The sequence below is a fragment of the Phyllostomus discolor genome, chromosome 7, assembly GCF_004126475.2.
Source record: "Phyllostomus discolor isolate MPI-MPIP mPhyDis1 chromosome 7, mPhyDis1.pri.v3, whole genome shotgun sequence".
Lineage (NCBI taxonomy): Eukaryota > Metazoa > Chordata > Mammalia > Chiroptera > Phyllostomidae > Phyllostomus > Phyllostomus discolor.
In genome coordinates, this window is record NC_040909.2 from 25,215,542 (window position 1) to 25,287,630 (window position 72,089).

Sequence of the window (72,089 nt, forward strand, 5' to 3'; positions counted from 1 at the left end):
CATTAGAATCACCTGGAGAAATATTAGAACTAGAGAGTCTCATACTTGACTTCAGGCTCAAAGAATAACTCCAGGGTTAGGGCCCATTTCTGCAGCCCAGCATTTGGGAACTACTAACTGAGATCTCAGCCTGACTATTTACTATTTCTTCTAAGAAGACATCCATTTACTTGCATCTTTACTTTTTGGACATTAGTTTAATCATTTATTTTATTCAAGGCTAAGCTCTCCGTCAGTGATACACCACCCAATGATGTCTTTACTCCTATGGGAAAAGATACTATGCTTTAAAAAACAAGTTTGGGATTGAGTTCAAGAACTGTGAGGACAGGTTGTGTGGACTGATTACTTGTGCTACCATTTACTGGCTATTCAACCTCAGACAAACTAAACTCTCTCTGTGTCTCAGTATCTTCACCTGCAAAAGGGGGACAATAATAACTCTTACCTCAAGGTGTGGTTGCGAAGATGAAATGAATGAATGCAAAGGGAAATTTTTTAGAACTGAACTTGACATCTAGGAAAATCTTAATAAATATTATTTATTTTATGACTATTATAATTACTATGTTTAATTATTGCTTAAGGAAATTACCTTTGAGAAACATATGTAGTTACAATGGAGTTATTACCTGTCAATATTTAAATGTTAGGCAGGGAGTAGATAACAAAATTTACAATTTCAAACTTTGTCCCCGGACCTATATTATTTACCCATTGTTAGGCATTTGGTTTGTTTGTACATTCGTTTGTTTGTTTGTTTTTTCCCATGATCTCCTGGTTCCTGGTGCTCAAAGAGTTTTCTCTCACTTGGTTTTTCTGGCAGGGCTTTCCAACTGTAAACAAATATGCTCTACAGTTCAACATTCTACAAGAGACTTGGGTGAAGGATGTTTTTTATATCTCGGAGGTTTGAAGTTGCGCATATTTGCACTGAGAGTGGCCTGTTTTCTGAAAGCTAGCCTTCCAAATAGACAGTAGTATATCAATTTGTCACCAGCTTGGATATCCTGGCAGAAAACTGTGAAAATTATTTACCTGTAATTTGGTTTTCTCATTATAGGGACCTTGACTGTCTAGGTGCCTTGAGTAAGGTCATTGACATTTAACAGAGAGCAGCTGGACTGAAGAATTTGATGCCAAAACTCAGCAGCCCCTGCTCTCCCCTCCGCCTCCACATCACTCTCTGGCAGGAAATTACACCCAAACCACAGAAAACATTGCAAATGTTTGCATCCAAAGAGTTATAATTAAGTTGATCAGCTTAAATAAAAAGGCTGTGACCCATTTTTCACTTTGTGTAAATAAGTCAGGTGAAATAATCTATTTTACTTGTCCCCAAAGTTTCTGTCCACCTAAAGGCAAGAAAAAAACCTAGATTTCACAAGATTAATTTAAGCTAACCTTGAGGAATGGTTTGCACATAAAAACTCTCAAAAATATTACTATGAAAGTCTGTGAATGTTTTTCTCATTGAAAAAAGAATTACTTTTCGGAGCCCCCCAATCCTGGAGAAAGACAATGAAGATGTTTGACCTGTAAAAGATTTCAACTATATGAAAGATTTGAAAGTCGTTCTTATAGAAGATTAACTCATTTGGGATCATTCCATCAGGTAGGTCTAAGGAAAATGGATAGAAATATATTAAGAGAGAGGCTTAGGGTCAACATGAGTTTATGATGTAGTAACAGCTGGCACCCTATCCATTGCTTTTAGAAAGGAAACAGTACTCGCTTAGGGACATACCCTGACAAGTGCTAGAGGAAGATGAACATTATAGAGAATTAGGCATGGAGAGAATATTCATCTCTGTGGTGACCTCTCCTTTATCCCCTCAAGTTTTTAGTAAAATCATTAGACCAGCCCAAAGCTAACCCCTAGAGGATCTTTCCTGGGAACTAGTGGAGGGGCTGCGTGTTGCCTCCAAGAAAATGCGGGTGGAAGAGAGGACTCACACTTCAGAGCCAGAATGGAAATAAACAGATGAATGAGGAAGTAAGTTGTCAGAAATTTGTAAAAATGGAGAGGGCTCTAGATTTTCAGAGTTCATGATGAGTTGTCTTAAATCCCTGAGGGACAGGGAAGTCCTGGCTGTCAGTTTAGTTGTCCAATGAAGGACATTCCTGCAGTGTCCTACTGTCTCATGAAGTGACTCCTTGAGGGGAGGTAAGTCCTCCTAAGGTTTCCTCACAGGGCTGCTTCATGCTCCACTTGGCCGAAGAGCTGTGAGTCCATTGAGGGAGGTGAATAAGAGACTATGACAACTCAAGGGGCATAATGTGAAGATGCAGTTCTCACTGTGCTAAGTGAACCCAGAGAAGGAGCCCTAAACTCAGCCTCAGAGGAAGACAAGAGCAGAGAAGTTTTCTCAGAAGAGGCAATGATGGGGTGGGGCAAGGAGCAAAATCTGCACAAACAGTATGTTCAAAATAGGAGATTTTGAACATGCTTTGAGAGAACAGCAAACTGTTGAGTGTGGCTAGCTCACAGGAGCTAGGAGATTTGTGCTGCCTGAAACAAGCTGAGGAAGGTAGCCAGGGGCCTAATCATAAAGAGATTCCTATGCCAATTAGTCTAAAGACTTTGGATTTTATCTTGAAAACAATGAGAAGCCATTAAAAGCTATTAAGCAGGGGAGCGATGTGACTACCTTAGGAGAAAGAAGGAAAGATGCCAAGGGTCTCTAGACAACCACTTATTTTGCATGGCATAGACACTTACCTGCCCAGACATCATTTTCCTAGTGAAAAAACTCACGTTTCTTTAAGACCCCTGTCTTCTCTGAAATCTTATCTGATAATACCAATTTGTTCCTTTGATTGCTGTAACATTTGTTTTTTGTCCTGATCATTTACTTCATTGCACATTTTCTTCCAATGTGAGCATTCTTCAAATGTCATTTTGTATGCAAGTCTATAAATCATTCAGAATAGAGATTCGCATGCCTATAGGAGACAGACAGATATGGTAAATGAGTAAAGCAAACCAGGTACAAAGAGACATTTGTTTGCATAGAAATGTGTAGTAATACTCTTTACTTCCACAAAGAAGATATGGAAAAAAGGACAAAAGCTCAGGGCAGTGCTAACAGAGATGTGTAATTAATCACAACATTGGGAAACAATAGGGAGGGGTGAGGTCTCTGGACCATCCAAGTGCACATTCCCTTTTGTAAGCACGGCAGACACTACTTGGTCCCCAGAGATTTTTAATGTGTGGAGTTGAAGGTCCAATACGTAAGATCTTTTGGGGGCAAAAAACCTGGAAATTCAGATTTTATTTTTAAACAAAACTTTTTGAGTTTCATTTTTTCCCTTTAGATTGGAGAGTCATCTTAACATGCATACATTTTAAAACAGTAACAAGGTCTCAAACTGTTCCGAGCAGACATAGACATGCACAGAAGGTTGAAAATATCTATTTAAAAAATGGAAATTGCAGTCAGAAATGGAGAAGTCACACACATATGGTGGGGTGATAGTTTATTCTACTCCCTCAAAAGTTAAATCTAAACTTCATTCACATTTTTTTTCTATGACAATATTCTGATCTTATGCTTGGTTGTATTGATGTGCACAGAACCTCCCTCCAAAGCTTGCTGGTTCCTATCTCCTAACAAAGTGGCTCTGAGCAAAGGGAAGAGGTTCCTTTGATTGTTTCCTCCCCGGCCTCCAGAGGATCTCAGCAAACCCACTGAGGGACAGTTGAGAGTACCCCTTGAGAGTACCTCCTCTTCCCTTTGGAAGTACTCTTCATAAGTGGCATATCTCAGAGGAATGCTACAGTCCTGTCACTACCCCATGCTTGTGGCTGGTGGATTTAGGGGCAGTTGCTTGAATGTTTCCACTTTGATTCCTGTGCTTGGGCTGGACTTCCCTGCTCCACACTTCTGCGAGAAAGAAGTGAGGTCTCCAGCCTCCAGGGAAGCCACGGATCTATGAACATCTAGATTTGTATATGAAGGATCCTGATATTTCGAAGTTGGCTCAAAATCTTTCTTAACATTGCAGGCTGATATCAGCATATCAGTGGCCCAGATATTCCCACAGATCCCCAGATTACAATGTCTGTCATACATATTCATATTGCCATGAGGTCCAGAAACTTGCTTAATATGTATAATTTGAAAACAAGGTCCTCTTACCTTTGCAATTTGTAACAGCCTTGTCTTTGTCATTCATTTGATTTTTACTTTGTGTTGACATTTATGCCATTTATCTTTCATGTTTATTTCCAGTCTCCTCGAATTGGTGAAACCTCCTGGATAGCAGAAACCAGCACTTGAACATCTTTCTGTCCCCAGCCACTAGTCTGGTAATTTTCTCTTTGTAGAGACATTTTAATAACTATAAAAAAAATTTAAGCCCTGGCTGGCATAGCTCAGTGGATTGAGTGCAGGCTGGGAACCAAAGTATCCCAGGTTCGATTCCCAGCCAGGACACATGCCAGGATTGCAGGCCATGGCCCCCAGCAACCGCACATTCATGTTTCTCTCTCTCTCTCTCTTTCTCCCTCCCTTTCCTCTCTAAAAATAAATAAATAAATCTTTAAAAAAATAAAATTTATTAATTGCATACTACAGACATCATAGGTAATGATTTATTCATATTATTTCAGTTCCTTCTTAAAATGATATTACAAAATAATTATAGGTGTTTTGATTCTGATTTACAGATGAAATCCAAAGTTAGAAAAGGTTAAATAGCTTGTCTGAACTCATGTGCTTCATAAGGTATGGAGTTGGGACTCAAACCTAAAGAGCCAGCCCCAGAAAGTGCTGTTATACCGCTAAAAATGCCTGGTGATAACAGGAGTGATGTTGATGAAGTCAGAGAACTTGAAGAAGATACATCTCTGACTCCCTCAGTTTCTATGATTTTTACCAGGCTCACCTGTGGATAGTTAATTTATTTCAAATAACTTTCAATGTAATAATGTCCAGTGCAAAACAAAACTAGTGATCTTTTGGCCTTAGAAAGATAAATGTCATGTGGTTATTTAAACCATCCTTATAGAATAATTTTGAAGCTGTGGATTCCACAAAGGTATATCCTGATTTCCTTCATGTTTGATTTGAATATAATGACTTAAATTATATCTTCAAATACTACTAAAACACTAATTTAAAATAACTGCACATTCAAATGGAAATTCATCCTACTGGATATCTCCAGAGTGCTAACTAGTAGTCCACCTGATTACCAATATAATAAATACATGTTCTATAATTTGAACATAAAGTACATTTATACTAATGAAATGCCACTTTTCTCTGCTTTACATATTGGAGTTCTATGTCAGATTTTGTTTGCATAATGCAGTCTGCTCTGTGAGAAAGTTGGAAATCCTCTTCCTTAATATATAGCTTCTTACTAAGTCAGTCCCTGCTTTTCTGCATAATTACACATGCCTGAACAGTCAGTAGAGGCCTATTAGCATTGTATTATATTTATGAAATCTAAAATGCAATCAATTGTAAGGTGTACTATTATTTTATACACACAAAGAAAGAAAAACACTTTCAGTGAAAATAGAGCACACGTTCAATTCAGGTATCTTAAACTCTTTAAAAAATTTAAGTTCTCCAATTAATAGAATATAGTAATTAAGAACCTGAATTCTGAAATCAGATTACTTGAGTTTGGCATCTTACATGCTGCAACTTTCAGCAATCACTAAACCTCTGTTGGTGCTGGGGTTCGCCCTGCCCGGTCTCAGGAAACTGTAACCACCTGTGGCTAAGGCTGAGTAAGAGGCCTCCAAACCAGGAGGCACTAAGGAGACAAAACTTATTTTCCTGGCATGAATGCTACCTGTTCTGTGCTGGCCCCCAATGCTTGATCAGATTTTCCCACGGGGGAAATCATCTAAGACAGGCATGATCATGTAGAAGCCTCAGGGAAGGACTTGGGGGGCTGTGGAAATGAAGGAGTGATTGACATCGACACCTACCCCATCGGCTTTGCCAAAGCCTGAGTCCTTGAGAAATCCAAGTCTCCCAGCTGGCTTTTTCTCCTCTGCCCAACTCAGGCCTGAGGAAACGACAGGGGCGGTGCAGTCCAGACCAGAGTTGGCAACCCCCGGGGTAATCAGACCTGAGACATAGAATATGAAAGATCCTGTAAGTTCTGCTTGCTGGAGGATGCTCTTTAATTAGAATATGAAGGCAGGGCAGGAAAGGAAACTAGCCTTTTAGGTCCTGTAGTCTTTTTAAATGATAAAACCCCAGAATCCCAATGGGAGATCTGCCACTCCCTTTCAAAGCTAAACTACTTGTTTTATCTTCCTTGTCAGACTGTAATTCACAAACTGTATCTGTATTCTTAATAAAACCCTGCTTGGGTGGGAGAACGAGGTGCTCTCCACTAGAGAGGGTGGCTGTTTCATCCCTATTTCCCCACAGGAGTTGGTTGTACGTGTGTATGTTTTTCTCGTGTTTTGACGAGCATCTGCAGTGATGGGTACTGCTGACCAGTATCCACCTCAGAACTCTACCTTCCTCTGCAAAGTGGGACTATTATTACAATCCAACTCAGAGGGCTATTGTGAGAATTAAATAAGACAATAAGTATAAGACCAGGGGTTTGGGGTCATGATAAATGCTAGTTATTGTCATTATTACAAGCCTTAAGAAAGCCCTTGGTCCTATGACCTGATTGTACAATATAAGCTTGCTTCTGTTAAGGAAGGGGCAGAGAAGTCAGCTTGGTGTGATAACTAAATAAATGCCCCTATGAACCTATGCTTCTTTTCATCTCCTTTTCAGAAACTCTTTACTCTTAGGAGAGTGAATGTGTATCTGATGGAGTGACCTTTTATTCCTAAAAGAAGAGGTTTGCCTGGTGATTTAAAGCTCTGATAAGGTGCCAATTTAATTTCTTCTGAGGAAGAGTTTTTAGAAGTTTTTAGACCTCCTTGGTGACCCCCACATCACACAAATGGAATTCTTCTTTTGTGTCCTACAGCTCCAGAGTAATTTGGAAGGATGGGGTTGGTTTTCCTTTTAAAGTTTTGGCCTTGGGTGCAGTGGTGGGAAAGTTTATTTAGATAAATGATGAAAGAACTCAAATTTTGGAGCTAACTTTAGATGCAGATTTTTTGGTCAATGTGAAAAAATAAAGGTTTTTGGACCTTTTGAATTATGTACACTAATCATTTCATAAGGAATATTTATGTGGATAAATAAGAAAGTGGCAGCTCTATTTTTAACATCCTCTTGAACTCCAAGCATGGCTTTCCTACTGCCTGGTAGTTATTACCAACTCATCATATCTTGAACCAAATTCATGAATTTTTTTAAAAACAAGAGTGTAGGTTAGTATAAGGTAGGCTATGCTGCTGTAACAAATAGAACAAAAACCTCATGTCTGTTCTTGGTATCTTGTGGCAAAAGTATCTGGGCTCCTGCCATCATGTGGCTCTACTCTCTGGTATACTTTCCAAGGTGGTTACAGAAGAAAAGAGAAAACTGCAAAGACACTTAGAATGTTTGAAGCAACAGGTCTTTCAGTGATTTATCTAAACTCCACCCACATTCCATCAACTAGAACTCAGTCACAAGCCCCATCCCCAAACTTGTTGATTCTAACTCAATGGCATCTGAACCTTTTTCTTTATTCCCACCCCCACTAACAGTGTCCATTTTCAATACTCTTTTTTGTTTGCATTAGAAAAGTAGCTCCTTGAGAGGTCTTCCTGCCTCCTATCTCTCTTTCCTTTTATCCCTGAATTTATATCCCTTCTACCTGGATTAACTTGCACAAAGCTGATCTCATTTCCTTGATTTTCTTCAGATAATCCAGAGAATAAAGGTCAGGCTCCTTGCATGATGTTTAGATACAGTTAGGTGCCAGTGTACCTCTCCAAGTTTACCTCCTAGGAGACTTCCTCATGTATAACTCTATCCAGCCTAACTGGATTACTTGTTTTCCTAGAAATTCACATATTTGGATGCATGGTTTCACATTAGTCAATATTTTTGTCGTTTGAGGGTCTACCTGATATTCGAGACCCCACTTACATGTGTCCCTTCCTCTGTCAAGACTCTCTTGATTCACCTAATTGGAAGAAAATGATCATCCAAAGGACTCCTAAAAACCCTCATTTCATACTTATTCCATTCTCCTGATTTGTCTTGCTAACTTGACTGCTTCCTCCATAAAGTATTACAGTAGACACCAATCTTTTTAAAATGATAAAATCAACCTTAATGTATTGAATGTAGTAGATTCTCAAAACATGTTTATTATATGAACTCATTAAAAAAAACTTTTAGTAACTGCTGGAATTAAAAGACAGCACAAAGTTCCAGATGTAAAGCTGTTCAATATTATTTTCTGCTATAATATGACACAAAAGCCATGAAAGCAGAGGTTTATTGTGATAATTTGGAAATGTTTTATCAGATAAGTTATGAAAGTATGCTCAAGATGGACAATGGTGAAGGGCTTGGTCATTTCCATATGATCTTGTTTAATCCTTTGAAATCTGCAAGTTCTCCTGGCTGAAACTATGTAGATCCCTGTGTAACAAAACATTTCAATGGGCAACAAGCATTCACCGATTTAATCCTGAACCGACCTCTTCATCAAACTCAGTTTTGCTTAATATAATTTCTCTATTCTGCTTCTTACCAAATCCACATGGTTTTCAAACCTGCTGGTTACTTTTGATTCCATTTCTCTTACTCCATTCTCCCAGACCCAAGACCTTCTCCTTGTGTTCTTAGGAAGATACTTTCTTGGGTGGGTCTACTGACTATATGCTTTATATCCTTACTAACTTACTCTTACTTGGATAAAAATCTATTTTTTGGAGCAGAGTGAAGGAAAAATAAAGGAATAAAGGTGTATCAGATTGGAGTTCTTGAACTGCAACAAGCAGCAAGCTCTAATTCAAACTGATATAAACAATATGGGGATTTATTAACTCTCTACCCAGAATTAAAAGGTCTAGAAGTAAAAGGCACTCTGTTCCTGTTTTTGGCAATTCCTTTGGCTCACTCCTTTTCTGCTGTGTTTGCTTTATCTTTGGGCCAATAGGAAAATGGATGTAAGAAGCCTAGGTATCATACTAGCTGGATACAACAACATTAAAAGAAAGAAGAAAATTGTTTTTGTGCCTTCTTCTTGTAAAAAGAAAACCTTTCACAGAATCTCCCATAAGGCTTTACTCATGTTGTATTGGCAGGTTTCAACCACGTGCTATTTATAAGCCAATCACTGGCAAGGGTAATGGGATTATCCAACTGTCTAAATCTAATCATAGAGAAGGAAATTACTTTTGAGGATTCAGCCACAATAATTACTACAAAGAAGAATGCACAGAGGGAAGAAGGAAGAAAGAAGAAATGAAAGAAAAACAAATAGAAATCAGTCTTCTTGTCTGGCAAACTCACCTTTTACAAATAATTACTATATTTCAAAGATCTACATTGATTCCCTGGATTCCCAGAGTCTCGGTGGCATAAATGAACTTTTATGACCTTTAGCAGAAGGAACAAAATCTCTGGAGGTTCATTCTACATATGATTCTCCCTCTTAAGGCACCTATTTACTCTCAAGTCATTGACCCAAATTACCCATATGGAAGGCATGAAGCTAGGAATATTTAAAAACCAAAATTTATGAACACCGCAGTCTACCAAATATTCAGCCCTTTCAAACAACTCAAAAATCATAGAGGCTTATCACTACAGAGGTCTATTTCTTCCTCCTACAGTACATCAATCATAAGTTGGCAGTAGAATTTTTCTCTTTAGAGTTACTCGGTGACCCTAACTGAGGCATTGTCTCAACACATGTTTTCATGACCATCTTAGCAATAGAAAGAGAATGTGGGAAACTATGCACTAGCTTTTAACACATCTATCTTGAAATGATATGTGTCACCTCCACTCACATTTCATTGAGAAAGGAAGTCATATGGCCATGCCTGATGCCAAAAGGAGTGGGGAAGTGCAATTCTTTTCTCTACCCAGAATTGAAAAACTAAGCTCTTTGGTACACAGTACTTATAAATAGCCTCCTGTTTACTAAACTTCCATTTCCCCAACATGACATTCAGGCTTTCCCATAACTAGGTCATTATTAGGTAATAAATAGTCTCTGTCTTGTGTAATAGCAGAACTCTAAGCTTTATTTAGTTTAAAACCTCACCACACATTCAGTTGATTCCTTCCCTGAGTTTGCAAGACTTCAGGGGATATGTGCATATGAGGGATGGGGGTAAGGCCAGCTTTTTTTCTTGCTGGATATACTGCCACTTCCACTCACTACTGACCCATTCTTAGAGCAAATAGTTATTAAGCACTTATTCCAGCAAACACTGTTCTAGATGCTGGAGATATGGCCACAAACAAAATAAACAAAGTTTCTTATCTTCACGGAGCTTATATTCTAGTAGATATTCTAGTAGATAAATAAATTAAGTGTATAATATGATAGTGATAATTTCTAGACTAAAGAATATAGTGAAACAGTCAATAAGAAGTATAAAGGAAGTGCTATTTAGATGCAGAGAAGGTGGCACTAAATTATAAATGAAGGTAAAAGGGTGGATAAATGGAGAAAGAATTTCTAGATCAAAGACAAGTAAATGCAAAAGTTCTGGAGTAGAACATGTCTTGGCTTATTTGAAAAGCAGTAAGGAAGATAGTTTGATTAGAGTAGAGTAGTAGAAGGGGGAGAGTAGAATGGTGTGAAGCCCCAAAATAGAGTGGCCAAGATCACATAAGGTCTTGTAGGTCATTGTGGGCCACTGAAGGTTTGGAGCAGAAGAATGGCATGATCTCATGTGGGGTTTATCAAAATCACTTGCTGCTGTGATTAGAACTGATAACTAATCAGGAGACAACTACAAATATCCAGATAAGAGGTGATGGCTTCTCTAATCATCATGATAGCATGGAAGTTGTGAATCCTCTTATATTTCAAGCCTTTCAAGGCCAGGCCCAGTGGTGAAGGAGAAGATATTAAGAGTTGAGGAAAGAAATAGTTTTACCCAAATGCAATAGTTGGCATTTCTTAGCAATACCATGTGGATATGGCAGATGCCAATAGTTGGTTCTTTTTCTCCTAAGGTACTTTTGTGAACTTTTAAAGACCATCCAATGCCTGTGATCTGCAATACTCTTGATAGAGTCAAGGCCCATCAGCTGGTCATGTATGACCCTCTGCACCAGCCGCTGGTTTCTGTTTGAATCACTTAGATGCTCTACATTATTCTCTGGGCAGAGTATACAGGCCAGCTCCCATTTGTAAGGTCTCACTTTCCTTACCCGAAACTTACATACAAATCCTCCTTCCCAGCTCAGGAAGTTCTGGCCCTTTCCAATGCTGCATAGTCTACTCTGCCATCCAGGGCAACAAGCCAACCACAGCCTGTCATCTTTATATTGCATTGAAAATGCTGGTCTCTGGGTCCTTCAGCCTTTACAGTAGATGAACAGTACTACAAGGCATTCTCTTGAAGTTCCACTCATTTTGAGGTGAGGGGGAAGCTTGCTGCTTCCCTCCCTTATTGGCAAGGGAAAAGGGAAACATATCTCATTGGCAATTCCTTTGAAAAGAGAGTCTTCCTACAAGCCTCTCCAAATTTCAGGTTATCCTTTGCCTCATCTCATACAAACTGCAAGAGAGAGATGGGTCAATTTTGGAGAAACAAGATTCTCATTCTTTGCCAGTCGGCAAAGATATTCTATGACCTAGCTTTATGAGAAAAGTTGAATTTAACCTATTCTTCCCAGTGTAAGCACAGGGCTGGGACTAGAGTGAGGTGTGTGGGGCACCTAGAGAACATGATTTAAGGAGGCATCACTCTCAAAGGTGTGCAAGTAGGGGGTTGGCTTCACCCTAGTCCCAATATTGACAAGGAGATAGAAACCAACTGGAGTTAATTTAAGCAAAAAGAGGTATCTGTTAAAAAGACACTTGGTTGGGGAACTTGTAGAATCACAGAGAATGCTAGGGACACAGTTTTGAAGTCCATACAGTGAGAAACAAGACCCCAAATCATACCACAGTTTCAGTGAAAATATCCCAGGTTTCCCTGTTGGACAGACACACCCAAGTGTGGACAGCCCACCATTCTGGAACTAGACAGCAGAGCAGTTCCACTATACCCACCATCCCCACCATTTCTGGAAATGGACTTAACCTCTGCTGCTGCCACTGTAATGTCACTGTAATGACAATTCTGAGCATTTCCTGCTTCATTATTTCACTAGCTTCTAAGTCAGAGTCTGGGGCAAGTGATCTGAATGGTGCAGTCTAGGTTATGTGTCCAAGATACAAGAGACTCTGAAAAAGTGAGTATCGGCCACTGTTAACTTCTATACTAAAGATAGGCTTAAAGTATCATTAGATAGCACAGTCCCCAAATATATAAAAGGAATTTAGATTCTAGGCAGCCAAACATTAATGATGAGTGTCAATCAATCAACCAACCTTGTGAAATAATTGGAAATAATAATTTATAAAACATTGCAGAATGTTCTATAAAAGAAACAAAATGAGAGTTAACAAAGAATGCAAGAGGGCAGATCTACCTGAAGTATAGTGGTCAGTAAGGTATGTAAGCTGAGACCTACTTAAGGAAGGATCTGGCTATGCAGACTGGGTACAGGTAGAGGAGAAAACATGCAAAGATCCCTAAGGTGGGAAGGAGCTTGGTGTTCTCCTATAACTAAAAATCATTGGAGCACATAAGGGCTGGGGAAGGGAGCAAATGTAAGTCTGGAGAGAAGGACAAGAGTCAGATCATTCAGGGCCATGTAAGCTGTGGTTAAAGATTTGTATCTGAGGAAGTCATTGCAAGCTTTTAGGCAGGGGAATAAATGATCTAATCATTTTTTTAAGAAAATCACCTTTGCTGTTTTAGAGAAGGGGTTGATCTGGGAAGCGTCAGATCAGAGACAGTTGGGAGACTGTTGGGGTGTCCAGGAGAGAGAAGGTGGCCCAGATAAGCTAGTGACAGCAAAGCTGGGGAGAAAATGTATGTTTGGAGATGGAATCAATGACTTGAATATAGGAACATGGGGGGCGGGGGGAAGATTCTTGGATAATTGCTGGATTTCTGAATGGAGTAATAGAATGGACAGTTGTACCTTTTACTGAAATGGACAAGTGAAAACCAGATGCAGTAGTAAAAGTTCAAGAGTTCTCTTTGGAGCATCTTCAGTTTGCAATGTCAGGATGTCACCAAATAAGCAAGGCTTCAATTCAAGTTGTTCAAGTACCTCAGGAGTTGCAACAAACCAATTAGCAAACATTTCAAGTAAAATCAGTATCAAACATTTTATGACACTTGAAGTCTAAACACATCATGCTGTCTTTTGTCTTTGTGGGTTTTTTCTTTTTTAAAAAATGGCCAAATGTTTCAAACATACAGAAAAGTACAGAAATAAAAATTTACCAGACACCTGTATAGCCACCATCCAGATTTAACAAATGTTAACATTTTACTATATTTGTTTCAGATCTTTTTTAAAATAAATAACACAGCACACAGAGACTCTGCTTCCTCATCCCATTCCTCTTAACCGTATGATACCATTTATATAAAATCTAAAACATTCAAAACAATTCTAAGTATTTTGATGGACTGCTGCATATGTAGTAAAACTATAAAAACAAGCATGTGAAGACACACCAACAGCAGAATGTATTTTTTGTTTTTTTTAATTTACGTTTAATGTAGCTCAATCCCCACACATCAGTTGGTTCCAAGAAATCACACCTCAGTCATTTTGGCAAGTGGTTTTTTTTCCCCCCTTACTTGAAATCTTACAAGAAATCTGCTATAGTAGATTAAAGCTAGGGAACCTCTAGCTTTCAGGTCATTGGGTTCACCTTTAAGAGGCTCACGGTCTGAATCGACACAGACCTCGTGAAAGCAGGAAGGCTGAGTCTGTAGCATCCACTCCCCTCTGCCAAGCATGCCTCTAGAACCTGTATCACAGCCCCCAGTGCCACATACGCTTAGGGTTCAGGCCCAGCATCCACATAAGCCCTTCGTCACAGGTGCCAGAACCTTGGCACAAATACCTGGGTAACCAGCGAAAGTCCTACCCCACTCCCCAACCTCCCAATTTCAGGAAATTTAATTCTTTCTGAAGTTAGAGCTCCCCTCTGTTCCTTCAGCATTTCAATCCTCCAGCTTTGAGGCAGTAGGGTTCTCAGTCAGTAGTAGTTTACCATATTAAAGGCATTTTAAATTTCCCCCATATTAAGGGAAGCTGACATTCAGGACATGATCTGTCCACAAAACACAAAAATATCTCTTCTTCTCTAATGAGCTTATAACCACGTTAATTTTTCAAACACATTATCATGTCTCGATTAATACGGTGTCCCTCTTCTGCTCGGGCTTGCTGACCACACTACCCAGGAGCTCACCTAGACTTTCCCTGGCACTCGCTTCCAGTAGATTCTCTTTTCTACCAGTATTTTTTGTCCTTCTAAGGAACAGTGTACAAAGGCTCGGCCCCTGGCACCTCACTATTTCACCTCACTACTCTTACTTCCACTACTCAGTCTTGCTTGCATTTTTGATCTCTTAATAATTCCAATCATTTTCTAGTCTCCTCAGAAAGTTCTCCTCCTATGTTCTCCCTTCTCCCATTCTTCATTTTATTGGTGAAACCAAAACATTACCTGGTGAATAAAATGGGGCTTCTACCAATGTGTTTAATAAAATACATTATGAGGTATTAAACCTCTCACAAAATGAAATTGTAAATAAATTAAAAAATTCTCTAATGTATTCAATCCAGGAATGAAAAAAAGAAATCCATCTTCAAATTTCTGCCCACACTATCTACACCTACATATTCATACACTTACTAATTAAACTGGCTTTCCTCAAGTAACAGCCAAGCCAAAAACATCATAATTTCTTACATAAGTTCACTATTAAAATATATGCATTTTGCCAAAAAGAAGTTTTTACTTAATTCACTAAAAATCTGTATTACAGGACTTTGCAGACTACATTGGGGATCTACCACTACTTACAGTGCTGATTCTCTGTTACAGTGAGTTCCCAGTTCCACTCAGAAACCTCAGCAATGTAACCCACGGGTGACTCCACACACACAAAGTCAAGTGATAAGTACAAAAAAAGTCTTACTCCCAGTATGGAAATATTTAACTTATCTGGAAATATCTCATTTATTTCAGCATTAGAGTTTTATTTCAGTTATTAGAGAACTATCTAAATGCCTTTCTTCCCCATAACTCTTCTATGTACAAGAAAAATACTTACTAACCACATATTTAAGGCTTCCAGAGCTAAGTAAACAAGATAAGCAAAACTTCATTTTTTATAAACTATTTCTTATCCTTTTTCTTATTTTCATGTCCAAAGTTATTAGCTAATAAAAGTAGAATATTAGTTACTCTTAGATTGAGTTTGCAAATAGAAGTTCATAAATACTAATATTCCCACATTTTTAAAAGCCTTTAAAAAAAACATAAATTCATTTTGTGTCTCTCAAGGCTAGACAATGCACAGTGCACAGTAGGTGTGCAATAAATATTTGAGAATTGAAAAGTGTCTGTCTAGAATGCTTTTAGATATAGTCCCTCCTAAGGGGGCAAAAAGATAATTCACAATCTTTTTGAATCCTTAGGTTGTATTTTCTCAACAGCGTGGTGGTATTCCACGCTCCCTTTTCCCACACTCTCCCAATCCCAAATCCCTAAAAGGCTGAATTCAGGTAGACAGGACTGAACAAATCAAACGCTTCATTAAGAATGCCTGAAGAAATATGCCCAACGATGAAATTATAGCTTTTAGACCAGCACTCAAAACCCTGGAATAAAAGAAAAGAGCGAAGGAGAGGATGGGGGCAAAATTATGTGATTTGACCGTGGTTACTTATCCAGAAAATGTTTCTAAAAGCTACTAACTACTAGTTGTGGTAAAGGTTTTTAAGCCTGGAAATGGTGAGTCTCTCTCTCTCTCCCCGACTGTCTGTAATTCATGTGCAGTTTGGGGATGGCACTATGTCTTAAATACAATAATATTTTAGAGAAATTTAAACACTCTGTGTTAACAGGTATGCCAATTTGGAGCCATAGGAGCCATAAAAGAGACGCAACTCCAGAGATTTCAAATAATTTGATAAGGCGTAACCATTTTTCTAAAGTTCCGTGGTACTTTTTTCATTCACCTGAAAAGCTCAACCATGCAGCCTAATTCAAGGCTGCAGGCAGGAGAAATTACTGACTTCATTATGCCTGCCTGGTGCTCTCCAGCGAAAGCGTGCAGCACAGGGCATTCTCATTCTCAGAGGCTCTTTAGAAAGCTTGGCCCTGACAGATCTCCACCGGCTCCTTGTGAAAACAGAGAGAAGGAGGTTATGTTCTATTGTGTGCCAGGCTCAGAGGTTTGTGCCCCCACCTTCATTTCAGAAAAGGCCCACACTGGGGCCTAGTCACACCCGAGTCCTAATGGCCCTTGGGCCACTGAACACCATTCAGGGTTTGCTAAAGAGAGATTAATGTTTATTATTATTGCCATTAATGGTATTACTGTTATTGTTGTTATTATCCATTGCTTATTGGAAATGAGCATTCTGTGGTCTTTTGAAACATTTCACTGCTTCCCCTGCAGGGTAGAGAATAGCCAGTTGCTTATCTACCAGGGAACAAAGTAAAAGTGAAACCATGGCTTTTTCCCTGTACTTCCTTGGAGGCAACTGGACTTGTGTTTTTATTTGCTAAGGTAGATAAGAAAGCAGGAAAGAATGATGTATTAGCTAGAGTGAAGCTGGCATCTTTAAGAGAATAAGCCCCCACATCTAAGTGGCTTAATGCAATACAGGTTGATTTCTCATTCGTCTGAGGCCTAAGCAACACATTACCAATGTGCAGGTAACATTCTTCTAAACACTAAGCATGGGATGTGGGTGCACTTCATTTTGAGGATACTAAGTTCTTGTTGGTGGTTGACTTCATTCCAATCAGGCAAATGGGGAAAAGACCACATGTGGGACGTCTCAGAGTAGTTCACACTACTACTTACATTTTATTGGTCACACTTACCCACAAGGGAGTCTGGGAAATGCTCTTGTGAGTAGTGAAGACAAGACTGGAACCATCGCAACCCTGGGAGCTCACTTATATGTGGATTCTAAAACATCAGACTCATAAAAACAGAGTGGAATGGTAGTTGCCAGGGGCTCGGGACCCAGAAAAAATGGGGAGATTTTGGTCAAAAGGTACAAACTTTTAGTTATAAAATGAGTAAGTTCTGGGAAGATAATGAATGGCATGGTGACCATAGTTAACAACACTATTAAATATTTGAAAGTTACTATGAGAGTAGAGGTTTAATGTTCTCACCATAACAACAAATAACAACAAAAATAGTAACTACGTGAGGGAAAGGACATGCTAACTAACCTTATTGTGGTAACATCTTGTGGCATATAGTACCTGCAGCAAATCATCACTTCATATACCTTAAATTTACACAATGTTATATGTTAATTATACCTCAATAAAGCTGGTGGGGAGGAAGAACATGTGGGGTTCTAGATAACCTTCTCTGAGAAGGTGACATTGTGTGGCTAGGTAGCACAGTGGGAGCAAATCTGACAGCTCTTGGTACATTGCACATATCTGTACTTCTTCTTGTTTCAGGAAAGTCAGTATGAGCTATCCTAAAGATATGTCCCTCTTGAAGTGACTTATATTTTCAGGAGTGAATGCTTGGGTTCTGCTTGCTATAATGGAAAGTAGAGAGGTCAATTCCTTCAAATGCAGATTTTCATCCAGTTTCCTACTGTTTTTAGTCCTACAACTCACTCTTCTCTGTCACCATATTGATGTATCTGAGCTTGTAGTACACACTGTCTTTCCTTTTTTCTGTATTCCTCTATGGAAAAACTCTAACCTGTGCCTTCCCTGACTCTCCCTTAGAAACCCCCTTATCTCCATATGCTGCTACTCATCTGCAGAAATTTTATTAAAATATCTTAACTGATAATGTCTTCCCCCTCCCCTCTTTGTTCTTATGGGTTTAGGCAATATTTGTAATTTCTTGACAAGCTTTTAAAAAGCACAGATTCCTTGTCTTATCACTTGAAGATTTAAGTTAGTATGTGTTAGGACTTAAGTTTCTTTATCTTATAGTACTTAAAAATTTTAAATATACAAAAAAAGAAAGACCACAATAAGCCTCCATGTGGCTATCACCAGGACTTAATAATTATCCAGATTCAAGATATTTTTTCTTGCTCAAGTAGTTTAAGGTAAGCCCAGACATGGTGTCATTTTTGTCACTATGTAGTGTAATATGTGTCACTAAAAATTTAAACATTTTCTTATGTAAACATAATTTCATAAAATTAACCATATCTCTCTGGAATTATCTGATGTTCAAGCCCACAATCTAATTTTCATGTTTGTTTCAAAATTTATTTATAATTGGTATATTTTTCAAAACATGAAAAGAAGAAAACTATATTTTTACAATGCAAGTATAGCATTGATATCAAACATGATGAGGACTTCCCAATTAAAGAAACTTTATAAATTAATCTCACTTATAAATTTCAACTGGCAAAGAAATGTCTTGCAAACAGCAAACAAAAACACTTAAGTGGCTATACTAATAATCAGACCAAACAGACTTTAGTACAAAAATTATAAATAAGGAAGGACATTATATAATAACAATGATAAATATACAGGCACCTAGAAACAGAGCCCCAAAATGCACAAAGCAAAAACTGATAGAATTGAAAATATGCACAGACAATTCAACAAGAGTAGCTGGAGACTTCAATACACACTTACAATAATGGATAGATCAACTAGGCAGAAACTCAACAAGAATATAGAAGACTTGAACAACTATAAACCAATACCTAACAGATATCTATAGAATACTCCACCCAGTGCCAACAGAATTTTCCTTCTTCTCAAGTGTGCATGGACACCCCCCAGGATAGACTATATTCCAGGCCATCAAACAAGTCTCAATAAATTGAAAATGATTGAAATCATACAAGTATTAATATGTTCCCCAACTGTAATGAAATGAACAAAGGAAATGAACAGAATAACAGAAATAAATTTGGGAAACTTGTAAGTATGTGGACATTGAAGCACAAACTCCTTTTAAAAACTGTCACACAAAAAAATCAGACAATTTTAAAAAATACGTTGAGATATACCAAAGCTTAAAGAATGTGGCTGTGCAGTGCATGGAAAGAAACTGATAGCTGAAAGCACTATATTAAAGAAAAGGAAGATTCAAATCATTAAGGCAATCTTCCACTTTAAGACATGAGAAAAAATAAAAGCAAATTAACCTAAAGAAAACAAAAGATAAAATATTAAAGTTAGAGTGAAAATGACTAAAATAGAGACTGGATAAAACAGAGAAAATCAATGAAACAAAATTGAGTCTTTGTAAAGATCAAAAAGATTAACAAACCTCCAGCTAAACTTTGTAAGGAAAAAAAAGGAAAAAAATTTTTAAAACTCATCTCATTGTTCATTTTATCAGATCTTTTTATTTTTTCTTATTATGGAGAACAGTAGTGGTAGGCAGAGAGCAAATAATTGGCATGTATACACACAAATTCAGTGTCTACAATTCCTCAACAGTGATTGAGATTTACTTCTATCTTTAAAAAGAGCCCCCAAACATGGTTAAAACAGATAATGCTCTGCTCAAAAATGTAATTGAACCAAATAACTTGAAATCCCCATAGAGACATTTATTTGAGAAAATTTGCTATAGCAATAATTGCCATTGGTCAAAAAGATGCCTCTCAATCTCTGTTAAATGATATCCCAAAAGTAGCAAGAAAAACAACATAATACTATTGTTTTCTCATTCTAATCTTTGGAGTTCCCTTTTTAAAATTCTTAAGGATTTTGAACTTATTTTAGTTGTTATTGTTATAAAGAAGGAACCCTTTAAAATATGGCTTACAAATGTTATGAGCTGTAAAGTTAACTGCCTAAAGATTCTAGGATCATGTAAGGATATTAGTTATAGTTTTATTAAGAAATATAGGCACAAGAAAAAAAAGAATAAAATGTCATTGCATGGAACAATTTATAGTGTTTGGGAACCATACATTTCTCTATGAACTACAATGTCAAATTGCATACCAGTTAGAGTAAAGAAGGGTGAGTGACAACATTTAGCAAACAATAAGAAAGACCTATCACACAGTGGGGAGAAACAGCTCTTACTTTTTCTTATTTTTAAAAATGAACCAGGAAGAAGGAATATTGCGTCACAAGGACAATTAACATAGCAAAACAGAAATTGAACTTTGGTCCTATATTTACTATGAACTAGTTGAAGGACCCTGCCTGAGTCTTCCTTTTCTTCAATCCCAGACTCCGGAGGAAGAACAATGAGGAGGTGGACCAAATGATCTTTAAGATCACTTGCTGTGCAGGAATCAAATGTGTTCTAAATCTTTCGTAAGTTCCATTTCAGATATACACATACACACAAAAGAGATAAAAATGCCAGTTGTTATCTTTTCTTCCTAAGGCTTTGGTTTTGTTTCAGACCTTATTTTGGAAAGGAAAATAAGATCACAGATGAATCACTGAGACTTATGATACCAGTTGTGGGTCTTATCAAAATGGGCAACTCATCCATTTTCAGCAGTTTTGCCAACCATGAGAAAAATGCAATTTTTCCCTCTTCCTCCAAAGGCCAAAAGAACATTACTGCCTCTTTTCTCCAATCTATTGTTTTTTAAAAAGACTATGACCATTCTTTATTGTTCTGTATATGTTCATGCTTAATTATAAGAAAATTGTTCAAGTCCATTTTGAAGTCAATCTTTTTGAAAGACTAATTTTTATGTTTGAATTTTCTGGCTTTGGACTTTTTAGTATAATAATATTATCGTTTATTCTAAATTAGTATTACTATTATTTATTGTCCAGTTGTATTTTGGTTCATGGAAATGCCAATATTATGTAGCAGTAAGAGCACTGAATTTTGAGTTAAGAACATACATCTTTGTGTCCATCTTTGCTGTGTGACCTTAGGCTTGTCATTTATAGCATTTAGCCTTAATTACCTCACTTGCATAATGAGAAAACTAGCAAAATCTGTCAAATATACTTCCCAAGCTTATTGTAAAAAACCAAATAAAACCATTTAAAAATCACTAAGCATGATACAATGAATATTTATACTATTTTTTTATTTCCCTACTTAGGAATACTGAAATGCTATATATATTTCAAGGTGGGATTTACTATGAATTTTAGAATGTTTATGTACTTTCAGAGTTTTGGTCCTTCAGTTATGCACATATAGTTAAATTCTTAAAAATGCAAAACATGCCCAGCTAACCCAGAACCAGTGTTAACATAAAATGTGAAAAAAGAGTCCCACTGGCTTGGACAGCACGCTGATAGCTACAGGGCTGAGCTCACCTAAATGCCCACGGCCGGTGACATGTTTAAATGTACAACATGGAAATGTCCCTGTATAACCAAAATCCCATGCAGTCACAAGTGCTATAACCATAATGGCAATAATTTAAAGGGAATACATTTTCAAATATAACCTTTAACCAAATTACATCCAAAACTTAAATTGTTTCACTCAACAAAGTGATTATTTTTCAAGGTTCCCTGGGCCTTCACAATGAAGGGAGTTTCTGGTTACCAAGTTCACTGCCAGGAAATACACTGAGAGTAGTGATTGCCATAGATCTATGGGGAGATTAAGATCTGGCAAAGATGGTGGATGGTGCTCCAAAGTGCCAGGTCCATATGCAGAAAGACTGTGAGAAAGTTTCTTTTAGCTTTCTCAACGTAAATAATTATAGTAACCTGGAAATTTAATAAAGTTCCTTGAATATAATCAGCCTGGGGAATTATTGGTTTTGAATTACTGGCAATAGTGAAGAGGGTTAAATACAGTTTCAGAATGAAAATTAGTTTTATTTTGTCAGGAAGTGAGTGAGCAAAAAGGTGCAAAAGCAAGAAAGAGAAAGAAAGAAGATCACTGGGGCTGATACCAAAAAAAGTGCAGCCTAAATTCAGAGATGACAGAGCAGGTGAAGATTTGCAGTGTGGTCACCACAGTGTCACCTACAGCTGAGAATCCCTGAGAGAGAGACAGAGAGACAGAGACAGAGAGACAATGCAAATGTGAAGCATATTCACAGTTCTAAATGAGATCTGATCTTTTCTGTCCCACATCTTTTAATGCCCTCCTATAGAACTCCAAAATTCATGATTTCTTCTTTTCTGCAGAAAACTTTATTGCAGTACAGTTTTAATGAAAATCAGTTACTCCTGACTGTCTTGCCTTAATTGTTAAATTTTGGTCCTCAAACAACACACCATAATATAATATTTCTTATTTTTGTTTTCATGAAACATATGTTCACTTTCAAACTGGGGCTCACATTTTCCCTCTGGCTCACTAGAGGAAGTCTCAGGTGGAAGACATTCTATTTTTCCTCCTCACACTCAGATATCTTGTCCCACAATTAGGTTTTACAGATCCATAAGGCTGGAATGATCCAAAGGTCATTTCAGTCACCCCTCATTAGGTGCTGGAATAGAAACCTGAACTCAATACCTAATGCCCTTAACAGTAGCATTAAGTAAGTCTCTTAACTTTTTCAGTTCTGTGGATTTCAGATCCCTCCCTAATCTATAAATACAGATAAACTTATAATTTTAAGGGTCATGTTGGGAATTAACTGAAATATTATAATTAAATTTCAGGAAGGACATGAAATTAAATGCCAATACTCCTTACCCTTACCTACTATGCCTTAACCTATCCATGGGAAGAACTATACCTGAAAACCATTGAGTAAAACAAAATTATTCTAAGTTTTTTAAAAAGCACATAAAAGTAAAAGTTGCACACTTTTGTAACAAGTTTAAATAAAAGCAAGGACTTAGGAAGTAAATAAGCCTGTTTAAAGTTGGGTTTGGGGGGGTTGGTTTCATTTCTTTGGTTTGTTTGGTTGTTGTTGTTTTTTTTTGTTTGTTTGTTTTTGTTTTTTTGTTTTTTACAGAAAGGGGAAGGGAGGGAAAAAGAAAAGAAGAGAAACATCCATGTGTGGTTGCCTCTCACGTGCCCCAAACTGGCGACCTGGCTGCAAACCCAGACATGTGCACCAACTTGGGAATCAAACCTGCAACCCTTTGGTTCACAGGCTGGCACTCAATCCATTGAGCCACACCAGCCAGGGCAATAATCCTGTTTAGAATCCCAGCTCTACACTGACTAGCTCTGTGAGCTTTGTGGGTTTTAGTTTTATTTTTCTTCTTCTTTTTTTAGCTCTGTGAACTTTGACCCTCAATCTGTCTGACTCCCACTCTCCTTTTCTAAAAAAGAAAGACTATAATTCATATCCACCAAGATTTTGGGGGGTATTAGGTAAAATCATGTATTCATAATGTATTTTTTCATTCATGCAACAAATTGCCTTGTGAACTGCTACAATACCAGGTGCTTTTCTAGACACTGGAAATACATCAGTCAACAAAACAGACAGAAATCTCTGCTCCATAGAGATATTATCTGTGGTGGGAGAAGTTAGACATTAAATAATAAAAATAGTGAGTAATGTATATGTTATGCTAAGGGTTATAAATGCTATAGGAGAAAGAGGAGTAAAGGGGATTGAGAACTTGGTAGGAGGTTTTGTGGGCGAAGAAAGGGAAAAGCATGTTATATTAAATATGATTGGGGTAGGACTGGTTGAGGTGAAGCAGGAGCAAATCTTAAAGAAATTGTCAATAAGTCAGTCAAGGGTTAATGTGAGGGGGAGGGCATTCCAGGCAGCAACAGCAGCTGAGGCAAAGGCACTAACCACAAGGAGGCCGGTATGGTTGGGAAAAAAGTAAGCAATGTGGAGACTAGTAAGGAAAAGGCAAAAAGAGTAATTAGGGCCAAGTCACATAGGGTCTCACCAGCTATTGTGAGGACTTGCCTTTTACTATGAAAGAAACAGAGACTTTGCAAAATTTTGTGAAAGGCAGTGACATGAGCCAATTAATGCTTTAAAAGAATCCCATGGGCTCTGACTGTGTGACTCAGTTGGTTGGGCATCATCCTGCATAGCAAAAGGTAGCTGATTCAAATCCTGGTCGAGGCACATGCCTTGGGTGTGGGTTCAGTCCCTGGCTAGCGTGCATGTGAGAGGCAACCAATCAATGTTTCTCACATTGATGTTTCTCTCCCTTTCTTTGTCCCTCCATTTCCCTCTCTCATAAATAATTTTTAAACTATCTTTAAGAAAACAAGCATCTCTTGGGTGTTGTATTAAAATTTCTAAACTGTGGATATGCAGGGTAATGGCAGGACAACCACTTCGAAGGCAGCACATGGAAGAGGCATGATGCATGTGATCACAGTGGAATGGTGAGCAGTGGAAAGTGTGGACCTAAATAAAAGGGAAGCCCACAAGATTTCCTGATGAAGTGAATGTTAAGCATAGGACATAGAGAGGAATTAGAGAAGATCTTTAGGTGTTTGGGCTGGGCCACTGGGAGAAAAAAAATGCCATCAGCTGACATGGAAAAAAATATAAATTGAACAAGCTTGGGAGTAGAGAGATCAGGAATTCAACTGAGTATAGCAAGCTTCAGATGCCTATTAAAACATACAAGTAAAGATGTCCACTGGGCAGCTGGATCTATGAATCTAGAGCTCAAAGAAGAGATCTGAGTCAGGCATTTCAATTCAGAAGCATCAACCCATAAAGATATCTAAAGTCACGATACTAAATGAGGTCAACAGGCCAGTAAATGAAGCTAGAGAGGGGCCGAGGAAAGACCAGGAAAATAGCCCAGTGGCCAGTGATGTAAGGGAAAAATGAACAGAAAACATCTGGAAGCCAAGTCAAAAGAGTTTTAACTAAAAGAAGAGAGGATCAATGATTATAAATGTCACCACTGGTCATCCAAGATGAGGACTGAGAACTAACTGATTTGGCAACATAAAGATCATTGTGAACTTGACAAGAGCAGTTCTGGTGCAGTGGTGACAGTAGTAGAGGAAGCCTAATGATGCCAAGTTTAAGAAATAAGAAAATTTTGAGAAAGCAAGAATAGACACTTTTTTCAAGGTGTTTGCTATGAAGGAAAGAAAAAAAATGAAATCACAGCTGCCATGAGAAGTGGAGCTAAATGAAGGCTTCTTGATGTGGAAGAAATCATATGATTGAGTGTTGATGACATGTACATCAACTTCCTGGAACAAGGCTTGTCACTTGGTAGCTAGTATTACTGTATTCCCTGTGAACCCATTTCTACACTTAGTAATCTTGGATGTCAAAAAATATTTATGTATTGATACTTTCCAACATATAAATGCCTGTGAATATAACTGACAGTTTGGCCTATACCTAAAAGGGATGAGGAAGCTCAACTAGAAGAAAAGTCTTTCCCTATTTTGGGGGATCTGCTTTTTACTACATTTTAGACAACCACACTGTTTCAAGGAATGATACTAAGGACAGTTATCATGTTCCCCTTTAACCACGTTGGAGCCATTTTACCTGCTCATACAAAGAGACACATACTCTCCCTGAAATGCTTCATTCTCTTCTTGATACAACACAAACACATTTTTCCAGAGGAACAACATCATGGGAATGTTTATGTCCTTAGCTTAAGACTTCCTATACCCCTCAAATCTATTGAATTCACACTACAGTTGAAATACTACAGAAAAGAGAAGAGGAGAAAGACTAGAAGAAATGCTACAAATAGAGGGAAAGGAATGTAATAGAGAAGAGTTTCATATGAGTTCAGCAGTGTCTGCAATTTCCCTGAATGGGAAGAAATGTTAACTCCATTGCAATTATTGAAGATTGTATAGGATTTGATGTATGTATGAAGCAGCTATTAGTTTTGTCTATCCAGTATCTAATCTCCATTTTCTGGTAATAGCTCCCTGGCTTTTCCTTGGGAACTATGGCTCCACTATTTTCTACAGGCTTAGTGGACTGTAGATCTAGTTGTTGTATTCCCTTCTTTGCAAAGTGTAGGAGAAAAAGAAACAGCATGAACTAATCAACTTTTCCTCTAGCAGGAAGTGGCACCAGGAAGGAAAAGTGTTATTTTCATCTTCTTGCCACAGAAATTCCCTTAAGAGATGGTTTCCTGGGTCCTGCTTCCAAGATTCAGGGCCCAACTTCAGTATTCTCTGTTAGTATGCTCTCCTGTGACTCTACCAGTTTGTCACACATTTCATCAGTTCTACTCAGTCTGTAGCCATGCCATACTTGTTGTTAAGTGTCTTGAGTATAACTTCTAGAATGGCCTGGTCCTTGTTCATTCCGGATTCAGTCTTTACCTCTTCCTTTATATCTGCGAGTTATCATACATCTTGAAAATCAATTCCCTTCTCTCTTTTTTTTCTTTTTGAATTAAGTTAAGCACAGCTACCTGCATTGTATTTATAATGAAAGAATGCTAGAAAGAGAATAGATTAGTCTGAAAACCTGGTCCCTACTAGAGACTTTCAAAACGACTTCTCTTAACACACCTATTAGTAGGTTGGGATCTTCCCTTATATGCAACCTCAGGTTTTTTACTCCTTTCACTCTCTGGCTTGATATAATCTCTCACTATTGGATAACAATTGGAATTGCTTATGAATCAGGAACTGTTTCTCCTGCTCACCATGTCCTCAATGACATGGTAACACATTCATGCTTAAAACTCTATCCCCTTATTTATAATTGCAACCAATAATAATTAGAAAATAAATATCACTGAAAAACCTAATATGGATATAGAAGGATGCTTAAAATCTTTTTGCTATCTTCTAGTCAGGCATTTGAGGAAAAAAAAAGATATCCTTCATTCTCTAAAAATTATTTTTAATATAAAAAATAGAAATTAGTTACCTAGATGTTACTCTCAAGAGCCTTTTGCTCTTGGCTATGAAACCTCCATTTGAAAGCCTTTTCTCTGAGTTCTCTGCCACAGTTTTATGGGATGCTCAATGTAAACAGATGCCTCATATAAATTTTATTTTTATAGGCAGCTAATATACTAATATCCTACAGGGATAATTTAAGCAACCAGGTGTCCAGGTTTAACTAGGCTACAAAGAAAATTTAGCCAAGGACAATAGGACATACCACCTAAGCCATAAATGTCATGGCTCTTTCATGAGCCACAAGGATTTCAGCAAACTTCAAAATAATGTCACACAGGAACACTGGCTACAGAAGAGACTCCATTAACTGACGTGAATCAAATTTATGGATTGTGTTGGGCCAATTTAGATGCAGGAAATACCTGTATGTATTATTTATATACATAGTTCCACATTGAAACTTAGAATAGTAAAATGTATCTTAACAAGATGGCATCAAAACACCAACTCTTCCTACCAGGGTTACTGAATTCTGAGACTATAGGAAAGGATCCATACTATTAGAAAGTATGCAGTGTAAAAATAGATAAACAGTACTTACCACACACACAAATACAGGTTATATTTCTGAATATAACCAAATTCCTACTGAGAAGAAATTTTAACCTTTGCAGAAGAAACCACCAGTCAAGTTTTATACCCAGAAATTAACTGGGAATGTGTCTTTGACCCTTCCCTAAATACAAAAGGCATCTTTGTTAGTTATTCAAACATAGGGCTGGAACTCACCCCTTGCTCTGGTATAAGATCCTTTTTTAGCTTCCTCCCCAGTGCAACATAGACTACTGAGCTCCATACTGAAAAGGAGGTTGGTACACTGGCATGAAGAGCAAGAAGCTTTCTGGAAGAAAATAGTTTCTTCTCTTTGTAGATTGAATATTATAAGAATCTCTGCAAATAAATAGCTTTGGCAACTGAGTTCTGCAAAAGGAAAGGCGATAGAAATGGGAAGTTGGACTGAGGGCTAAACTAATGTCTGGAATTAGGTAGCTCATGAGGCTTCCTGCAGCTTCTTTTCACAGACAGAGATTCCTTAAGTACAGAAGTGATGCTTTGGAGTCATGATGAGAGGGTGACTTAACTAACTGTGACCCTAATATGCAAGCATGGGAAAGCTTTGTACTGTAGTGGGAAGCAAGTGAGAAGGTTTCAACTAGCAGACCACGTGGCTGCAGCAGAAATAATATATTTGGTAAAAAAAAAAAAGGTGGGGGGACCAGACAGAGGTCCAGAAACCGTCTCCAGTACTCTCCAAGGTATGTTTTGGAAGCAAGATAAACTCTCCCAAGAGTTTAAGTCCCAGAAATTCTTTACAATTTGAGTATGCAGTTGACTTGGAAAGCAATTGCTGGATTTTCTCCTTACTGGGTGCTATAGCTAATTTTATGTATCAACTTGTCGAGGCTTCCCAGTTGTCTGGTCATACACAAGTCTAACTGTTGCTGTGGAGGTATTTTGGAGACATGATAAACATTTTCAAGTCAGTTGATTTTAAGTAGTCATGATAAGGTAGGTGGGCCTCATCTAATTAGTTGAAGAGCTTAAGAGCAAAATCTGGGGTTCACTGGAGAAATACTTCTGTCTCAACTGTAATATAGAAATTCTGCCTGAATTTCCAACATGCCAGCCTGCACTACAGATTTCATAATTTTCAGTTCCCACAATCACACCAATTTCTCTCTATATGTGTGTACATATATAAACATATGTGTATATATATGTGTATACATATATTCCAAATGAGTAGCCAGCCCCCTGTCTTTTCTCTTTGGATTCTAGAGATCATAGTTTCTGCGCTAGTATATTTTGATTCTGAAATACCTAGGCAGATGAGTGACTGAAAGGTTATTTGGAAAAAAATCAGGGCCAAAAATGCAAAATATATGACTATGTGTGTACCCCCAGCTGAGACAGTCCATTTTGATTACATATATATACACACACACTCGATAAATATAGACTTATATTGTTCTATCAGTATATAGCTTAAACACATGGAGTGAAAATGATTTATGAAGACTTACACATTTTTTCAATATAAGCATTACCCTCTTTTATAAGTAATATTCCTCATTTCTCCCTTTTTAAGTATGTTTTCTGTAAATTATCCCTTTAGCACTATTTTCTACTCAAAATGAAACTACAAGAAAGGGGAATCCCGGGTACTGTCTTCTTGTATCATATATTCAAATAACCCGAAGGCTTGGCAGAATTCCTACATTTTTTTTTCAGGTTTCAAAGACATGTAGGCAGGTACCCAGCAAAATCTGGGGCAAGTGAGTCCAGTGCACAAACTGAGAAGCCTAAAATCCAAACAGAAAAGACAAAAGGCTCTTGACCTAAAGAAAAGAAAAAGCCAAAGCTCAAAACTAAAGAGACCAAAGACCTTAAATCAAATCATTCATTCATTCAAAATTCATTAACCACTTAATATATACAACAGCCTATGCTTGGTGTCATGGGCTGGGGGTGGTATAAAGTCTATGCCCTCAAGCATTTTAAAGTGTGTATTCTGGTTCCAGTTTATACATGAGAAACTAAATATGAGAAAGATGGAAATGTGGCGCTCCTAGAACATATCCATACAGCAAGGCAAGTATAAAAATAACTGCAATACAAGATGGAAATGATGAGGTCTCATCCATGTGGAAGACAGGCAATTGACAAGAGTGCCTGTAGAGGTTCACTAATAAAGTGCTTCAGAATCCCAAGATGTAATGATGCCTGCAAACAGAAGCTGGGCATCCCCAAATCAGGGCCAGGTTAAGGTCTTTAGAGGCCTTAATCCCCAAGGAGGTTATGATGATATTCAACTCTCTCCATAATTACCATATATAATTCAAAACAAAACAGTACTTACATTTTTTAAAAGCTAAAGAAATTTAGCTGAGTTTTAATTGTTTCCCCATGATAACTGCTTTACTCTTTTTCTTAAGTTAACACATCCTTTCAAAGCCAATTTTTGGGAGGTGCTCCTATTTCACTAAATTCATTCTTACTCTATCTATATCAAGATGCATACAGTTTTATTGGCACACAGCCACACCCATTCATTTGTGCAACATCTATGACTGCCTTCCCACAACAATGGCAGAGCTGAGTAGTTGCAACAGAGACCAATGGCCTACAAAGTCTAAAATATTCACCATCTGGACATATATAGAAAAATGTTTACCAATTCTCCACTTCTAGAGTAATTCAGTACAAGTAGAAAAATTTTTTAAAAAGCATGCAAGTGTTATGCACTTATTTAGAAAAATAAGCTGACAATCTCATAAGAAAACTTGCAGAATAGCAGTTAGTTAGTTAGGCAGTTAATTAGTTAGCTTACCTTTATGGATACAACTGCTCGATTCATTCTAACTCCTGATACCAGATCACCCAAGGCTGGACTGGAAATTGACTAAAGATTATGAAGTTGAAGTCTATGGAAAGTGTGTTACATTTACCAACCAGATCATTGACCACCTGACTAACTCATCCACCCCTATAGAGGAGTGACAGTCAAACTGATGATCAGAAGGTTGCTTGATAAACACAGAATGGGAGGAAGAGACTGAAGTGAATTGTAATGGCAGCGACAAAGAGAGCTTAAAGCAGCCCTGTCAGTGGAGCCAGAATTCCAGAACTCATGAGCATGGATAGGCCCTCTAGTGTTTGTTCTATATCCTTCCTTGTGCTGTTCCGCTGGCCTCCCTTCTTCTAACGCATTCTTTCTCCAGAAATCTGAATCTATTCCATGGGGCTGCAGTCAAGTTTTGCATTCCTAGTCTCCAATCCATTCTATTTCTTTAGATCAAGATTTGCTCTCCTCTACAGCTTTTCTTTCTTAATTTTCAAGGGCATCTCTCTGCTATCTTCAAGTTCAACTCAGAGTTGTTGATGGCATTTTTTCCCTTCTCATTCGCAGGAGCTCAGAGTAGATTCAGGGGCTCTCATTGTCATGCACCGCACCGCGTAGGTAATTACTTCCTCGGGAGCTCATTTGGTGCCACAAGCATGTGTTCACCTATTCAGGAATGTAGACAAAGAGCTCATTTAGAGGCCCTAAAACCTTATCAAATCCTGATTTATACAGGTAACCACATCAATAAGCCCATCAAAATCCTGCTGGGTAGTGACAGTTGCTAAATAAAACTGAACGTGTCTTTCCTGACTGATTCTGATTTGGAATGTACAGCTCTCTTTCTGACACCTTTTGGATTGTAGCACTTCTGTACTGGAGACAGAGTGCTCAGCCCTGCTGACCACATCCCTTCTAGTCGTAAGGCATTTTACACCAGGATTATTGGGAGTTTTCAGTCCTTCTTTGTCCGTGTGATTGATAACTTAGTGTAACACTGAATGGATCATCTACCAATTGCCTACTTCTTTTCATTATGTTAACCTGGGGCGGTTTAGGCTAATGGTTGCTCTTTGAAGAAATGTTTGCAAGGCAGAAAGGTTAATCCTTTAAATCCCTTTGAAAGATGGAAGAAAGAGAGATAACATTTTAAAAGCCAGATATTGTGGTATGTATTTTCCATGTAAAGCATTTATTTTTCACCTTAAAGCACACACCATTTCACAGATGAAAGTTTAGGCTCAGATACGTTAAGTAACTTGTTCAAGTTCTCACAGCCAGTAAATGGGGAATGCAGGGATACAAACTCAGACCTACCTTACTCCACAGTCTGATCTCATTCTGTCATACTGTGTCACCTTCTCCCAATATCAGTTAGCTTGTAGGGTTGGTAGCTCTTGAAGCCACTGATGCATTATCGTGAAAAGCAACTTGGTATAGAACTTATTTTTGTTTTTAGATTTCTTAAATTCACCACCACGTCCATAGCTGTGTCAAGTGCTTTCTGGAATTAGTGATCAACAACATACATACATTGACATTTCCATTATCTTCCCACAATCCTAATTTAGTAACCAAGTAATCCCAACAGTAACCAAGAAACATCAGCTCCAGTCAACATTCAAATAATGCCGCAGATATTCATTGAGTACCTACTATGGGTCAACCACTGGTGCTGAGTTTTAGAAAAGACTCTTGCAGTAGATGGACCCAATGGCCAAACACATTAGCTACACCATGCCCAAGGAGCCCACTGTATGGATGAACAAAACAAACTTTTAAAGATTTTGAAGGAAAAAACATTTTTTAATCACTGAGATTTTGTTAATATGTAGAAATAGCAGCAGTGCACCAGTGTGTGTGATTAAAACTCTGTTAAATGCACAGCTGATTCGCCCTCTATTCAGAGCAGCTGATGCCACACCTGCCCAATTAAGAAATCCTGTTTGGTAGCGAGTGCTCAGGCTTACCAAATCACCAGCACTCAACCATTTCCAGTCAAAAGAGTGAAGCCGACCCTGGCAGTGACATGAGCACCTGATGATATCTCCTCTGCTCTTCTTGAAATCTTTCTTTCTGTCTGCTGGCATGCTCCCTGGGTGTGGCAGCTAGTAACACCTACAACTTACCGGAATACGAAATAATTTAGATATGATGTGGGGATACCGACTAGGAAGAAGTTAGGAAGCTGTGTCTTCTATTCAATGGGAATGGTAACCCTGTCTCAGGAGGGGAATGGAAAGTAAAATAAGGTTGGTATAATGTTTATTTCACAAAAAATAGTATCAGACACTTATGATAAACGATGCATTGTACCAGGCACTGGGATACAAGAGTAAACAAAACAGATGCTGCCTGTGCTCTCATAGGCCTTGATGTGTAGAGGGGCAAACAGACATTAAATAGCCGACAGTGAGCTCAGCAATGAACATTTGCCAAGTATCCTGAAGAATACATAAAGTGCAGAATGCTACAGGAGTATCTAATAAAGGCTCACTGAGGTAATGGCCCATGAAACACGTCCAGGTCCTAATCTCCAGAACCTGTGAATATGTTACCTTACATGGCCAAAGGGCCTTTGCAGGTGTGAATAAGTTAAGGATCTTGAGATAAACAGGTTACACTGGATTATACTGATGGGTCCAGTATAGTTGCAAGGAGCCTTAGAAGTGAAAGAAAGGCAGAAGGATATTTGACTACAGAAGAGGAGGTTGGAGTGATATGACATGAGGACAACTCAACCTGCTATATGACCAGCTTTGAAGACAGTGGAGGGCCAAGAGCTACGAAATGGGGGTGGGGGTGGAGCTTTGTTGGAGCTGAAAAAAGGTAAGAAAATGTTTCCTCAGAGGCTCCAGAAAGAAGACTGCTAACACCTTGATTTTAGCCCAGTGAGACTGTTGTCAGACTTTTGACCTCAGATCTGTAAGATAATAAATTCCTGTCAGTTATTTTAAGACACTGAGTTTGTGAGCAGCCATAGAAAATGAATACAGTCCTAAACTTAATGCAGGGGGTGAGGGGCAATCAGAGAAAGCCTCTGAGGAATTTAACTGAGACTTCACAAGTACCATAAGTTGGAGTTAATTGGGTAGAGTGTCTGGTCCACTAATTCCTGTCCCTTCCCCCTCATTCCATACCTCACTGATGCCCATGGCTTCCTCGGGTGGCTGCTGTGTTTTCCTGAGGTAGCTGGTCCCGGAGGTCATATTTCTGACAGGCTCCACGATGCCAGGGAGCTCTGATTAGGAGCAGACCCACACATGGACAAATGGATATAATCTTAAAAAGTGCTACAGCCTTGAACAGTACCAAGAGACAAGGAGAAGGAACTCAGTCCGACAGAGACCCCACGAGAAAAGTTTCCAACTCTATTCTAAATAGCCAGAAGAACCAGCTGACTTGGCCGACTCCTGCTCCTTGTCACAGTGCCTCAGTGACATACCTGCAGCGAGAGACAGAGTCACAACTCTGGCTCTAGGGACAGCCAACACGAGACATACAGTTGGCCTGTGGATTAAAGAATGGAGTAGGCTTCTCCTCAGATCCTAATGGTAAGACTTCAGAGTAAATTTTATTTTAAATCTCAAAAAAGAGAAAGTCATAGGTAGTTGAGGAGATAAAAACAAGTGGCACCAGACAAAAAAGTTTGGCATAAACATTGCTAATGTACCATGCAAACACCTTCAAAAATTCTAAAATATTTTGTAGCAAAAAAAATCCTTGCAATTTCTAATAATTTGGGAGGGAGAGTGTCTTTTGATTTTTGTAGGGTTTTTTTTCCAAATTATTGAAGTAATACTGATCTAGCACAGGTACCTGTTCTACTAAACAGACCCTTCAAATGCCTACCGAAAATTAAAGAAAGAATCCCACCCCACTCCAAAAAGGCCAAGGGAAACCTGAGATCTTGGTGAAGCGTGTCCTCATCAGACCTTTCAAAGCATGTGGCAATCATGCATAATGAAGGAGAATTCTGAAGTAGCTTCAACTGCCTATTGGTTTGAGAAGGTGACCTGCCAGTCCCTAGATATTTGGGTGGGAGACATTAATCAAGCATTCCTTTGTCAGTGTTAGTTAAATACAGTTAAATGATCCTATCTGCCTGGGCTGTTTAGACCTGTCAGAAGTAATCTGCCCCTTCTTGAGGATTGCCAAACAGGTTTTCATCCCAAGTGACTCAGTCATTTATTCCTGTTTAAATGCAAATATTCCTTACCTCTGTAAGTCCTGGCTCACCCTTAAAAACTCCACATGGGTTAATGTGCCACACTGCACAAAGTGCTGAGAATTGTTAGAGATTCTTCTTATTTCTCTGATTACTACAAAAGATGTAGCCGAATTTTCCTCCAGAGTTGGGAAAAGTAGAAAGTAAATGGAAGACAAACCACTGAACAGCAACTAAGGATTCTCAAGTTCAATGTGAAGGGTAAACTTGAATGACTCCTTACCCTTGTTTACCCAGAACCTCTACCAGGAAAGCAGGCATTGTCCAAGCAACATGCAAAGAATAGGTCAAAAGCATAGCTTAAAATTTTCTGGTTTGTACCATACAATGAAGATTTATGCTCTAGAAGACAAAGATGAAATTCCCTCTCATATGGACAAGTATTTTAAAATTGTGAACAAAGAACTGAAAGCTGTTCCCTTCATTGTCACAGGGGCACCATTTCTTTTTGAAGTTACTGAATGGGTTTGACTACATTTCCTCCTCTTTGGTGCCAGAATCTTTGCACAGCAGGACTGCAGCAAGAGCCAGCATCCTGGCTCCAGCAGCAGGGATAGCCAGCTTTCTACCTAGAACTGCCTTCTGGATGGAAGAGTTCTCACGATGTTCATACTCATTTACTTCATCCCATAATTTTTCTTCTAGGACTTTCTAGAAGTTCACAATACCAAGAAAGATGTATGTGCAAAGATGTTCATCCTGGTTTTGTTTACAATGGAAAGAAAAAGTAAATATAAACGAACACTCCTACATATTCAACAAAAAGTGGGCGGTTAAATTCATTCTGGTGTATCCGTAGAAAAAGAATATTCTGCAGCCATCGATAACTTTTCATACGGACTTTTAAGGACAAAAGAAATTTGTTTTTACTCATTCATACCTTTTTGTGCTTCTTTCTAATTTTTGTACAAAAGATTGGGATTTCTCTTGGTGATCAGGAGTCAGAAAAAACCCAAAGCTGGCCATGAGAGTATTGATACATAGCACACTGGATGACGCTCAACAAGGCTTCTCTTTTCAAAACAGGAACTTGCAAGACTCAGTATTCATTATTACCAAGAAATTACCATTTTTTTGAGTTGACTATATGCTCTATGCTATACTTTACATCCCCATGACTATTCTGTAACAATGAATTTGTACTTCTTAATCCCTTCACCTTTTCCACCCATTTTCCCTAACCCCCCTCCCCCCGGCAACCATCAAAACATTCTCTGTGTCTATGATTCTGTTTCTGTTCTGCTTGTTTAGTTTGTTTTTTTTTAATTCAATTGTTGATAGATATGTATTTATTGCCATTTTATTATTCATATTTTTCATCTTCTAAAGAAGACTCTTCAGCATTTCATATAATACTGGTTTGACGGTGACAAACTCCTTAAGCTTTCTCTTATCTGCAAAGCTCTTTATCTGCCCTTCAATTTTAAATGATAGCTTTGCTAGGTAGAATAATCTTGGTTGTATGTCCTTGCTGTTCATCACTTTGCATATTTCTTGCCAATCCCTTCTGGCCTGCAAAGTTTCTTTTGAAAAATCAGCTGACAGTCTTTATCACTCAGTCAAATATCTTTTATATCTGGCTGCCTTTAAGAACCACTTGCCTCTCATTTTCTTCTGCCTGTTTGCTGTTGGAAAAAGCTGATTATCAATTTGTGTTACCCTCTTGGGAAAAAAGATCCTCTATAACTATGTCATTAAGCATGTTCTTTACTTCATGGATTGACTTGCACTGGAATAGTCCTTCTCGTTAGTCAGAGTTTATACATATGAAAGGAAAATTTGTATTCATATACTCACAAAAGTGCCATTGAGCTGAGAATCTTATTTCAGTTAAACACACTTTTCTCTGTACTGCAGTGTTTGTCATACCTTTCTTAATAAATCATAAGCTTGTCTTTGAATTGTTCATATTGCCTAAAACAAGATTTTGAGTTGTATGTTTCAATAAATCCTGCTGAACAAATAAACAAAGACCCTATATCAGTGAGTTTCCATCTTTCGGGTGGCCTCAAAAAAGTGTTGCTTAAATCTTACACTGCATCCCAGTATTTCAAATAAGTCAGAGAGGAACTGGTCTGACACTTCACTTCAGAAGGTGGGGACGGACCAAAGGCTAGAGTGACCGTGTAATTTATCCTCCAAACTGGGTCCTTCTTGGGAATGAAAGGAGACATTATTAATCATTTAACTGGGGCAGTATATTTTACAAACCATTCTTTTTCTGCTTTAGGAAGGTTACAAGTTTAAATTGTCCAGAAGCAGTAAAGAAAATCACTGGATTGTCTACATAAAGTGGAAACTCCAACAGGAGTAGTAGGAAAAAGATACAATAACCGAAGTCCAGAGTCAAACACTAAATTAGACAAAAATACATTTGCAAAAACATAGACAGTAGGCTAATTTGATCATTTTAGAAAGTGTTCTAACAATACAATGCGAAAAAGATAAACCTCTCCAAATTGAATCAGCTGAAGAATAGCTGATTAGGCAGCTTATAGGGAGAAATATACAAATGACAATAATGAAATTACAAAAAAATCTTATTCACAATTAAAGGAATGTAAATCAAAACAAAAAAAAGGTACTTAACTAATAAACATTAAAGTGTGAGAATACCTATAGTAATTAGCTTATAGGAAACAATTCATTCTTAACACTGATAATAAATGTATTAACAGGTGAAAAGTCTTTAGAAAGGTCATTAAGCAATAACTATTAAAATGAAAGTACACATTGTCTTAGACCTGGAAATTACACAGCTAAAAATTGACTTGATGTTTGCAAAAGCAAACATGTACACAAGTAACATGCACCATAGTGTATCACAGCTAGAAGAAACCTGGAAACAACCTAAATGTCTATCATTTAAGAAAGGGTTAAATAGATTTACAGACTAGGAAATCCATATGATAGAAGGATGTGCAGCCAATAAAATAAAAGCCAGTAGTCCTGCATGTTCTGATAAAAATCTCAGTCTATTATTAAGGGAAACAACAAAAGCAGGGTCAGAACACTGCATACAATATGACTTCTGTTCATTGTTAGGAGGCTACTTACAGGTGTTATGTATATACGAGTGTTTTCAGGTCACACCAGAGGCTGTGACCACTAGTTGTGTTTGTTAGGACTTGAGAAATTGGGGAAGAGGTGTCTTTTATTCTGTTTTGTATCTTTCTGCCTTGTTTAAATTTTTTAAATATGTTCATGTGCTCCTATTATAAATGTTTAAAATGTCAACAGAGATTATCTGTGTGATTGGATTATCATAATAAATATCATAAAAGGTGGAGAAGTCTATGTGTGGGGAAAGCAAATAGGAAGCCCAAGCTGAAAGATATCCCAAGCTTATAAAATCATACTACTTAACTATGAAAGAGTTTGAAATGTGTATCTTTTCCTTTGCAAAATATCCAGCATTTGGGCCATCCATTCACCCAAATGCTTATTACAATACTAAATTGCAAAGGATGCCATCCCTGTCCCTTGAGTAAGAGTGAGAGAAAAAAATATGTATATATATATATATATGCGCATTGGTTGTGGGAGCAGAGAATGCATCGACGATGGATGTCAGCATACTAAAAAAGGAGCTCCATGTTCATTACTGGCCCTTGGGAAATGGGAGGGGCCATGCTTCCCTGCAGCCTTCCCTGATATCCTTCTCTTAGGATAGGATATAGGATAAAAGCTACAGTTTTGCATGGGACCAAATATCAATGCTTTGACATGCTACACCCTTTATAAAAGGTTCATGGTTGTATTAAGGTAAAGTTAGAACTGGAAATAGAGACCTTCCCCATGTCCACAGTGAAGATCTCCTAGGAACCTGCAGGAAGAGCAGTGCCCTCCCAGAAGACAGGGTAGACACCAGCAGGTCTGTGATATTCTCTTCTCAGTCCGGTCAGGTACAAAATGCAGGAGGGAGGAAAGCAGACATCATAGCACTAAAGGGGAAAAGTAAAGGGACTTCCCCTGTTTTATATGTCCATTTTTCTCTCCACTAACCCAGTAGATATGTGAGTTATCATAGGGGTTTTGTTATCCTTCTGGTTAATTTTCCAACCTAACATTTTTGCAAAAGCAAAATACTTGTATCTATAATAACTTTCTACAAAGCCTCATTCTCACCCACTATTTCTTTAACAAATAAAAGTTCCTCAGCTATCTAAAAATGGATCTATTATTCCACAAAATAAATATTAACTAATAGTCATTAGGCATTTATGACTACCCAGCGTCATGACAGGTGCGTTACTAAAACCACCATGCAGAATAGGTGATATTACACCCACTTTACAAGTGAGGAAACTGAGGCTCAGAAGGGCTGAACAATTTGCAGATGTTCATACAGCTAGTGAGTGGCCAAATGCCGAGTTTAAATGTAGTATGGATAATATAGATTGTCTCAAAGTTAAAGTGAATGAAGATTAATTTTTCATAAGAGTTTGGCTTCTCTCATCATCATACCTATTTTCTTAACATCATTGTAAATAAAAGACTGGATTCTATACAATCAAGTGAATGTGAAACTTTAAGAAAAGAACTCAACTGAAATTTCATTCAGCACATAGACCTTTCTGCACTGATGAAATGTTTTATGTCTGTGCTGTCCAATCAGCGAGCCCCCTGTGGCTGCAGATCACTAGCTAGCTAGGTGGCTCCTGTGCTTGAGAACCTAAATTTGTAATTTTATCTCCTTTAGTTCATTTAAATTTAAATTTAAATAGACACTGGGTTAGAACACCGCAGTTCTAGCCAAAATCATTCAAGAAACATTTATTGGTAAATGGAATCAAAAGGAGAGGAAGTTGAGGAAGAAGTAATGATATAAAAATCAAGAAATGGTTAGAGCTGGAAAAAACCTTTAAGAGACCATCTCATCCAACCCACTCATTTTACACAGATGAGTAAAGTGTGACCCAGAGAGATTAAAAGCAATTCTCTAAGGTCACACGAGCTGGTAAGGGACCAGATATAAATCCCACCTTTTAATGAATGCTATGCGTAGTTGTGGCATTAAACAACTGCATAGAATTGAGTTAAACTAGGGAACGCAATAAAATATTTTTGTACTCTTTTTGAACCCTGTATGAGGCAAGGGACACGTGATAAACCGTCAACCAGAATGCATTCTCCTTGCCTCTGTACCAGTAAAGAAATAAGGTAAAAATCCCACAAGGCAGGGGACATAAGTAAAAAGCTAACCTGCTAGTCAATTCCATGGCCTCCTGTTAGGGAAACACCAGGCGCCTTGGAACTGTGTTCTGATGTCCCAATTCTGTTACAAAAAAAAAAAAAAATCTGACTCCAAATTATACTACTCTCTAAACTATGCCCTCCTTCCCAACCTATACCCCCAAATGGGGAGAGTCCTGTATACCTCCCTCACAGAGAAGCTCTTCTATTTAATTAGGTTAATAGGTTACAGATAGGTTAATTGGGTTAAATCCTGGGCAGAGTGAAAGTGCTTTCTAATTGCTGTTGCCACAGCATTACCTGGAGCTGAGTCGGATCCTCAGTGCCCCCTGGTCTATGTCCTGCTCCTCACAGGCAATATTAAACATAGTACATGGTAGTGACATGCACACAGGACACTATCATTCCCCTAAACTCTTTGACAAAGGCATTTTGGAAAAAAAAAACTACTTTCTGCTTTATAAATGATTTCTTCCAGGTTTCCAGTGAAACAACTCATTAAAAAAATTTTTTTTTGACAAATGAAAGGGGAAAAAAATGCCTTTTCAAATCCAGGGCACTTGAAAGTTTCATTTTCCTGTTTTAATTTGCTTCGGCGTTTCCAGGGAATAATAATAGTTTTTTAATGCCAAAGGTGGCTTTCATCACTCAAAGCCCTCTAATTTCCTCCCATACTGCAAGTAATGTGTTAATAGTTCCAAAATGAAATATTACCTAAAACACAACTTGGTAATTTTCCTCACAGTTCAAAGTTATTTGAAAAAGAAGCATCGCCTTTTACAAATATTTACTTTGCCACAATGGAAGACACTGCAAATTACCTGCAATAGCTTCCATTCTATTCTTTTTTTGTGCCATCTTCGAATCTTCTGTTGGGGAAAAATAAATGAATGGGCAAAAACTAAAACACTTCCCCCTTCCCTTTCATGTTATAATATCGGGTTCCACAGAAGGACCTGAACTCTACCTTTAAAATTAGATAATGTCACATATATGTATAATATATACATAGAGAGAGAGAGAAAAGCTTGGTATTTGTGGTCTCATTATAGAATACACACACCAAAGAAAGGATGTGCACAGAGGCCACAGAGAATTTAAAAGATTTATTTATGATGTATTACTGTAATTTTTAATTTAGACATGCAAATTTTTTAATTTGCACCGACTGCTTTGCCTTAATGGTTTTGATTAATACTTGGAGGTAGTGTTTGTGAAAGAGATTTATACTGTGATTCATCTGCAAAATAATCAAATCATTACCAGCTAATGACAAAGCTGTGAAAAATGATATAGATATTGTGTAACTTCCAGCTATGGCTGAGCACGTGGAGGTACCCAATCCTTCCAGCAAATGTGGACTTGTGTTAATAACTGCTGGGAAGTTCGCTCTAGGTCCACTCTAATTTGGCAACAAAAAACATTGATCTTAATAAAGCTGTCTGATAAAAGGAGCAGTGATTAACATCCCGAACCCTCTATTCTGCAACTCATGCCAAGGTCCCTTTTTTTTTTTTTTCCAGGAATGAAATTCCGCTGCACTTCCTGCTTATCGCTCCATCTCACCTCAGCCCTCTGTGGGTCTCCAGATAAGGCTGCAGACAGTCTGGGGAAGGGAGGTCGGGGAGAGCAGTGCCTGGTGGCTGCAGGTGGCAGTTAGTTGCCCAGGGTGAAAAACACAGCACAGTGAATTTTCAGAGTCTGAACCCCTTCCAGAGCCAACACCCATTCCTTCCAGAATTCAGAGGCACCTCCCTCTCTTGTGGGTTCTTCCTGCTTGGGTTCCACCATTTAGGACTGACTGACTCTTGCTTTTTTTGCTAATCCTGACAGAATAGTGAAGGTGGAGGAGAAAACTCCAGAGCCTGTCCAGAGTCAGCAGAACACACTCTCAGATGGTATCAGGAAACAGAAGAGGGCAGGAAGCAGAAACCCACACATAATCCCCAAATCTCATGACAAGTTCCCCTACCACATCACCCACCCAAGTGGCTAACTTGAGCCAAGTGGCAGATTTGGATTTTACCTTCTTTCTGGCTGCTCCCTTCCAACCAAATAATAACAGTTAGTGTTTCTTGAGGTCTTACTGTGAGCCAGACATGGTGTTGAGGCATTCCACACCCACATTTTCACGAATCCTCACCACAAACCCATGAAATAGGTGTTCTTAGTAGCAGTATTCCCATTTACAGATAAGTACATTTTATAGTTAACTATCTCTCCCAGAGAAAAGCTGGCATGGGATGAAGGTAAGACTTCTTTCTAATTTATTCTAGCCCCACGAACCCCACCCATCAAAACCATATCGTACTGAAAAATGAAAATCACCAAAATGAAGGTAGTCAGAAGGGAGGTGGGTTGAGACAGAAGAAGAGGTTAATTTTTTTAAATAAAACATGTAAAAAGCTTGGGACCAGCCACTGTTAATACTGAAGCAATCATATTTTAACTCATTATCGAGAAATTCAGCTCCTCTTTTATTTCAGTTCTCACAAAGGAAAAGCCCAGTGAGTTGATAATCATTAATATTTCATTGAAAACCAATCCATATTTTCTGTGACGATGACATGGACACTTCACTTCATCAGGAAGCCATTTTACAAAATTAGAAAAAGCAAGGCACCATTCTGGAAAGCACAAGCTGAGACTATTTATCATTATTATTTATTACTTATTGGGTACCAACTGGGTCTCCATTGCGGAGAGGGAGCTGCAAAAGCCTTGTGCAGAGGCAGACGGTCCCTGTTCACTGGGTTCGCCATCCAGTTCCGATTGCATGGCTACAATGGGCCCTGTGTCTGTAATTACTGGTAATGTGACTGCCGTGGAACCACAAAAGGAAGATCAGAACTTTCTATCACTTTTCTAGACAGAAAGACAAATGAGAAGGGAAGCAATAAGTGTAATTAATTTCAACCAGAGCTGGAAGAGGAAAACTTTCAGCTGTGGTACCATAACGCAGCATTTATCAGGAGAGCTTCTCTCCTAATAGAGCCAGACCCACTGATTCATAGATCTGCAATAGGCTGCCGTTTCAAAAAGAACCAGGAGAGAAATATAAATGTAACATGGATTTCACAGCATTGTTTAGGTTCAGAGTATCTGCCAGAGAAATAAGTATGTGATTTAATTGCATGTGTGGCCCAGGAAAAGCAGAAGGAGTAAAGCCAAAGGGCAGAGTTCAAAGTAAAGTTAAAATTCAAGCCATTCAGAGTGAGCCCGGAGAACAAGCCTTTGGACGTATGGGCCTCTTGTGCAATTCAACCCACAACATAGAACAGGACTGAGGCCGAAGTGCTGAAGGAGAGGGGAATACACTCTCAGTGGTAAACCTGCATTCAAGTCGTCATGACTTAGCTGAATAATTCCCTCTAATGCTTAGACAAATAATGCTGCTAAATACTTGGGAATTAAATTGCATCTCCACCCCTCTGCTTTTGGGAGCTTCTAAAGACTGGACTGAGCTAGCTGTAGGGAAAATTAAATTCAAAATGTACTCATCATGATCATTTCAGAGAAAGGGTATGCTTCTTATCAGTCTATATGTGAGAAAAGAGACTACACTTGACTCTACCCGACCTCAGATAATTTTGAAGAAGGCAAGAGACCACATTAGTGAATACAGGTTTCAGTAGCTCTGCTTCTGTCGCCAAATGATCACAAATATTCTGGAATCCCATTCCTGTCCAGTTCCCTCAGCCTTCCTCCTCCAACAATTAGAGCCTTGGTCTTTGCAAAGCACATCAGCAGTCTTGTACATAGTTTTGTGTGTTTTTTTCCTACTTCTGTCAACTCTCAGGTAACATTCTGCAACTCTTCACATTTACCTAAAGTCATGCAGTAGAACTTTCGGAGATCATGGAAATGTACTATATCTACACTTTCCAATATGGTAACTACAAGCCATATGTAACTAGTGCTGAGAAAATAAACTTTTAATTTTATTTAATTTTAATCAGTTTAAATTTAAATAGCCATATATGCTTAATGACTATCATACTGGGTGGTACAATTCTACAGAGAGCAATGTGGGTTTTAGTGAAGATGTGTTAACATAAATGGAAAAGTTTGTACTGCACATGCCACAAAATCCTCTTCTCCAGACTCTTGCAGCTACAGGAGGCCACATTACACAGTTTTGGCCAATAAGAGGAGAGATGAGGCTTACTGGATCTGAGGGATATACAGAATCAAATTTCCTATTTGCCTCTTTTTCTTTTCTTCTGCCTGAGGTATGTACATAATACCTGCTCATGCTGCAACCCCCTCAAAGACAAATGCCATTCATCAAGGTCAGCACAGAAGAAAGTTAGAAAGGAGCTAGGACTTTAAAAAACTTCCTCAAGCCATTGGACTAGTCCTGGACCACCAACCAGTGGATTTCATCAGCAAGAGACAAGTAAAGCCCTTATTCATTGAAATTACTCTTTGCCTCTTTTTCTATGCTTGGAGCCAAATACACTAATCCTAATTCATAAAACTCAATCCCATTATAAAGGTTTAGCACTAAATGAATATCTTGCTGTCTACAGAACTGTGTAAGGTCTGATTTTAATAGCAGTGCTTTTCCACTGCAAGTACCCATCCTCAGTCTTCTCCTTGGGGCCAGCCCAGGTAGTAATGTGAGAAATAAGGTGATTTTATCAAACTGCCCACCTCCTCCCCTGTGTTCTGTTTTTCCATATTTCTGTCCATATCTAGTTTTTTGTATCGTTCTTCTCTCCCCTTAGCAGCGTGTCTGCTATCATTCACTGCTGTTATGATACCTCCTTAAAATTGGGGAATGGAGGAAGGCTAAGCATTGTCATAGGCTAAAAGGATTTTAGTCACAAGGGAGATAAAGGTATTTGGATATTATAAGGGTGTTTTCTTTCATTAAAATGTTTTTGGTTAATAATTTTCTACCATGTGCATAGAAAAAGGCTTTCCTGGTCTCACTTCTGAGATCTTGTTCATACTTTCTTTTTCTTTCCAATGACTCTTAATTGGACATTGAGCATGTACCAACTCCTCTTCACTTGGCATTTATATGCATATTGTTTCTTTTAATCCTCAGAACAACCCAAGGAAGTGAACGTTGGGAAAACATTTGGGGACAAGGGTGGCCTTTTGAGAGTTTTTCAAATCCATGTACTGTATAGATACCTCTCCACTAAATTTTTTGAAAATTCTTCATTTGGTGTGTATGACAACTGAGCCTATTATTTCCACTTTACAGATGTGGAAAATGAGGCTCAGAGAATAGAGGTACTTTGTCATAATAAATGACAGTGGCAGGATCTCTTGTTGCAAGTCAGGGCTTTTGACGGTGAAGTGAACAGGATGCTCAAGGTTGGTTTATTCTCCCACATGCTCCTATCTGATGCCAGCCCCTGAAGACAAGGAGTCAGTTTTCCTCCTCACAGTAGTTCTGTTGGAGAAAAGAGGGGAAAAGAGAAAACTGGAGAGAAGCCCCTAATGATGAGAAAAGTCAGGAAGCCCCACTCTCTGCCCCTGCCCAAATTCTGACAGAAAGAATTTAACCTCTGCATCCCCCCAGGATGTCAAAGGTGTTAATGTTTCCTGTCTCACAGGGAAGTTGTGAGGATTAACTCTTGTTTAAAAGCGTTTGTGATCTGGTGATGAAAGATTCCCTGTGTTCTTTGGTCCCCCTACTTCCTCCTCCCACAGACATGACTCATGAAAAGTAGATGGCAAGGAGTAGGGTGGAGAGAAAAGTGAAGACAGACATCTGGGAATGAGTTGAAAACAGAATAGGATAGAACAGGAAGAGCAGGGACAATGGTTCCAAAATTCATAGAACGTGACCATGAACCACTAGAAGATATTGAACTAACACCCTGTTCCCCAAGATTCTCAAAAATGTAACAGGTGTTTCCCACTCCATCCCATCCCAAAGAGGAAGATCAAGTGTTAATTTTTGAAAGACTTTTCAGGATTGAGTTAAGGTAAAGTCCTCCTTTCCGCTTTGTCCAGTCCTCTGCTCCTTGGTACATCTGCCCCCACAGAGGTGAAGAAGGACAGGTCACTCAGTCCTGGGTCACTTAGACATTTGGACTCAGATGTGTCCCCATAGGACATACTTCTTACAAAAGCTTTCAGAAAGTTGTAGGCATCTCAATATTCTTTCTTCCCTTTTCTTTGTTTTCTATAATGTCTAATTTCCCCTTTTTCCCTTTTCCCAGTTTAAAAGGATGAATGTGAAAACATAAGGGCAAACCCTTCTCAGGGTCAACTCAGCGTTAGGGCATCTTAAAGGCATGGCTAAGGAAAGAATTCAAGGGTGAAACTGGAAAGGCAGACACCCTGAGGCACAAACATGGCCTTTGAGGGCTTTTCAAATCTACATATTCTATTAATAGCTCTTCAGTAAATGTGTAGAACATTTCTCCTCTTGTGTGTATGCCAGTTACATCTCTATCCCTAACAGAGAACAGTTACCCTGCAGTCATAGACTATGAAACAAATATCTACCTTCTCAGAAAATATGAAAAGGAAGGAGGAAAGAACAGGTTTCTTTTCTCTGACCACACTATGACAGATTTCATCTCCAGGAGCTACGGGGGACTAGATTCATTTTTACTGTGATCTTTCAACCCATTTGAGTTAATCATTCAACAAACATTCACCAAAGATCTTCTATGTGCTTCCATGAGATGCTCAAAAAAATACCCATGAATTAAGGAGCCATGGGGCAGAGAAGAAACATCTTTTTCTTTGATTAAGATGTGCACGGCCAGTTTATGGAGGGAACAATTTATGAGACCAAAGCTTTAAGAAGAAAAAAACAGGAAGCCAAAGCAGAGGTGCCTTTCTCGTTGGGATGAGGAGGGCGCACCACAGGCTTTCTTCAGGAGCCCTGTGTACTGTTGCTCAGTCTGGGCATCGCACTAAAGGACTAGCCAGGCATGAGTGAGTATCAGGATTCAGCTCCCTCCGCTTGCTAAACTGAGAGCCAGTGGGCCACATCTGTCTGGATGTGAGGCCTTTTACTAATTCACACGAAGACAGTATATTTTGTTGTGACCTTGTTTTCCTAGCTCAACAGAAGTCCCTGCTTTGGTTTTACTCTTCATCTCTAGCCATGATGATCCTGCATGTCCTGGAAGAACGGAGAATTATTGCAATAGAGCTCTCTATTTAATAGGTGGATTAAATAAAACGTTGTATTATTGATTTCTGAGCACTAAACTAACCAGAGGTGTTGCTGGTGTCTATTTAATAGAACTGCCAAAAAACATTTAATTTTTCCATCTAAAACACACCCGGAAAATGGAACAAATTTCATCAAAATGTTTAAGTGCCAGGAATGATTCCAATCTAATAAAACGTTAAGGCCTTGTGTTGTGTATATTGCACATGCAGCAGACCTCCATTAACGACACACTTGAAACCTCGTTTTTAATTCTTTTGCATAAAATCGCCGTTTTAAGTTCTGCTGGGAAACCTTTTTGGAAGAGTCTCTTCGTAAATAAAGCAACCACTTTCTTAAAATAAAGTGGGCCAGGAGTGTGTGGCTCCTTCAGGGTCTGAGAGGCATCTTCGCTGATCCAACTCTGAGGACGCCTGTACAGTCAGCTGTTGTAACAGAATCTGTTGGTGTCTGCCGGCACACTGAGTGACAGCAGTGTGTAATCAAAGACACGCACAGAAACACATCAGACGGCAAGAACACACAAATAAGCAGCAGAATGGGAATATTTTGGAACCTAAATGGACCTTGGCACAAAACACTGTGGAAGTGACATTTTGCAGAGCCTGATCATTTTTACTTGTTGCATTTGGAATCTAGAAAAGGAGGAGTAAGAAAGAGGGTGGGAGAAAGGTTAATTTTTATGGAGCGCATCCTCTGCTTCAGGTGCAAAGGGCTTTGTGTACATTGAGGGATCTAATTCTCACATTCACAATACGGTATTAGGTGTATTATTCCTATTTACAGATGGGAAAGTCAAATCTTAAGAAGTGAAACAGCCAGTCCAAGGCCTCCCTGCTAATACATGATGAACCCAGAAATAAAACCCAGGTCTGCTAGTCTCTGAAGGTCACCCTCCCACTTCCTCTATTCCCACACTGGTGGAAATCATGGAACACTTCCTTCTGCCTCAATCCTACCTGCTCTCTTCATCCGGTGGTTGCTAATTGTGCTGGAGGAGCTGCCCTTTGGCAAGTGCCCTTCACCTTGTCTGCCTCCAGATCAAGAGGGAGAATCCATCTTATTACTCCTATGGAAAGCTAGGCTGGGATTAATTGGACAACAACCCAAAAGCTCATTGTTCTAATCAAGTTTTGTGGGCAGTAGGGCCAAAATACTGGATAGGAAGTTCAAGAGCATGATCAGCCTTGCAGGTATCTGCCCTGGCAGCTGTCTCAGCAGGATCTTCTCCAAGGTCCCATTAGATGAGAGACTGAGAGACAATCTACTAGCACGTGTAACACCTGAAGTTCCCAAGTGTATTCATCAGTAATGAAAGCCAGGTCCCTCCCTCTGAGCAAGGGAGAAGATTTACAAGAAAGCAAGTGATGTTCTCTGAGGGAGCAAACCCATTTTATGTAAACCTGAAAGATCAGTTAGAGTTCCCAGAATTCACCCCCAGAGTGTGCCCCTAAAGTCACCGAGTGAGGGACTGTGAGAAACAGTGTGAATGGACTCAAAACAAAACAAGACTCACCTGATTACAAGTTTCATTATGAACCTCGGGTTTTTTAGAGCTGATGACATCACATTGCTTTGAAATGTTGGAAAGGGAGGAGGGTGGCTAGCCTCTGTGCTTCATGTACACGTGAACTTGGCATGTCTTGCAGGCCTCCCCACTGACATCACACAAAACCAGACCTCATTAGTTGTACAGGCCACCCCTGCCCTTCTTCTTCAGAGGTGGTTAGACCAAGGATGGGTTTCTGTTATTTTTTAAAGGCGGCTTCAGATACCACATGGTAACATAATCATTGTCAGTAAATGTCACCCGTTGGAAGCTCTTAGCAGTCAGAAGGAAGCTCTGAGACCCGTCCCACCTCTATCTCCAAAGTACGATTTGAATTTAGGACACACAAGAGCTTGGCTGCTCAAAGAACAGTTCGTGGATGAGCAGAAGGGGCCTCAACCAGGAGCTTGCCAAAAATGCAGAATCCAGAGTTCAATCCCAGCCCTGGTGGCTCAGAATCCATACTTTTTACAAGATCCCCAGATGATTTGTATACACATTAAGTTTTGAAAAGTGCTGATAAATAGACCAGTGGTTTCCTCAGTGTCTCTCCAGGACCAGCAACATCAGCATCACCAGCAACTTGTTATGATGCAAAATCTCAGGCTTAAAATTTGTATCTTAATGAATCCCCAGGTGATCTGCACCCCATGAAAGTTGGGGAAGCATTGTTTTAGGGTCAGGCAAACCTGGGTTTTCGTTTTGGCACAACCATTTACAAGGTGCATGCTTTTAGGCAAAGAACGTCAACTCTCAGAGTTTCAGTAAAATACAGCTAATAGATTCTTTTCTCAGGAAATTTGAAGGGATTAAATTAGGTCATGGAGGTAAAGCTCTTACCACAAGGCTAATGTATATTAAGCTCTTAATAAATAATTGTTTTTACCTTTCACTGTTTGTTCCTTCCTCCTCCTCTTGTCCATCATCCTCTGCCCTGGAGATATTTCCATGAGGTTTTCCTGGGTCCCTTCCAGCTTAACATGCTCTGATTTGACAATTAGTTCCTTTTCTTAAAACTGCTGAGGAGCCACTGAACCAAACCCTATAACTACAGGGATTAACAATTAGTTCCTCTTCTCTGTCCAACATTCTTTTCTTGCCAAGTTTGGTCTTGTCTCTAAGAATGGAAGCAGCAGGAGGACAGAGACTGAGAGCTTGTCTCTTAAGCACTTCCTATGTGAAAGTTCAGACTACTAACACAAGGGGAAACAAAGCAGTGAGACCCTACCCTTGTGAAGTTTGCTTATTTAACCAGGGAGGTCAACAAAGAAAAATATAATTTCAACTGAAATTGTAGTAAGTATTGTGAAGTATAGTGAATAAGGGCCACATGAGCAGGAATAGAAGGATAATAACATTTAGACGGTAAAGATGGTGGTAGGGGGGTGAAGCTGGAGAGATGGCCTGTTAGAGAGAAAGACATGCAACTGAGACTTGAAAAGGAAGTGTGGGAGTTAATTAGGAGAAAGAGAACTCCAGGTGTCAACAACTGCACGTGCAGAAAGTGCTTTGAGAGGTCAAAGAACCAAAAATGAGGGAGGTGTGACTGGACCCCAGTCAGCAAAGGAGCCAGTTCCTAGAGATGCTGGGGAGGTAGGTGGAGACAGATCTGGACTCCCAGGCAATTGGTTGTTCCATAAATTAGAGAGAATGGGGCAAGACACCTCCTTAGTAAGCTCATGGACATAGGTAGCTAAAGCAAATCCCTCTATTAACTGCATCCATGCATGAGCTCCTGGCACCTGTGGGTAGGGGTGTGGGGTCTCAGTATCATGTATGATTAAGCACACATAAATAAATAAACAAATGGATGAGATATGCCATGCAGAGAACAAATGGTACAACAGAGGTGAAAATTATAACCAGGAAAAGTAACTTGGGGAAGAATTGCAAGGAGGGTATCACTCCTCCAAATGCCCCTTCTCTCTTCTGCATTTAATAATTTTCATGTTCTGCCGGATTTTCTTATCCACATACAAATTTGCTGTCATCTCCTATCTTCAAAAATATCCTTGTGTGACCTCCACATTCCACTCCAGTTACTGCCCAATTCTCTAGTATCCTTTACAGCAAAAGATTGAGCTGTCAATTCTTATCTCCACTTCTTCTCTTCTCATTTTCTCTATTAAAAATAAAACACATGCCCTGGCTGGTGTGGCTCAGTGGAATGAGTGCCAGCCTGTGAACCAAAAAAAAAGTTGCAGGTTCAGTTCCTAGTCAGGGCACATACCTGGGTTGTAGTCTGGGTCCCTAGTTGGAGGCATACGAGAGGCAAGCAATTGTATTTTCTCAAGCACATTGATGTTTCTCTCCCTCTATTTCTCCCTCCCTTCCCCTCTCTCTAGGAAGTAAATAAATAAAATCTTAAAAAAAAAAATAAAACACATGCCCTGACCTGTGTGGCTTAATTGGTTGCTCCTCATCTTGCGAAGCAAAAGGTCACTGGTTTGATTCCCAGTCAGGGCACATGCCTAGGCTGCAGGTTCAATCCCTGATCAGGGTGCATACAAGAGGCAACCGATTGATGTTTCTCTCTCATATCAATATCTCTCTCCCACTCTCCCTTGTCCTTTCTCTAAAAAAATTAATGATAATAATATTGTTACACTAAAGAATATAAGTAATGTACATGTAGATCAGAAAGCTTAATGATAAGCATGGATGCCCCATGAGTGTTCCATCCAACTCAATTGTTAGAACCTTACTAATTCCGTTGAAATGATCTGTACATTATTCTGGCTCCACTAACCTATACAATAGTGACCCTGAAATTTGCATATATCATTCCCTTTCTTTTGTACATAGTTTTGTCACAAATGCTTATAACTCTAAACAGCATATACTGAATCTGGAAGAAGCAAGGCCTGCTTGAGTGTGGTTGGTAGGTTAATAACATGGATATAATTATAGTTGTAATTTGAACATTTCACCTAAAATGTCATATGGTGTGCTTGAGTGTGGTACGTATTGTATGTTACGGAATTACATGCTTATGATGTTTAGCCCTGGCTGGTGTGACTCAGTGGATTGAGTGCTGGTCTGTGAACCAAAGGGTTGCTGTTTGGAGTCCCATCAGGACACATGCCTGGGTTGCAGGCCAGGTACCCAGTAGGGGACATGCAAGAGGCAACTACACATTGATGTTTCTCTCTCTTTCTCCTTCCCTTCCCCTCTCTCTAAAAATAAATAAATAAAATATTTTTTTAAAAAAGAATTACATGCTTATGATTTTTAATAAAAGATTTTATAATAAAAAAGGGGCATTATTTGTGCTAGACCCTGTATTTAACTTTATCTGACTTTCCATACTTTATAAAAATGGAAAACCACTCATATAAAATCAATTCCAAATAAAATTGGCAATGTCAAAATATTTAAATTTTTAGAAGAAAACAGCACAATAGCTTTATAACTTTCATGTAAGGAATGATGTTTTAAACAAGACACAAAAACACTAATAATTTTTTTAAAAAAAGACTCTTCTTCTATATGCATAAACCATCCTTCTACTCCCTTCCAGAAGTCACTGTCCCAAGCAATTGAACCCTCTGTGACACTTCCTTTGAGTTAAATGCACCCTGAACACTATGGAATTCCTTTAAAAACACAGCTATCCTGCAGGGATTGTTAGTATAACGAGCCTCTGCTGTACTCTGGGTTTTCTGGGATGCAGACTACAAGACAAAGATTGGAATTTTCCTGAAGAGGGCTCTTAGGATCAACAACTGTGGGGGAAGGGAAGGAAGAAGAATTGGGCAGGGATAAGTTGAGCTGTAACACAGTCTCAGTGGAGGCCTCAGCCAATGCCACAGGGTTCCAAAGTTGGGACGCCCTTCAGGGTTATTCTAAGTTGTGGCACACAGGCCTTTAAACCCTAATCCACCAGTCACTGAATGTAGTTGACCTTGGGCAAGATGGCTGATTTCAGCCCAGGCAATTCCTTTAGGGGTCTGATATTTGGGAGATGGACTTCCAGCAGCTGGGGGTATACATTTTCATTTCTGAAAGGAAGTCTGGGTGGCATATCACAGCATCCTACCAAAGTCCCTCATATCTTAGGCTGACTAAGATATCAGATGTCTTCTTCATCCTGGGATACCTCGTGGTACAAGAACATTAGGGATGGCTGTACTGATAAGGGAACTGAAGAAAGCAAGTTGGTATGGAGAGAGGTGGGAGGAGAACACCTACAGGTCACAGGTGTGAGGTCAGGGTGGTGCACTGCACCAGCTTCTCTATGGCTCCAACATGTTTTCCAGGATTCACCTTGATCCTTTCTTTTAATTAGCAGTGAATTACTCAACTGGCAAACTGATTATGTTCTCAGAGAACCAGTTCCGTGGGAGAAACTATGCACCCCCTGTCCACCCACCCACCAAAAAGCCCACTTTGATAAACTTACTCAGAATTTCACAATCAGAAAATCTAGAAAGAAACTATTTTCATTTCAACATGAATAAAAGTGTTGAATCATTTTGAAAAATAAAATTTTATACTTTGAATTCACAAGTGAGAAAATGGTACTGAGCCAGGAGGAGTAACCTAACCTTTCTAGGTCTTCGGCTCTTTAATCTCTTAATTAGAGCTATGCCTCAAATGGAAACCCTGAGCTTCAGGTATTAGGTAGCAAGAGCAGCTCAGTTAGAGGCAGACTTACACTAGGTAATAACAGAATCCAGAGCCATCTGAACACACTGCACTGCAATTATTACCAACCTTCCATCATAGCTCTGCTTTGCTATCTTTCCAAAGGTGGGAAGATTTTCAGCATTTTTTTTAATTGACCAAAAAGAGAGATAAAAATCCTTAAGAAATAGCCAGTCCTCCCTTTATGCTGACTTGGTATTGCTTCACTCAGGCTGAACAGGTAAAAACAATTGCAACTGAGTGCGATCATGAAGAGGCTGAAATGACTCATCTTAATTATTCTTTAGAATGACAGTATTCAATAAGCAGCATTTGTGTAAGATATTAATAAGTTTCTTACTGAACAGAGGGGCTGGGGGAGCTCTTTCAAGTGTATTTGGGAAATGCTGCATATTGCATCTCTTTCCTACACAGTCACAGTGTGCATCCCCTTATTAAGAGATCTGTGAAGTCCTGAAGTGAAGAAGCCCTTACTTAACAATCTTGTAGAGGTGTGCAGTTCTCCAGGGTCAACCCCAGAACACATTTTCCCTGGAACACCCATTAACATCTTGCCACACTAGCAGTATGAAGGACACAGTTTGGAAAATTCTGGTCTACCTATTTGACTTACAGATAAGCAGTCTGAACCTCAGAGAGGAAAGGGGGCCTTCCCAAAGTCACAGCACTTACTTGAAGCAGAGGCAGGACAGGAACCTGACTCTGTGGCCTTCAAACCGGTATTCTCTTTCCAATCTACTAACTGATAGAAGAAAATCAGATTTGCTATTTAATAAACTGGCTATTGATTGAGGGTTGATCTAAGAAAAGGCTGTAAAACCCATCTTACACAGAAAACAGACAACTTTTTCCTGTGTGTGTGTGTGTGTGTGTGTGTGTGTGTGTGTTGATAGCATTACTCTGGGTTTTCTCATTCATAGCATCATATAGGGTTTTCTTATTCATAGGGTACTTACAGCCCTGGTCTAGGGTAGGGAAATGGAGAGAGAGAAGGACTGAACATACTCAGTTTCTTAAGACAAACAACTATTTACCTTGGTCCTGAAGTCTGTGTGTGCCCTTTAAGGGATTTTCAGAGTTTCTCTGGGAGGTGAAATGATTTGGAGGTGGGACCTGGGACACAGGAAAGAGAAAGTGGGAGAAAGTGTGGGATCCCAGCAATGTGGCTGCAGAACAGGCTCCAGGGAGAGAAACCACCATGACTAAACCACTGGTGATGGACTCTTGGAAATGGGTGTCTGCTTCCTAATTTGAAATGGGTTCTCATTCTGTGCTGCAGGGCACCTCTGTGATATCCTCACTCTGCACCACCCCTACCCTTGGACCATCCCCAAGGTCCTTTGGTGATAGACAATGAATGGCAGAGAGAACATACCAACTTTGGAGCATGCTGCTTTGGTGAATGAAGTAGAGGCAGGCTGCATCCACATTTGGAGGACAAAGTACAACAAAAAACACTGGAGCTCCTTAGGGAGGTGTTGTTGGAAGACCAGAGCAGACTGAAGGAGTTCCTGGAATCAGAGTTAGGAGCAAGATGTGATAGAAAGCAACTACCTCTGTAAGCACCTGCTTCAACCCCCAACCAAGAATCTTCAGGTATATTGTAGAAAGGACTGAACTTCTGTAATCAAAGCAGGTTGGAGCCTACATGAATTTTTTTGGACATTAGGTAAAAGGTGAACCAGAAGTCTCAACAGGATATTTAAGGTACACCATGAGATGGACACAAGGAATATCCTGCGAGGTACTCAACACAACTCCTAATTTCTTCCTCTTGGATCAGTCATGACTGGCTTCCCATCACCACATATCCATTTGTCCACCATGGCCCCAGCCTCCTCTTCATCCACCAAAGCAGTTCTTCGAGGCTAGAACTCACCAAACATTGGGCCAGTTTTTCCCCCTCCCTGATAAAATACATTTAGGATGAGTAGTAAGACCAGTGGGGAATAGGCCCAGAGAAAGCTAAGAAAATGCAACCATTTTCAAGATTGAAATACTAAGATTTGAAAATTACAAGTTTTCAAAATGCTAAGAGTCCATGTAATGATCTTCTCACTGGCCTGACAATGTGGCATGCCAGTTCTGATTTAATTCTAGTTACTCCAGAATTCCTTAAATCACTGCACCTTTTTTTACTTTCCATCATGTTTTCCATATAAACCTAGTCAGCTCATGATAGCACATTAAACTGGATGTTTCTGGTGGCAATTCACATACCTAGGGGAATATAAATCCCCTTTCCACTGCAAAGATGGGCTTAGCTGCCCTATATTGGACAAAGCCAAGTTTCTCCTCCTAGACATCAATATTCACTATCCACGAATGCAACTTTTTCAGCAGTCCAATACTCATCCTTTCTAACCATACAATGAGAAACCTGAGCATTTATTTTCTAAATTATTACTCATTTTGTTGGGCAATATGTGCTTCCTCTTCAAGCAGCTTACATGAGCCAGTCAGCAGGATTTCACATGAACAAGCTTTCAAATAAGTGTGGTGTGCACCCCACCAGCTTCAGAAGTTCCTGCTCATGGTCGTTTCTGTGGTTATTCTAGCCTGTCTCCTTTAAAGCAGCAAGGTTGAGAGTACTTCTCCACAGCGTTTGCCCTGGCCAATGCTCATCAAGAAAATAAGTCCAAATGACGTCTTCAAAATCCATTTTGAATCCATCTTCAAAATCAGATGTCAATGCCCCATGCATCTCAACAAGATAGCCCATCTGCAGTGATTTTTTTTTTTGCTTTGCATTGCTTCCCCAAGCAAAGCTATTCCAGAGAGCTTGTCATAGAGTTCAGCCAGGAAGCCAAATGCTTGGATCAGAATCTTGTATTCCAAGGGACACTATTGCTCCCATCAGCAAGGCTGAGGACTTTATCAGATAATGGTGTTGCTGTACTCAACAGTCCTTTGAGGAGGAGTCTCTACTTCTTTTAGAAACAATTCTGCTATGTCTCTCACCATGGACATTTTAGATGAGAAAGGTTAAAGCAGTCAGGTTGTGTTAAAATATGTGTATAAATGCACTCAAAATCTGAAACTGGAAAGCTGAAATGATGTAATTATTTAATAATTCAAATACATGTAGGTGTGCAACATTTTATTATTACTAAGGAAAAGATGCAAGGAGCAGTTTCTAGGCTGCACAGCTGAAGGGTGTGTCTGTCAAGAAGTTATGTAATGGAGCCAAGTTGAGTAACATAACACCTTGTTTCTTCCCTGCAGTCAGAAGAGCAAGGACAATGTACAAGGCTATTGGTCTGAAAAGTAATCCGGGATTAAATGCAAAGGAAATCTGCACCCATCAGAAAATATTTTCTGACTTCCAGTAGTTGCAAAAAGAGAATCCATCTCTTAGGCAGTGGGAGGAAACACTGTATGGGGTATAATGAAAGCTATAAAGACTCAAACTTGTTCATATTACTAGGAATTTTTTTCCTTATTTTAATTAGTCCTTTATAAGTAAAGAAAACATTTCTAGACCAACCACTAGGCCAGGATATGGTAAACTTTCTGTGTTAAAGAGAGTCAGATAGTAAATACTCTAGGCTTTGAGGGCCATACACCCTCTGTCACAAACTAGTCAGTCCTCCTTCTATAGCCAGAAAGAACAACAGACAATATACTTAACAAAGGAGCACGGGTGTATTCCAGTAAAACTTTATGTGCAAAAGCAGATGAGAGCTGGATTTGTACCACAGGTGGTGGTTAGCTGACCCCTGCCCCAGACTATAAGTTCTATGAAAGTGAGAACTTGTATTCCCAAAATCCGGTACATTGTAGGCACTCAACAAAAAATGGTAAATGACATTTCAAAAAATTGAAATTATGGCTCTAGCTCTACCATTGTGTGAACTTGGACAAGTCATATGGCCTTTTCAGAGCCTCAGTTGTTTTTTTTTTTTAAGTATAAAATGAAAAAAGTAATATTAATCCTTTCAGTTTTATGAGCTATCTCAAAATAATATGTCAACCAAAAAAATTGTTAACACTAATGGATCTCTTAAAAAGTACCATATGTGGATGGAGTACGGGCTGGGAACCAAAGTGTCCCAGGTTCGATTCCCAGCCAGGGTACATTCCTGGGTTGCAGGCCAGAACCCCCAGCAACCGTACATTGATGTGTGTGTGTGTGTGTGTCTCTCTCTCCCTCCCTCCCTTCCCTCACTAAAAATAAATAAATAAAACCTTTAAAAAAAAATAGTACCATATAAAGCTGTGTTTTATATGTGTGTCCTTATTCAGTCCTCATCGAAACCCCGTATTGTCTCCATTTTGTCAGATAAGGAAACCAAGCACATTGAGTTTGAATAGTTTAAGGTCACACCATAAATAACAGAACAGATTCAAATTCTACAGCCTGCCCACTTAATTGCTACACACTGCTTTATTTTCCCCAAGCTTGGAAATTGAAATGAGCTATTATAAAAAGTTGTATTTATTTTTTAGACATCATGGAATAGGTGTATTCTGTAGGACCAAAAACTTCTTATACTTAGCTGTCCATGTTGACCTTGTATAATGGGTTAGCCATCATCATTGGAGAACAGAAGGATATAGGTGATAAATCATGTGAGGTTTTTTGGGTGGCAAGCAAACGCTGATGAACTAATGCAAAAGGGAAGGGGGTAATATTTACTGCAAAAAGACTAGCTAGCCCATAGAACTAAGAAAGAGCTGAAGAAGGCCTTGGGATGAAAGAGGACCCCCACAGTAGGAACTCAAGGACACAAAATGAAACAATAGCATGAAACCACCTTCTGCCTCTAAGTATCTCAGCTCATGTTTCAAAGACCTGGAAAAAGAATCTCTTTTGTCCAGCGACACCAGGTATTTATACACTCCATGAATCAGCTCTGGTCAAGAAACAAAACTATTAAAAAAAAATTTTAAAAAAAGAAACAAAACTGGTGACAATGTGACAACCGTAGGCAGGATGGAACCCTGAAACAGGTAGCTACTTCAGTGAGCCTCCTGTAAATGGAAATCCAAGTTTCCATACCATGTTTTGTTTCCACCTGACTCTACCTGCTATATATTGCCCTGTTGTGACATTTTGGCCTGAAAATAGGAGCATTAGACATTCGTGTTTCTTCTAATCCTCTATTATAGGCCCCCCAAAACACAAAGGTATGTTAAAAATTGCATACTTAACTCCCACCCCGCCTATATCCTCTGTACCATGTCTCTTGCCACCTATCTTTAATCTTTAGATCGCATGATCTGTTGATGCTCATAATCTTTGATCAGCCCTTCCCACCTCCTCTTTATCACACATAAACAAGTTGATAGCAAAATTATCACGCTTGCTTATTTGTGGCTTAGCCATAGCAATAAAATTGTTTTATAATGTCTATGGCTAAAAATATAGTCTTAGTGTCATGACTAGATATTTTAATACAAAATAGAATCATTGCTCTTTTAGTGTTGGTTTTACAAATGTATTCTTAACCTAATTTCTACAGTAATTCTTAGCAACTGAGCACTAATTTCTGATTAGCACAATAATGGGATGCCTGTTAAATGAATGACCATCCTTCTAGGGTAAAGTGTGGTTTTTGTTTCCGTCACATGGGGAGTCGGAGTCTCTGGGAAAGCTCTAGATAAATGTGAACTATGGAAGTTTGGAAAATCTGTTTTAACTATTGCTTTTCCCTTTTTCTTAATTTATAGTTGCATTTCTGCCCCTCTGAACTTCTGCTCCTCAGGCCAGAACAACCTGTCCTTTCTACAAGCCAGTGGCTTCTACATTATACCAGGAAACAGGACCTGGAATCTGAAGAGGGCATAGAGCTTTCTGCCACAGAATATCTGGAAGGAGTTTGAGAGAGTCTGGGGACATTTCAATCCATGGTGTTCTGCACAGTTCAGCTGTTGGTATTATTTCTTTCAGACCTTTAAGTTATTATGCCAAAAATGAAAGCATTTCTAACTAATAATAAGCACTTCAATATATGATCTTACATTAATTTCCAGGAACTTTGCTGAGTACTTTAAAAGCATTATCTCATCTATTCTTACTAAAACCCCGGGTCCATGTTACAGATGAGGATACTCAGGTTCACAGAGGTTAAGCAACTTGCTATCTATCCCACACAAGCAAATGACAGAGGCGTGAGATTTGACCCCAGTGCCTGAGCTCCAAATTGTTTGCAGTGTTTTTATTCTTACCTTGTGACTTGCTTTGACCATTATCATCATAAAATGTCATTTAAAAAAATGACTTGTAATTGTTTGCTACCCTTTTCAGCATAAGATGATCTTGCTTGATTCTATAACCACTTTCCTACATCCAGCCGAAAATCAAATCTCTAATTTCATCATGGAACTCAATGAAGACGTTGAATTCATTCTTTCATTCAATTCATATCCGTTGCTTTTTTATTGTGTGCAGTTCCAGTGCCAGGCTCAATGACAAAGAAGGAACTGTCTCTTCCTTCATGGAGTTTGGAGGGTAAGACACTGAAAAAGAGAGAGAAGAAGATACACAGAAAAAGAAAATGAGAGAGACTAAGAATTGGTTTTTTTAAGTAAATAAAAAATTATAAATTGTTTGCACTACTATTCAATAAAATGTAATCAAAATTTACTCTGCCGATCGTTTTCAAGGCTGATGCTAGTCTATAAATATTATTCTTTAAGTAAAGAAACACCTTGCATTTCTATTATATAGGCTTCTCTGAGCCTCTATGCTCTACAGAAATACAGGATTCCTTTCAACAAAATGCCGTAGTACACCCTCTATAATTCATTTATTACTATTAATCAATTGGAAATTGCCCCATTGTTATAAATTCCTAAAAATCATGGTGGAAAAGTAATGAAATTGATTTATAAACAAAACAAGTATACAGACTATTAAGTGCCAAAGGAAATGAAATTTTCTTTGAGACTGGGCTCAGATGTGGGAAATTGTAGTGGCATTAATCTAATAACAAATATCATCATCTTATCCTCAAAATCCTAGACAAGTTTAATATTAGCAGAGGGTCAGATTTCATTACAACTAATACCACAGTAAAAATTTCAGAACAATTCCTAGAATTTGGACAGTTTTTTTCCCCCCAACAGTAAAGATACAATTAAATTCTGCTAACAGAATCTGGCATAGCAGTTAATCCTGTGTATTTCCACATGGGTAACAAAGAAACACAATATTTAAGTAAAAGAATTTTTTTTTTTACTTTTTGCCCTTAGATTTATTATCCATGATTCAAATTGACCAAGACTAAGCTTGAATTTTTAAGTGCTCTCCAAGAGTTAATTTTAGTTAAAATTATGTGTGAGCCTCTAGATGGGATTTTTCTCCTTGTTTGCTCGATTTTTTGTTTTGTATTCTTTAAATTTATGTTTCCTTTACACACTCCATTTATGCCAGGTTTGGGAGGGGAAAGCACCAATAATTCTGCAAGATGGCTGATTGCTGTGTTTTGGTTGATTAGAATGGCGTTCCAATAAAGCATCCAAACGTGTTGGTGCAGCTCTCAGTTAAACCCAAATCCTTAGAGGTGTTTCTCATCACTAAAACAACAGACCATAAAGTTTGCTTTAATGCAAGTAGATTTATTTCTTTATTTGTGCTCAAACACCACCATAAAGGTTTATCTTCTGATCAGAGAAAGAAAATAAACAAAGCAACAGAGGTCTTCACAAAAGAGGGTGTATAAGCCAAATTAACAAGTTCTTTGTTCTTTTCAGGTTATCAAGAAATAGGAAGACAGAAAAAAGTAAGTCTACTACGAAAGGAAGCTCCATGCTTTCTTATGTTACTTCAATTCCTGATAAGCAAACTTCAGTGTGTGTTTAAAATCTTGAGGATTTATATTATTAACCAAACAAGAATTTTGACAATCAGGGAACATTTGTCTGGCTCCCCCCTCGCCTCCTCCCTCCCCACCCATCCCCCCAACCAGCACACACAATTTTTGTAGAATATTTTGTTGGCTATAATTAAACTATGTGTGTTAATTAGGATTAGATTTTAAATGCACTGCTTGGGAAGTTGAAAAATACAGGATCTGAATGAGCTCAAATTGAGATGACACTTGAATTTTCGCAGATGTTTCCATAATCCTAATTTCAAATTGATTGTACTTCCTGAACAGTGAGAAGCCATTTTCAGTTATTTATTCAGACGTGTGCACTACTTTCCCCTCTGCCAGTGGGTAGAAAATATCTAGCACTTTCGTTAACTCCTTCAAATAAACTGATTTCGGAGGCAGGTTTTAATGGAAAGGGTGCCAGATAAGACCCACCTGCTCCTAGGATCACTGCAGACCTCTCGGATGGACCCACGCGGAAATCTGGGCTCTAGTAATTTGCCCACCCCTCATGATGGGTTCAGCTGGCTTTTGACTGTCTTTGCCCAACGGGCCAGAGAAAAAGCAAAGAGAGAAAAAAGGGAGACCTTCCCCAATTATTGGCTCCCAGCAGCCTATAATATGCGACACTTGATTCAGCCCCAAAGATACGCGGCGTACTACGCTACATAAGCCGGGGCTTTGGACCCAACACCCAAGGCCACCTGTAAAACACATTCCCAAATAAATGGCCTGTAAAAAAGATAAGCTCCTGCCAAATCTAAGTATGCCAGTACCAAGCGGCATTTCATCTAAAGCTGAAAACCCAGCACCAGACTTGTAACACGCCGGAAAGAAAGAGACGGTCTTCTCTTGTGTCTATGTGGGTTTGTTGCAGTTTCTGTCTACATTTATTTTGTGTTCAACCCAGAATCCAGAAAGTCTTCAGCAATTCCGCCTTGGAAGCAACCCCATTCCCCCGACGAGTCTCCTATTTGATTGTAATTCCATGCAGCTTTCCTGTTAGGGGGGCCTCTGCTGAATTAGAGGCATCGTGCCTTCTTCCACCTGTAACGATTTCCCACTCAACTCTAAGACAATGGCCATGATTGATCTAATGAGCGGCTGGAAAAGCCAGCTGATTGCTATAAATAGTTGAAAGCAAAACTTGTGCTTGGCTTCCCAAAGAATTTCTCATCAACTCTGGTACCCTAACTGAAATAGGTAAGCAGCCTCATGGCAAATTAGGTGAGACACAAGTTTTTTCTTGGTGGCAGATTGTACAGAGGGCAAGGTGGAATTCAAGCAGAAAGAGATGACTGATGCAATATTCACGTTTTAAAGCAACAATCACACGTCATTCTGTATATCTCATGAAGGCAAAATTCTTTTTCCTTTTTTTTTTTTTAAACAGAAAGCAGTTTGAGTAAATGCCACTATGCGTGAGAACAGAATTGGGCTTTTTTTATGGCTGTTTTTAAAATATTTGAAGTCCAGTGGAAATAGCCTTTGTGCATTCATTTGTTAAAGAAAATAGCATGCTGCAAAGGTACATAAAAGTAATTCACGTAATGTCCCTGAAAATCATATAATTTGTTTCCTCATTGAATCTTTTAGGCCCATGTTTCTTAACCCTGAATGCATTATTAGAATTACCTGATGCCTAGACCATACCTCCAACCCCCCAGATCAACTGCATCAAAGTGCAAGGCTTAAAATCCAGGAATCCTGATTTTTTAATTCTCCAAGTGATTCTAACAGGCAACCAAGTTTGAGAACCAGCTATTTTACTAGAGGGTCTCCAGTAATAGCATAGAAAAGAATTTCCCCCCTGTCCTGTATACAGAAGAAAAAGAGTCAAGTGAAATAGTCCTACCTACCCACCTCTTGCCCTGGGAGGTACCTGAGGATGAGCAGTTTGTCACAGGCATGCCTGGGCTTGCTGCTAATCACTGCTTGATCTAATGATGGATCTAATGAGCTAGAGCCCCTTCCTCTGGGGGACACTGCAACTTCTTGCATGTGGCAGCAGAGAGTTTAAGTGACTTGCCTAAGGCCACTAGCTGGTAAGTGGCAGAACCAGATTTCAAACCAGGCTGGTGTTGGCCCCAGAGTTCATGCTTTTCACCATTACGAAAGTGAATGCTGGAGGCCCACAAGCCAAAGCCAGCCCAGGACATGTTTTATTTGGCACATGCAGAAGTCTACAGATGTTTACATTTGTATGCCTATATTGAGTGTGTGATTTCCAATTTGCCTTAATCCCAACCACTCCCTACTGTCTTCACATTGAACATTTTAATCATTTATATTAACAGTTGGCCTCTGCTGCCATTTGAATCCATTTCCCTGTATGAAGACAAGAAAGGCCTTTAAAATTATGGTGAAGTCACAAAAGCATCAATGCTGCCACATATTGCCATCCATTACACAGTGATGGAGACAAAAATAACCCTTTCCTATTTGAAACTGATGCTCCTCATTTATTTCTCTCCATTATTTATTCATTCATTCATTCATTCATTCACTTAATGCACTCCTGCTAGATAGAAGGTACTTTGTAAGTAAGAGCGACCCAAAAAGGAAGAAATTAACATGTATTCCATTAAGTGACAGGCATTTGGTTGGACATTTTGTAGACATTTTTGCAGCCAATATTTGATCCATTCCACAACCTATCTTATACTACAAGTATGAGTGTTTTTACTGATATAGTACACTGAGAGTATGACAAGGTGGGGCATTCTTATCTCTTCATTTAATTTAATAAGCGTGAATGAGCAACCACCACATGCCAAGCACTATTCTATATGACAGTGACCCAGGAGTTTGAACAAGACCAGCAAGTCGCCCAGTCCTCCATTAGGGATGCGCCGGAGCCATCCCATATCAGCTTGCAAGAGCTAATTATTAAAATTTCAGAAATTTTGCAAGCCAGTTGTTAAACTACTGGTAATTTGAAATCAGCCATGTTAGGAGTGTTTACATTATGGAAATCAGCTGAAACTATAAAGCAGGACAGTTTGGGAGGTAGCAGGGAGCAATTTACAGCAATTTAGGAATTCTCAGACTTTGAATCCGAAATCCAGACCTGACTGCCTCTGCAACTCGGCTGTTCTACTCTGTAGCTGAGTAAGGAAATCTCCACCCTCAAGGAGCCTGTAACATCAAAAGAGAAAAAGACACCAACATTAAGAGCACAGACGCTGGTGTAGACACCTAGATATGACTCCTATCTACAACTTAAGCCACACTAACTTGAGGATGTAAATTTACATTGCCTCAGTTTCCTCCTCTGCAAAGTAGAAGGATAATGACACCTCATGGAGTGGTGTAAAGATTGAATTAGTCCATGTATACAAAAGGGAGAAAACACTATCTTGATAATCATGTAAAGTCAGTTGTTATTATTGAAAAGAATAAACAAAGCAAATGAAATTTGTATGTGTAGCAGTGTTTGTACCTAAAAAAGGAAAAGACAAGATTTTGAGTATATGCATGAGTGAATTATTCTTTTTTTTAAAGAAGATTTTATTTATTTATTAATAGACAGAGGAGAAGGGAGGGAGAAACAGAAGGAGAGAAACATCAGTGTGTGGTTGCCTCTCACATGCCCACTACTGGGGACCTGGCCCACAACCCAAGCATGTGTCCTGATGCGTGAGTGAATTATTCTGATTCCCTTCCATTTTGTTGAATTGCATTAAAAGTGCTTGCAATTTGTTCAAAGGTTGCAGGAACCAACTGATTTGACTATGACTGTGTTCATTTGCGTGGTAGAAGGGAGACTATTCAGTCAGGCTAGAGATTCATTTCAACCTAAAAGACATGTATCCACACCTGGCCAGTGTGGTTCAGTTGCTCAGTTGGTTGGAGCACTGTTTGTATACACCAAAAAGTTTTGGATTCCATTCCCAGTCAGGGCACATACCTTGGTTGAGGGTTCAGTCCCCAAATGGGGCACGTACAGGAGGCAACCAATCCATGTGTCTCTCTCACACCAGTGTTTCTCTCCCTCCCTCTCCCTATCCCTGCCCTTCTGTCAAAAAACAGTAAGCATGTCCTCAGGTGAGAAAAATGCATGCATACATGCACACACACATACATACATAACATGTGTGTCGTCTATGTGTATTGTGACATGTAACCCTAAGCTCACCAAGGCTCCCAGAAAAGCTTGTACCCTTGCTGTGTCCACCAGCCTGCCCATGTAAACCAGGGCATAGCCATGTCTTAGTCCATTTTTCTGTAAATCTTTGAAAGCAGGTATTTTGAGTGTTTTAAAATGTTAAAAGCTTGCAATTAGTGTTAGGTTGTCATCTTGTTTTCTTTTTTTAAATGATTTGTATGGCTTGATTATACTAGCACCTCTTTTAAAAGAACCGTGTTGTTATATGCCCACTGAAATATATGAGTATAAATATTGTTATTCCAAGCTACTCAGCCGATGGGAGCAATTCTCATATAAAGAATGCTGAGAAGGGGAGAGAGGATCCAACGATAGAAGAGACATTTAATCATCTGTCAAGATATGAGTCCCTGAACACAATTTATGACAAGCATGTTTATGTTTCCATGAAAATTCAACAAGAAATAAGCTTTTATTTTTAAATTCAGATATAATTATTACAGGTTAATAAGAACAAGAAGGACTTGAGCAATCTAACTAGAAGTAGTCATACCATTTGTAAATTGAAGATAGGAAGTTGTTAATAAAGTTAATAAATCCTACATCCACAAAGATCAGCAAAGATGGCAACTTGGACTGTCCCAGAATTTAGGTCCATAAATGGTTACTATGTCATATTCAGTGTCATTTATTTCATTAGATGTCAGATTAAGCAGTCATCAGTTCAATCAAAGTACTTAATATTATTACTGTATATTAAATGCTCCATAACCTCTGTACACACCAAACTGTGTAATTTACACCGAAATCATTAATTGCCAATATTTGGAGACCTTGGATGGCAAACAAGATGCCATCTCATCTAGCCAGCCTGAAGGACATTTCTTTTCTTTTTTCCCTGGGAACTGATTTCCCTCAGGCTTTGTCAAAGATTTTTTCAAAATTTTAGACTAAATAGATGTGCAGCATATATTAATGATCTAGAATAAAGGATTCTGAATTCTATAATATCCTAATATTCAACTGTGCTGAGCTTTCTGCCCAGATTCTTAATGATATGATTCAACTCAAAGTCCAGAATAAGAAAGAATACTTAATAAAAGAATGTACAAAGAGATTTTAGCTAAAAGTTGGAGAAAGCTAGAGAAAATGAAATAAATGTTTGAATGATGGCAGGCTTAAGGTTAGAGCTCACTTACTCTCTCATTTTTCATACTGGCTTACTCTGTCTTTTGAAATTTTCAACCATTTGGGGGATTTTTATGGATTGAAATTATAAGGATTTTAATTATTTATTGAAACTTAGGAGTGTCCTAATGATAAACAAAATTTTGTGTGGTTCCTACCTCCACCTGAAACATCAACTAAATGTACCAGAGCAAACATTTATGGAATACCTAGCCTCCATGGGATTTTGAAGGACTGAGGTTATACTTCCAGAAGATTATATTTTAACAGAGATAGACACACACATATATGGAGGAACAGTTAACGTATATGAATGAAATAAATGAAAGGCATTGAGAATAATCAAATTAACAACTCTGAAGAAAAGATTTTATTATATTTATATGTTCATCTTTCTGGTGATAAATGAAAATAGAAAACCTGAAAAATTTAGAAAAGTCCTCCAAACACAAGAAAAATCCCCTAGAGATAATCACCACTATCAGCATTTTGGTGTATAGTCTGCTAGCCTGAAACACAAATGAAAAAGGATAAACGTGAGAAACGTGTTTAGGATAGAACTGATAAGATTCGATAACTGATTGAATGTGGTGAGAGGGAAGTCACCAAGAACAACCATAATTTCAAAACTGCACAACCTGGTTTACAGTAATGCCATAAACCAGATAAGGAGCATGAGAAGAGTAGCAGGTTTACATAAAAAGGGCAGGTGTGGATTTCAGTATTTTAGCTGGAGGTAACAGCTGTCAAGTCACATGGAAACAGTATATGGATGGTTATGTAGAGTAGATACTACCAGCAGGATCCTTAAGGTGTCCATATTTAAGTGAGCCATTTAAGTTTATTTTAAAGATCACTTTAAACTGTACATACAAACTCTGAATTGTGGTGAGGATTCAACAAACTGAGGCTGCCCCAGTCAGTATAACTCAGTTGGTTGGGAGTCATCCTGTCAACTGAAAGGTCACCAATTCAATTCCCAGTCAGGGCACATGCCTGGGTCACAGGTTCAGTCACCAGTCTGTATGCCTACAGAAGACAGCCAATCAATGTTTCTCCCTCACATCAATGTTTTTCTCTGTCTCTCCTTTTCCCTACCTTCCTCTCTCTCTAAAATAAAAAAGAAAAATAAAATTTAAAAAAGAAAAAGAAACTGAGACTATACAGCATGGGACAAAAGTAGGTTTACAGATGTTTGTATGGCAAATAATATAAGAACAAACATTTGGTTTCACATACTCACCACTGTAAACCTACTTTTGCCCCACCCTGTATTTTTATATTGATCATCAGCTCACATGAAAATGTACACATATTTTATAAAGTGCCCCTCCCATTATCTTTGGTATCTTTAGCTATAAAGAGAAATTCTATGAATATTTCCAATTCATAAATTTCACCAATGCTTACCAATAATTTCCAACTTCAAGCACTGATGCAGACACCGGCCTGCAGTATTCGAGTCATTATGGATGAAATGAGACATTCACACAGAAAACCAAGTCTGGTGGAGGAAAAGGGACAACATGGCTTGTCTCTCAAGGGGAGCAAAAAGCCTCGGCCTCTGCCATGACAGGCCTTTATTGGGTTTCTCCAACCATTACATGATGGTCCTCATTTACTATGCACAGGTTTGCTTTAGTTGATTACTTTTTACAGAAAACAAAAAAGCCAATGCTGCTAATCACATCACAAAAGAGGGATATTAGCAAATGAAAAGGCAAAAGTAGTTGAACCAGTTACACTTATCCTTGGAAGGTTTAGCATGGTTTTTAGGAAGTTGCTTTGCAGTAAATGTCCTCAATTCAGGGTGAGGGAATTTTAGCAAAAAGCAAGACTCATAGTGGCCTAGGTACATTGCAGGCCTGATTCCCCACAGGAGAACCTATCCATGGGTGTGGGTCCTGTGCATTTCTGAGTGGGAGCTGGGCCCACTCCATGCAGAACAGTCTACTACAAAGCACCTATGAAAAGATCAATTTATGAAAGCTCCAAGCTCATGGGCTTTCTTCTGTTCTACAAAACAGACAACAATGTCCCCAAGAACTACAGTATATGGTTAATAACAATGAAAACAAGTCATGCAGCTAGAACTATTAGAAGCCTACAGTCTCAACTGCACAGACACTGATTACTGAACCACTATGGCTAGCAATGTAAACAGGAATTATTGATAAGTCTCCATCCTCACTTTTCCTCCATCTGTAGCCCCTTAAGGATCTTCTTTCTCCAGGCTCAGCGCATTCAGACCCCAAGCAAGTAAATTAGTGGCAGACACCATTGGTGGCCTACCCAATTTTCATTTTCCCTTATTCATTGCTATCAATTTCTTATTTTGTTTATGTTGACCCTGACTCCAGACCTGGAGGGTGGGTAATTTTGATTGACCTAAACCCAGGTGACTTGAGTAGTGAAATTCATTTAATTTCACTACTCATTGGTCTAGGTGCGAGCACATGCTGCTGTTCTAGCAAACAAGATATAAGAGAAATTCTATTTCTGAGCTCTGGAAAGGTTTTGCCTCCTTGGTAAAAGAGACCATTGGGAATAGAAAGACCATTTTCCCCCACCTTTGCCATACCTATGATTATGACTATGACACGATTGTGTTGAACTTCAACAGCCATCTTCAACCATGTGAGAAAAAAAACTTAAAATATGCTGAAGATAGCAGCACAACAAAAATCTGAAAATTGTGGACCTTGATGACATCTCTGTAATTCTGTATCAACACTAGGATTTATCCACCTGTACCAACAGCTGGTTTACCCACCTCTGAATAATTAAGGACCTGCCTGCTCCAGACTAGCACCTCCAAACTAGAGTCTGCCACATAGTAGAGGTGCTCATTATCACTGTTAAAGGGGTAAGTGGGCCCTCTCTATATACAAATACATAAATACAAATACATTGCTATCCCTAAATGTTCTGTTATGTTTAACAGAAACTAACTTTACAGTTGAAGTTAATGTTAGTCAGTCATATTTACTATAATGTGCAGTGTAAAACAATCCTAATGCTCTTTGTAAAGCATCTTGCATTTATCATGATGAACTCAATAGATTTTAACTGAAATAAAATTAATTGGCACTCCAAAGATCACCAGGCTTAGATACACCTTGGAGAGCCTAGGTTTAGTCTAGCTGAAAAGCATGCCTGGGATAGGCACCCAGGCCCCAAAGTCCTGCGTAACTTCACTTACCACAAGCTTTAGCCATGATTCATATCTGTGTGTTAGCGTCGGTTCCTTAATTTGTTCTTCAAGGTGGTTGAATATAGGCCTTGTAACAACCCAGGATGCTGTGTTCCCCCAAGCTTCTGCCCCCACACCTCCACAAGGCTGAACACTCATTAGACCAATTTTCATTCCTCAGAGCATTGCCATGAACTGCCAGCCACTGTGATATCTTCTGCCCCTGCTTCTTTCTACAATCTTGAGAACAACCATGTTGGAGTGGAATGAACAGGAGCCTGGCAGAGTAAGAGAGATGGAAAAGGAACAGAGGCCTGAATAATCCATCAGCTGGCTAATCCATCTCTGAATAATTCATAAACTGACTAATCTGACCCTACCATCCTGCCTATACATCTAGCAAAACAAAAAGGAGCCTTCAGGCAGTAAGCCCTTTTGCTTTTGCCAATGAACTCCAATATCTCAGGGCAAAGCCAAGCATTGTTGCTGCCACCACTACATCCATGGGGCTTGGAAAGGGCAGCCGTTCAGTTATAGGTTCTTCTCAGTGGTTTCACTGGCGCTATAGTAAAATACTTCAGGCAGAGGAAACAAAACACCAACGAATTAAAAGGAAATGAGGTTATCAGAATCAAGTCCCCAGGGTTCCCCAAACAGAATCTTCATGGTTAAAAAAATATACACAAAAACAGAACATTTAAAAATCTGATTCTGGATCACCCTCCCTTCTCAAGAATAAAAATATGCATTTATCTACCCCCCTCCATGGGCTCACATAATAAAGAGACTACTTGCCTTAATATAAACCACATGGAATCCCACAGAATGCTGCAGGCAGAAGAAACCTCAGAGCAGGGGTCCCCAACCTCCTGGCCACGGATCAGTGCTGGTCTGGGTCTGTTAGGTTCCGGCCACACAGCAGGAGGTGAACTTGAATGTGATGCACTTGAATCATCTCAAAACCATCCCCACCTCCATCTGTGGGGATGGAGCAACTGTCCAGCAACTGTCTTCCACAAAACTGGTCCCTGGTGCCAAAAAGGTTGAGGAATGATGCATTAGAGAGCTATGGGTGAAGGGGAGAAGGGAGATAATGAAAGGTCCGAGTGACCCATCAGCTGGTTTATCCACCTCTGAATAATTAAGGACCTGTCTGCTCCAGACAAGCACCTCCAGACTAGAGTCTGCCACATAGTAGAAGTGCTCAGTATCACTGTAAACGGGGTAAGTGGGCCCTCTCTATATACAAATACATAAAAGGGCACCCCATCTATAAGAGGTGAGAGGTCAGATGGTGAATTCTCCCAATCTGTACTTCATCTGTTTACCATATGCAATAACATACAAGTGAAAATAAAACCTTTTACCACTGATTTAGACCTTTCTTTGCCATTCATACTTTGAGCTGCTTATTATCCTGCTTTGACCTGCTTCACAGATTTTAATAGAGATTTTTTTAAGTAAATATTTTATTGACATAAAACAAGAATGCAGAAAAGTACACAAACTGTAAGGGTACAGCTCAAAGTATTTTTACCACATAATCATACCTGGCTAACTGCAATCCAGATTAAGAAATAGAAATTACCAGCACCCAGATGCCTTCCTTGTGCCTCTAGCTTTACCTGCCCCACCCCTACAACACACACACATGCATGTGCACACACACACACAAGAGGCTGTTATTTTCACTTTTATCACTATAGATTATTTTTGCCTGTTTTTAAGTTTTAAATAAATGACTATGTACTTTTTTTTGCATTATTTCTGTCACTCAAACTATATAAGGGTCTATCCAGAAAAAAAATCCAGCAATTGTTAATATATCAATAATGGTTTGTGTAACATCAATGTAACCTGGCAGCCAAGAAGAGTGGACTGGAACATGCATGTGTAAACAATGACAATCTCACTGTACTAGTCATTGGGGGTGGTAGATGCCATTGAGTGAACATGTGTACTGTGTGGTCATTGCATTCAAAATGACTGAGCAAGCAGAGCAACAAATCTGCATCAAATTTTGTGCTAAGCTTGAATATTCCTCTGTGGAAACTATTGGGATGATTCAGAAGACTTTTTCGGGACATTGCAATGAGTGCAGCACAAATCACTTCAAAGATGGTCAAGAGTCTGTTGAAAGAGATCCATGTTCTGGAAGGCCTGCAATGAATATTTCTAATTTGTAAATAACTTTCACCAATGTTTACCAATAATATCCAACTTCAAGCACCAATGAAAAGATCAGCTTATGAAAACTTCAAGCTGTCCATAGAATGTTCTGTGATGACAACAATGTCACTGTTGACTAGCCACAGACTGATACTGACAACTTAAAGTATGGCTTGTCCAACTGAGGAAATTAGGTTTTAATTTTATTTCATTTTCATTAATACAAGTTTAAATAGTGCAGAGTTCTGGCAAAGATGGAGACGTAGACAGAAATGCCTCACCTCCTCACACAACCAAACGAAGGATAATACCCATTTGAAAACAAAGAACAACTAAAATTGCCAGAAAATCATTTGCATGGAAGTCCAACAACCAAGGAGTTGAAGAAACATTCATCCAGGCTGTTAGGTAGGGCAGAGAGGACGCTTGGCAAGGCAGTGGCTGAGGATCACATGGACAACCCCACTTTCACATGCAGACAAGCTGGGAGGAACAACAGGGGAGTGAGCCAGTCTGCAAAACCCAGAGTTTCAGTCTGGGAAACTAAAGACTCAAAAGCCCTGGCTGTAAAAAAT